Raw genomic sequence first — 71,809 nt, forward strand, 5'->3', positions numbered from 1 at the left:
AGCATAAAAAGAAGAAAGGCTATAACCAATCTCAAAACGAAACCCATCACGTGATTTCATCATCAGTAAACACACGCGTATATACATATACATATATATATATATATATATATATACATACGTGAAACGATAAATCTCTCCATAAATTTCGAAAGCAAGAATCCTTTCTCACGATTTACAGATTTAAAATCATAGGACGGATACGCGCAACTTTTCTGCCACACGCATACCGCCATGATGATATATTATGGATTTCAGTATATAACACGCGTGTATTTGGCAGAGGAAATTTTAAATTTGAAAATGTCAAAATTAGCACGATCGAGTCATCGGGCGGTTACTTTTTTACACTCGTAACAACGTATTAAATAAATTGGCTAAAATACATGCCATGTGTAAGAATAATTATTATTCATGTATAAATAATACCTGCATCATTGATGCGAGTCTGAATTAGTAGCCGGATTGCCGGATTACGTGATCCACGTTCTCTTTATACTTACATAAATTCCAAACGATATAAGAAGAGGAGGAATAGGAAGGAAAAAAAGAATCGAAAAGTAAACTAAGCAACGCGGCACGTACGCATGGAAAAACGGATGACAGTGATAATAATAATTCAGGATAATTTTAACCACACCGGACGTGAGGTGAACTGTTGAAAACTTTACGTAATTATACATTCGTCGAAATCTCGCATCGTTATTTAATTCATCGGCAAACGTATACATAGTGATATCAATTTGCATGCGAATAATCGTAATTTAGCATAAGGTACATGCGACAAGTTTCAAGCATTTATCCTGCACGGATTAGAAAAAGGTGAGAACCTTTAGAATTCAAAGTAAAGAACATTTTTTTCCCCTTTATATAATATCTAAATGCTAAAACTGTACTATACGATACAAAAAAATTTAACCGATGAGTTATAACTGAGTTTCAAATTCAAAACTCTTCAAGGTTTGGCAAGGATTATGGTTATGCTGTATATATATATATATATATATATATATATATATATATATATATATATATACACACTCATTACACACATCTTACCAAACGTATATTAAGACGTCACCCACAGTATTTCTAGAGATGAAGCAGAGAGGATAAAGAGAATCCTAATACCCGGAAAATTTGTGCAAAGATCACGGTGCGAAATAATTAAGACAACCTAACGATAATTTATAAAATAATTATAAGACTTAGAATATACGTATAAAGATCGCAAATATATAAAAATTCGACAAAAAAGATCTAGTATTTAGTATCTATATATATATATATATATATATATTGCAAGTTATGTAAGCTCGAACCGATCAATCACTCGATCAGTAATAAATATAAACGCGGGATCCGCAGCTGTTGATTTTAGCATCGCAATTGCGCCCGGGGCAAATATAGCAGGACCCCCAAGCCTTTCGAGATTTCCTCATCAGACGGAAATATGATATATATGTATATATAGTAAGAGAGATATATAGATATTTCTATACATAGAACAGCGATATGTAATAACTTGAGCGACCTCCAATCAGTAAACGTGACCGTGAAAAATGAGGCAACTTCTTTTTTTATTTCCAAACTTTTCATAGAATCACGAGTGTAATTATTACATTATAATGATATTACAATTATTATCGCGAAATGCGATGCATGTCATATTTATGATCTGCGCGAAGGAAAGTGAAATTCGCGTGTAGGTGTGTCGTTTATATATATACATACATACATACGTACATACATAAGTCCATATATTAATAATTATAATTACATCAGTCAATCACTCGAGATATTTATGCATATAATGTAGAGACTTTCACACAACCATGCAGCATAAAACTGGTAATAAGTGATCGTTGTATTATGATTACCGTCAGACCATATCAACCGTTTCGTTTTCATTCACACGATTAAATCACACGATATAGGTTAGTGTTTAAAAAAAAATCGACAACTTTTTTTTTTTTTTTTTCAAAGAACATGGAAACTTCTTTGAACGGAGATAAACAAAATAGTCGATTTCTTTTTGAATACTCTATACATAGGTATAACGGTGAAATTTTGCGGTTCAGTTATACAGTGTAATTCTACAATTTGCAAAAAACATTTGGCGCGTATTGCAATTGAGATCGGATATTCGTGAAAAATTGTTTCTCCCCGATACCTGCGGTATTTTCGTATTATACAAAGTGCCGTTCGCAGGTAAAAGTACAGAGGCGGAAACTGCCCAGCCTCAAACCTTTATTCCGAAAAATAAAAACTCTGCGGGAAGTTGCGACTGGTCTAGAAATTGTTAGAGACTGTTAATCCCCTCAAGTTCCAAGAAGTCACGTATGGAGGAAATTCGCAGGGTTTAGATACGAACAATTCCTCTCTATACCGAGATAAGTATTATATATATACATATATGGTAATGGCTGGGATAAACCATAAATAATCAAGAATCAAGCAACCGGGAGTTTTCCGGACTATGGAATTCGAATTCGAATTCGCATCACACGCGATTTTAGATATTTAGTTTATAAATATACGTATAGGAATATGTTATATTGGTAAGGAGTAGGAGTAATTGAATAAAGGTCATATCTCAGAAGCAATTTATAAACAATATATCAGTTATAATAGCGCGACTAATACGCTATATCTATGAATTTTCATACGATGTGGATTTGATTTTTTTCATCAACCATGCGTTCGATTTATAGTCAAATTAAGCTCTAGGTCGACTGCTATATTATACATCAGCTCGATTCTTCCTGTTGTAAAGTCTTGATTTTATATCCCAATGCCGTTATTCGGTAACGTATGTTGAAGGTAAAAAAAAAAAAAAAATTAAAATTTAACAAAAAAAAAAAAAAAAAAAAAAGAGAGAGAGAGAGACAGACTAATAAAAAGTTTCTTTGACATACAAATAGTATCGAATTCCCGCTGCGGCTGAGGTGAGCGAAATGTCGATAAGGCAATTAATTACCAGGTCCGATTAGCAAATTCGGCACGTCAGCGTCTCGCTTCGAACTTTCCTCGATTATACACGCGGCGCCAGGCTTTTTCGACAGACGAAACTGGCGCTTGACCACGAGGTTATCACGCGGTAGCCAAGAGTCAGTCATCCAGTTGGTCACAAGCTAGCAAACCGCAGAGGCAGTCGGCCACGGAGAGAGAGAGAAGGAGAGAGAGAGAGAGAGAGAGCCTTTCGAAACTGCGAAATAAATTGCCAACGTGGTTGAGTCTATGTCTCTGTCTGTATTATGCGTGTGTGTATATTATATACATATATATACACATACTCGGACGTATTTATAGGCCATCGGGATTATTTTAGCGTAAAATATCTGCAATACATATGTATAAACATTGTAGAATCGAAGGTATTTGCGCATGTAGACAATATCGATGAAACAGAGGTCGTATATTTTAACAATTTATCCGGAGTATTTTCATGTATATATATATATACATATATATATATGTATGTACGCATATAAACCTATATATAAATTGAAGTATAATACGTGTGTGAAGTCGACAGAGAGTTCGACGCCCTCGAAACATTTCATATTCATGTGATAAATACTCAGTAAAAGTCGTACGATTCGAATGCCCCGCCTCTAACAATAAGTAAACTTAAAAGTCTCAGATCGACGATGTGCTACTGCAGACAGACGCGTGCCTCGAATTCCGAGCACGAGATATATAACAACGATTACGATATTGACCTACGCTTTTCCTAATCTTGAATTATACTTAGGTGTATGTGTATATATATATATATATATAATGCACAGTGTACACGCATTGCACAAACGGACGCTTATAAATGCAGTTCTTGTTTATATAAATAGCCGCTGCAACAGCTTACATTGCAATAGAATTAGTGTGACCAATAAATAACCGAATAATATCTGTTATACTTAACATATATACGCTGCTGGATCACCTATATACAATAAAAGTGTATCATCCGTGTGATACGTAGCGAATTATCATGCCCCTTATAGAGAGGCTTAGATACCGCGTGCGAATTTTATCGCGAAAATATTACACCTCATATATTCACCTGCGGTATCAATATATATATATATATATATAACTTGTGAATGTAAAATTTTCCTGGAGTCTTCTCGCCCCCTGTTAAAATGTGGATATTTCTCTTAGAGTTAAATGAAGCCTGGAATATTATAACGGTATAACGTATGGTTGTAATTTGTATGTTTGCACAGAAGTCGGTGCGGCGCTCATGCGTAACTTATTATTAATGCACGCATGTCTGCCTTTCGTTTCCGAATTATCGGACGACCGTTAATTGCTTGAGGAAGAGAAATATATGTGCAAGTGCTTTATTACCTGCACCGGCAAATCGAATCACGCGCCTTACGGTGTAATATTGAACTCTGAAGTGCATAAAATCTCACCTTGTGTGCCTGTAAATTGCTGAGGCATGTCTGCGCGTGTGATGCGTATAATATTGTATAATTTGCACACACGCAAGGAGGAAATGAAAATTATTGAAAACCGATGACCGGACGACTCGCAGCAACTTATTTGTGGAAAAATATTGAACGCGTCGGTGCAGTTTGTAATAAAGTTTAGTAGAAACTGTGCATCGTGTACTATATTGATCGATTGTAATTATATTCCAACGCGAATAAGAAACATAAATTATAATTATTATACCTAGTCCAGGCATTAACGAAATTCGACAAATTCAAACTTAATGCATGTCGCATGTTTTTCGACCTAGAAAATTATTCTATCGATCCTCTCGATTGTGTGTTGTATTGTACCTAGACATACACGATCAATTATTTATCGATTACCGCAGTGACTTCAAGTTGCAATTAACGGTTTATTATTACTCCACTCCAACTCACTAAGTAATTATAGTAAAATCAAGGCTGACTGCAGTTTGTACACGTTGGTATTAGCGGATATTAGTAATGCAAGGAAACAAAACATTTTGAAGAATCGTTTCAATTGACTGGAAAATTGATATGAATTAATACATTACAGAGCATTTGTTTCATATGCAATCGATATAATAGTTCTCGAATACAATTTCAATGATAATATTTTACCGTGTAGATTTTTATATTACAATGCATCCGGGAAAGCTGATATAACTGTTTTTTCTTGACTCGAATTTGTTATGTTCATCGTAGATTGAGGTCTGCATCGAAACCCTTCAACTTCCAGTTACTGCATTCAACGTCAGCCTGCGCAGCTGCAGAAACGTTGCAGGTATAACATGATATTGTTCAAGTCTCGTATGTGAAATGTAAGAAAAGAAATACGAATGACAGAAAAATCTAGCCCCATGTCAGACCAGTTTTCTTTCATAGAAACAGTAGCCGATTCCTGCTGCTGCTCAACTCGCGACGTCAACTTCTCACGTTTCTCAACGCAATTGTCGCTTACGACGCGAGTAGGTATCCATAATACGAAGTAGTTCCACGTAGAACCGCTACAAGCCTTCGGAATACGAAACTTATAATTCTACTGCAGTTTTCTCCTTATTCTAACTCCTTTTTTCATTTTAGGGTTCAACTAACTATTCTACAACAGCCGAAGAGTTCGACGGTCATGAACTACACGGATAGTCAGATAGGCATCCATCTTGAATCGTCGCAGCTTTCGGATTCACCGGGTTGAAGTTAGTTACGTTGTCGTAAAGAAACCTTCGGGAAAAATCCCCATTTCTTTAATTTAACAACGATTTTTAAGTAACTAAGATTTCGAACTGTGAGTGTGTTTTGTTTCATTACGATTTTCCGAATTCAAAAATCGCGGCATAACGCTTTTCCTCAGCACGAATCGTTACGGCAACGTTACCAACTTCAATATGCTTCGAAATCTCCAAAGTCTTGATCCTCGAGATGCTAAACATGAATCTTCCTTCAGTCAATTTCTCTACGTCAACGAGGGACGAGGTCGGACCTCGTATCCTATTCTTGGATCGCATTTCTGAATGTCTCAAGATCGAGGACAGATGTCAAAACCCAACTCGCGAGGGCATCATAAGCGTGAGGAAAACTCTGGGACGCACTCTGAACTCTGTTGGTAAACACTATCGGGTGTATCGAAACGACACGGAATATCGCTTCGCACAAACCTTCTTATAGGTAAGTAATAAAGCCAATAACCTTCGCCCACCGATCGTGGTATGTTTCGATTACCGTTGGTTGTATTCGCCACGCGATATTTAGTTTAGTCACACGACCAATAAGAATTAGAATTAACCAGAGGCCATCCAGCTTAATTTCGGCTCTCTATCGCTTTTCACACTGCGTATACTCGAGGAGGGTAAACAGATCAGTTGCCAATTCGTAACGATAGTTAATTACTCCGTAATTATGGTTGCTGAACGAGAGATTCGAGTAGAACAAAATGGTACGGGGTTGAAGTTAGTAACGCTATCGTAACGAAACATTGCGGAAAAAATTGTTAATTTCCTAATTTTACAATAATTCTGAAGGTACCAAGATTTCGAAATCTGAACGTCTTCTGTTTTATTACGGTTTACCGAATTTCAAATAGTTCAAAAATTCCGAAATAACGGTTTTTTCGTTTTTTGTCAGCATGAATCGTTACGGCAGCGTTACTAACTTCAATACGATAAAATGGTCCGGGAGGACGCGATTTACGTAGAGTGGCTACTCCCTTGTGAAAAACACGACCTTCTCAACGTTCACGCTCTGCAGTTAGCAACGTTATTCAAACTCATTCTCGGGCAATAATATTACAATGCAATACATCACACGCACACCGTGTGGCAAAAGTGGTTAAAAATTTATCGTCGATTGTTAGGTACTCACCGTTTGTAAGGAAAGAATTCCGACGGGTGAAAAAATCTCGGAGTTTCCACACTGTTTATATATGTATATAAGATGGGGTTTTTTTTTTTTTTTTTTTTTTTTTTTGCCGAAGCACAACGACTTCCGTATAATTGAAATTCTTTAATTATATATAAATATTATAAAGGAACGAACGATTTTATTTATACATATAATTCACCGGTTCATTTTCGTTATTAAGGGGCAGCATATTATGCTTTTTATACGTATATTCAATGGTGCTCAGCATGTATAACGTACGAGTAAATTTAACGGTAAATAACATAAATTATAGATATTTATATCCTCAACTCGGCCGATCGTATTGTATGTACTTGTAACTGATTTACGCTTTGTTAATGTTAATGTTGCTCGTTCATTTGGCTTATATACGATGATGAAACAGTTTCACACGACTACGGCAACGCGGTTAAGGACGAGTTTGTGCAAAGACACGCGAGGTACCGCAGACCTCATCCTTCGAGCCGGCCGCGCCAACTGTGTTTTTTTCAGACAGATCCTCCGACTTGTCCGCATCGAATACAGCCACGCATGCGCTCTGACCACTCGTGGTATTCACGTGCACGGGACCAGATGGCCAATCAAACGCCGACCTGCCAGCGTGGTCGGAAGTCTTCGTCCAATCGCCGCCCTACCGCCGGAGAAATTCTTCACACCGAAAGAATAAAGATTCATCTCGACGGCTCGGAGGGTTGCTCGGATTAGGGAACCCACGTTTTTCTATTATTCAAGTTCTCGGTCGATCTCCCGAACCGACTAAAGCCGAACCTTGCCTTCCACGCAGCCATTGCACGTCCTGATATATACTGGAGCAGTATTTTTGATGCACTGGTTCATTCCAACGTCCGCGAATCCCGTGAGGGTGAAACTCGAACTTTGATGATTTGGAAAATTTTGTAGATTCCGTAGCGTTGGAGTAGCTATTTGCGATTGTTTTAATTTTAATAAATCAAGACTATTATTATTACGACGACAAAAAATTTTCAGCTCATATCGTATACGAAGAGACAATTGAAATTAGTTCATCTTTTCGACTTGGAACTTTGCTAATCAGATCGACGTGGGTTTGATTTTTTTGAGAATTGTTGGTAGGCACCAAATTCTTTCATTCTTTTCCCCATGCATTTGCTCAGGTAGAAGCAGTCTACACATATGGAAGACATGTATCGTTAATCCGGTTTCTGGCCAATCCTCGTTCAATCTCCATCGAAGGCAGAGCGTAGTACATATGTGTATACATATATAGATCTATAATGCATGATCTATACGCATTATCTCGCGTTTAGAACGTTCTACAAATACTTGACGAAAGGAAATACCCTTGACCCGAAAACCTTCTGTATACTATGCACGTGAATGCTTCGAACGTAAATACATATATAGGTATACGATGCACGCACCCATCCCATGTACGTACGTACCTATAAGTATACCTTGTTGCATACGCGTGCAACACGATCCGCTGCATCGTCTTAAACGTACAGTGTTTGTACCGGAGTTTTACAACATGCCGTTCTATATATATACGCATAAACGTGGTAGTCAAGAAGTGTAACCGTACAATTATCGCACGTTGGATTGTGTGTACAACAGACACGTATATATAATATATAGATAGAAATTTATTTATTCTTAGTTTGCAAACACCGCACATAGTCTATGTAGATAGAAAGAATAAAGCTCAATGATATATAAATACGAAAGATCAGCGATTGCTGTATGCATGGTATATGATATAGGTATAAGTGCAACCAGTGCAGCGTGTCGATTAAGCAATCCTCAAACTTTGCGGAGTTGTGAATTGAAGAGGAGAATAAAGAAGAAGAAAGATCGAAAAAATTAAATAAATAAATAAATGAAAAATATGACACTTACAACCGGTTTTAATTCCCGTTCGAGTCGCCGCGAAACCGATCTTTTGCATCGCTTTTTGCACCAAGGATATGCAATCTCGGATTTTACATCTCCTGTGGCGAACATATGGACAGCACTTTTTTGGAATTAAATGTACATCAATTGTGGCAAGATTTACGAAAAGAGTTGCTAGAGAAAAGAGTTGTTAGGTAAATCTACCGCAATTGATGCGTAGATTTGAATAAAAAAAAAGTGCTGTTCACATATTCTCCACAAGAGAAGTAAAATCCACATTAAATTTTTTTCTTTTTGTCTACCATCATAATTCGAAAGCGTCACGTGACGTTTGTCCAGCGGTGCGGACGTCTTCAGGCGAGGTGAAGATGAACACACGGTACTTTACCAACTGCAGCCTCCCCCTGTGGCTTCTATTTTTAGACGACAATCTTTTAATACAGCCAATTTATTCTCGCCGTGCAGTGTTTTCTCTATTTCTTTCCTCGTCTATCCGGGTTTCTTGTTTATTGTTTATTTGTTGTTCGGAGGCTAACAACGTTTTAAAAATTGATTTTTATTCTGAAACGCTCTTTACAGTAAGTTCTGTGTATAAAAAAAAGGATATGTGAAGAAAGGATAATAGAAATCGAAAAATATTCCTTGATGAGCAATTCATCTATTAATCTACTTTAAAAAAATTATTTTCCTATAGGGAAAGCAACATAGAAACAAGAAATTTATTTCGGAGTTGAAGGAATTTTTCGATTCAATATTTTCTTCGCTTTTAATTTACCCTTTTCTCCTCGGTTTACCGAAGAAAAGACAAGATAATATAATATCGTTCAAGTGCACCGAAATACTCGTGCCAGCCACAAATAAACAATATATTTGTATTATTCTGATGCAAAACTCGTAGCCTATAGCGGGGTTGTTTGTGCCGAATGAAGATGCCACGTGTTATTTGTGAAACGTTACAGTTTGGAATTGAACTTGTCGAACTGGAACTTGAATCTGAGCTTTCATTTTTAACCCGGCAAATCTGCTGGGCAGGGTGATAAAGTTGAAAAATAATAGACCATTCGTAATCGTTGGCGAAAAAACAAAATGGTACAAACTTGGATATTTTTTCACTCCAGATAAATTCTATTGTGAACATAACAATATGCATAATAAGATTAACGAATTCTTGGTAATGTTCCGTTAATATGTACACAACATACACAAGGGTTATCGATGTTTGTCTTCGGTAATTACGCGTTTTTGCCTCACTCACCCTTCCGAAAACAATCTTTCCTCGTGACTTAGACCAGCCGTTTCACTCGTATAAGGTTTTAGCGGCAATTAGTTACTGTTAGCACTAGAATCGCGATCGAATTAACAAGTCAAGCGAATCGCCGGCCGGTTTACGGAGAGCGTAATGCGTTAATTATAAGGCAATTCTTGTGCGTCTGCTAAGTTCGCGAAAGCTGGTTAATCCGGATAAAATTTTTGTTCGAGTCCAAAGCACGTGCGGCAAAGTGACGAGAAAATATGTAATCATCACGACGAATATCTAGGAAAATTGCATTCGTTTACAAGCATGATTAACTCGCTCCTGACCCCGGAGTGCAAATTTTATAATCAAAGTGTTTTGTAACTCGTGCATTTTTATGCGCGATATTTTTCATGTACAATTATAGTAAAAATCACGCATATATTTCTGTTGAATCTAACGAGTGTGAGAAACTCCGGTATAATTCCACAAAGATTTTTACAATTTTGCGGTAAATATTTACTCGTGCCGTTGCAATTGTACACAAGATTGCATATGTGTGTGCATGAATTCCCTGCGCACGGGATAGTAGGCCAGATTTCTTCGGTCAGAACCGTGGCGCCGATGGTTTGCAGATCTCGCCCCTTGAACCTGAGCCAAGCTTTCATTTGCAGCATCCCATCCTAGCTGTTATTGACCAGGAAACGTGGCTACAGTCTGACTCCTTATCGAACGATGAAAAATGTTGTTCAAAGTTTAAAACTCGTTTCGCACCGCGTACAACTGTTTTACAGTACCAATTATAAACAATAATTGCGTGTAATTCGCACTCTGATCGTTAATAATTGGCCGTTAATCAATCGCAGCCGCGGATTGTCGCGTACTTATAACTTACATGATGCAGAGAATTTGATTAAAAGAAACCCGGGATGGGAGAAAAAGGCATTACAATAAATATTCTGCCCTGGATGCGTCAATAATGTCACATTATTACTGAGAAATTTTTAATTTTTCGATTGCTGCACAATATATTGAATAACGATTACAATCAATCAATCCTAGCGCAATGAAATTACGCTGCAATCGCAAATTCTTACCGATCGAACATCGATTCGTTCGCATGCTTGAAATGAACCCATTCGTGAAGCATATTATAAATAAATAGGATGTTCAACCTGTTTATGGAATATGTACAAGTTATAACAAGTACAACGTTTTCAACGAAGGTTAGTCAACCAGCAGTCTTTATACTCTTCAATTCGATAGCGTAATGGGATGCAAATAACAGCTATTACCATTGCAGCTTATTATTCGACATGAATATCTACGACGCAGTTATATCTGCAAATATGCGCGAGTGAATCCCAGTGCAAATCGTTCTATGCAAATATTTATACAAGTCACCCTTTCCTTTAATAAATTACACTCAACGATATTATTTTCTCATTTATTTGCTCACATGATCGATGTGCAAAAATAATTTAAAATTTATCTCACGTATAAAAAATCGTACGATTATCCTACATTTTATGGAAATTCACACTTGTAGTTCCAAAACATCATTTAAAGTCAATTTTTCCAAGGGAATCTTTCCACTTCGGCAGCGTAATCGAAGCTCCTCATATTATCCCAATATTCCAGAATCCAGGTAACTGCATTGCAGTGCCTGCTGCTCCCTCATCGATCGATATGAATACCTGAAACCACCCGTTGCATTTCAACTCTGAACCAAGCTCACGCAGGTATATTATATATAAGTATAATACACGAATAACCGACTGACTGCGGATAAGAGATAGACAGGCTGAAAACTGCGACAGGTGTGCAAATTTTTCACGACAAGCGGAACAAAATGTTGTTCAACTTCTCTATGTTTAGATGCACGGTAACAGATCCGTTATCGCGAATATAAGTTGGCTTTTTTTACTGGGCAATTCAATTATCATTCATGTGAAACTTCGTGTGAACCCAAAAAACTTTATGCAAAAAATATATGTTTAATAATAAGATATGCAATATGCTTATGGCTGGGCAAATAAGTCTTGATAAATTTTGAATTCTCAAACTTGAATATTGAATGAATGACTCGTCAGATTATAACGAAGAAACAAACTAAATCTTTGTACCGACAATTCAATTTAAGATTAAAACCAGCCCTAAGTACACGAATGTGTATAAGTATATAAATGAATCACGCTACACTCGAGTAAAAATACACCTGGTGTTTACTCAGTGGATATTTGCACAGATAATATTATCGACGTTGCCGATGACGGAGGGGATGGGAAATCCAAAGTACAGGGGTTATAAACAGAAAAAGGAAAAATAATACAACAACGATTCGTATAGAAAACATTTATTTTTATTAGAAATTCTTATAATTCAAAACAACAATAAAAAATTATTGTGAAGCTGCGAAGCAGAAAACAAAAATTAAAAGGGAATCTAAGTTATACGTGAGCAAAGAACGTGAAATATTATGGCCATTAGCGGCGCACATAAACTTTGCTAATTAAATATCCTCTTCTTTGCTAAGCTAGGAAAATTGGCGAATTTTTATTTTTTCTCTAGCTAATTTAGCCGCAAAAAATGCGACCTTTTTTCTGCCTCGTAATCCTGACGCCAAAAACCTTAAAATTGGGTGTAAATTCGTACCCCCAACTCACAGATAATGCTAAAGTTTTTCCCATTGGAGAAAAGTCGAGGGCAGGAACTTAGACCCAAGTTGAGGGTTTTTTCCGCGAGGAAAATGTTGCATCGCTGCCGAGATTTAATACCGACGTGCAGGTTGTCCACCCGTGTAGTTCCGATGATTGTGAGCCACTTTCTAAGAGCCGTCCGATTACAGAATGCGTTCTTTGATTCTTTCCCTTCTCCGACTCGTGATCGCTTCTTTCCTCCGCACAGTTTCATCAGCAATATTATTTGATTAATTCGCTTTATTCATTAATATAAACCGTTAATCATCGCTTAAAAGGATAAAATATGAATTAAAAATAAACTCTCAAAGTAACGGTAACAGGGGGGTAATTGAAAAGCAATAATTGATCGTAGCTCGTATGTCAATCGAAATGGCGATGTGACGGAAAATTTTAATTAGTCACCGTTCGGTTCCAAGGGCACTAATTGGATCCTCTCTACTTCCGTACCGTCTTTCTCTTTCACACTGTTTTATTAGATACATCCATATTGTATACGTAATATACACTAATTGGTCAGTTAAGTAGGTACAGTCGAGGGCACGTTCAACGAATCGTCGTTGCAAAATCTGCAATATATTGACATTCGTTGACATTGGAGAGGTGATAATGCAATCAAAGGCCCCTGTGTCTCCTGTCGATTGTTAGCAATATTCGATACTTACGTTCCGTGGTTAAAAGGGAGTCTCAAAATCGCAAAGCATTAACGAATCGCAACGCCATGCATATGTAGACATTGCAATAGAATTCTGCACAGTGGAAGCTCGAATCGGCAATCCTGCGGAGCAAGAGTTGACGGTTGTATTTTCTCGTGTTGATGTCTGAACATTGTAATGCAGTTTATGCGGCAGACGGAAGATGGACAAACTCTGTGTGAGCCTTGAATGGATTCGATAACGCTGCAGAAGCCTCGCGGGTATAAAAATCAACGCCGCCCGACGAGTAGCGTGACTTTATACATCAGTCGGCGATAGTGGGATGCGTATAATATATAAACCAAGACGGTCACGCCTGTTGTCTCCTCGAATCCTGTAAGGTTATCGTCCATACATGTTGCTGTGTAGCTTGATTCACGCCTTCCACACAACATAATATTGTGTTACGAGGCCAATTAACGCGAGCTGCCGCTGCATTTTCCGCGCCTCTGCAGTCATAATAATGTTCAATTTTTGTCACCTACCGCTTCGCTATCTGCATATCGAGAGTATAGCGAAATTTTCATATGTATGACGTCCTCGTGACGTCAGAGGCTGGTTGTCGGCGCCATTTTATCACAACATAACCTAAGTTTTTAATTTTAATGGAGGCAAATTGTAATTCTTGGCCTTTCAAATCACTACGTAACATAAAATAATTAATCATAATCGATAATACACCTGTTCTATTATCTAAATCCGAAAAAGACGGTCAACGGTCAACTTTCAGTCTGGTTGCAGTGTTTTGATATTTTCCCACCAGATGTCACATTGCAAAGTGACAATCCCAATGTTGAGCAAACATGTGACGAAGATAAAAACGTCTAACAGCTGTGCTCGGAGATTGTTGAAAAAAATCATGAAATGTACAATAATCTGGAGGGCATCGTGTATCGCGAAAGTACATAACTCTCGATCCAGAAAAAAGTAAACGCCGAAATTGTTTTCGAAATATCATATTCGCTAATAATACCCATGCGTGCAGCAATATCGAACTTTAATTAAGACGCGATAGAATAATCAAGTTATTCCAAATTATTGACACTTTTTGATTTGATTTACATAACCTGGGACGGATATAAATTTTTCGTATCGTTTTTCAATATCGCTTTAAATTCTGCGTATTAGTTCGTGAGTCCTCACTTACGAATTCGAACTGATTAGGTTGCAAAGTACGTATTATACGCGAATATCAGTTTCACGCATAATAATGACGTCGCGAAAATTAAAGCGAAGAATCAAAAAAGTGGGAATTTTCTCTTGAAAAAACATTGGACTTGGCATATATATATGAAAACAGCATATTTACTGCATTTTATTAGTTCTCCTCCTACGTATGTATACCTATAACGAACCGCAAGTCCGTCACTTGTGAGATTCGCATTCAGTTATCTACTAATAAGCTGCGGTATCTATGCCGTTTCTATTCCCGTTATTCGTACGAAATTAGGTGTAATAGCTGAGAGTAAAACGGAATAAATTTGTAAAGGTCAGACAGACGTGATTGCAAGCCGATTGTGTCACCCAGCGTAATTATAATTGATCGTATTATTTGAATACGAGCAGATAAATAATGCACAACCAAATTACATAAATCACAATGCTTCTGCGGGTATTATAATTGGAATACGAGTGATAATCGGGCATAATTGACACTAGATAACCGTTAATTTTTAATTCCATTTTTCGTTCTCAACCCCGCGCATCTCGTATATTTTTCAAGTCGAAAATACCGAGCGATTTATAATCGTGACTACCGAGATCGTCATTAGTCTAGTTTAATGCGATAATTATGTTTACATACCGTCGTGCTGTGCACACACCATACACTTCGTTTGCCTCGGACACACAGCCATTTTATTTTGTCTGTGTGTTTATTTATCCATTTATCTGGGATGTACAGAACGCTTATAAATGTATTGCGCGAAAATAAACATTTCTCGTGGGAAAATTAGGTTAATCAGAAACTACTTTGATTTTATCGCGGAATCGTGAACGACGATAGCAATATGGCGTCGAACACACCGATCAGCTGATCGTTTTGAAGCGAATTTTCCAACGCCGAAACGTCGTGCAAGCTCTGCAGCGTTTAATTTCTTGCATTCGATGGAAACGAAGTGAGAATTATAACAAAAAACTACTATTATAATGAAATTCGGATCTCTCAGATCAGTATTTATATCTTTTTTGCCGCGTGCGAACAACGACTATTGAAATGTTGTTTCCCAACACGCGAATACCTGAACGAATGCAGTCGTTTGGAATGCGAAGAGACTGTAGAAGCTTGAAAAAGCTGCACGTAAAGAAACGATCATTCTTGACAAGCGCGGACGCAGATATATCACCGTTTGGCGTTCTTCCAGAACGACAGAGAACGACGCTTCTAAGGTCTGCACTGCGGACCTCGACAAAGATCGTCTTTCGCCTTTGAAATTTAAAAATCTCAAGCTGTGCAGGCCGTACAATCAAAACCGTGGCCTAGTTCCACAATATTTCTAGACAATCGCGAGAAGGTCGCCGCAGTACCCGAGGGCAGGCGATATGTACTTATATACGAAGAAGCGATTGCCTCGAGGAGCAGTTCACTTCTTCAAATGAAGAACCACTTTACATGCAAAGCGATCCCAAAGAGCGAGGTTTGAAATCACATGAAATCGCTCAGAATTGCTTGAAATCACTGTGAAAGTTGCCTGAAATCTTGGAGATTAAAATCACCTAAAACCGTTTGTAATCGCTTGCAATTGAGTAAAATTATTCGTAACCGGATGAAATCGTCAGAATTTTGCAATCACTCATCATCTAATCTGTGAATAAATACTATTTTCACTAAAGTATTTCACGTAGGCACTATTTTCTTTTTTTTTTCGTTATGTGTCCCAATGAAAATCTACGTTCGGTTATTGAGTCGATGAAAAATTCGATAGTACATCGTGTAAATCATGGACGGGGGGGCGAAAAGTGTCTAGACGAGATAGCGATTATGCAGTTGCCCGTGAAATTAAACTTCTTCCTGGTGCAGCGTGTGTTACAGGGTGTGCCTGTACTCTGCATATAATCGTGATTGTAATTGAGATGAATCTGACTCTTTGTGCTTCTTCTTCTTCTTCTGCATGAAAATTTTGTTTGCATCTAATTGTCTTAACACCAGAAAATAGAATACAGAATCCAGAGACTTTCTAGGTTTGCGTGGTGATCCTCGAGGCGTAAAAACTAGTTTTGAAATTGTTCGCGGCGTTGAAACGCCCCGCGATTCTACGTAAGGCGACACTGATACGCTCTGATAAGTACTTTGTAACGAATACTGCACGTGGAACCAACGACTTTGCCTCGAGTATTAGATTATTTAAAGCGTTATTAGATATTATATACCTACTGGATTATTTTTCTTGTTTTCTATACGGAGACGCGGCTAGGGTTAATTGAATGACCATTGAGCGAACACTTATTGCGGAAATAGTTAACTGGAGACATCGACTACCACATATACGACGATTTACTTCGTTCTCATCCTGGGATTGGTAATTGATAATTATAATCAAGAGGAAAAGAAAGTCCGAGAACTTGGAAATAGGTTAGCAGATTTTAATATTACACGCGCGTGTATGGCGAATTTACCTATTGTATACCTAGGTGTGTTTGTACTATTCTTAAACCGGCAGTCCAGCTCCGCTGATCAAACAGAATTTTGCGCGTCAGATTATGATGTTTGTTGAATTACGCAAACAAATCAGTGCACCGACGCGTTGCCTTCGGCTATGCGATTTTGGCTTACCTGCAGTACACCATGAAAATGTGCAAATTTATTCGCACCATTCAATTACGTCGTAGGTGCGTTTACCGCGGTGGCTAAGAGAGCAGCACAGCAAACACTTTAATAACGGCTCGACACTCGACGAGTAGAAATCTCGAATGAAGCTCCTACCTGTAACTCAGATTGTAAATTTACTTAGACAGGCATACAAGTCATGTTAAGAAATCTAAGAGGCAGCGTTTCTAGGGATCAAAACGACCGACGCAGGATACATATCCTGCAATATTTCCTGAAAATCGAAACTTCAAGCTGAAAGAAAGATCGGCTCTTTCATGAATCGTCAAACGATCCTTGTAATCCGTAAATCGATAAATTATCATCGCAGTAAATATGAGGGCAGGAAAAATATACCTAATTCCATAGGAGATAAGTCGAAACGTCATGGACAACGAAGTAGCGAATTGTATTAGCATAAGTTAAACTTTATACTTAAAGACACGAATAACTAGTTCGAACGAGCGAATAACCGGCGTACATTCATCCGTATGTAATAGAGATAAGATATCGGGGAAAGAGTATAATTGGATGTAAGTACAAAGGCAAGCATACAATATAACATTACGCGATAAAAGAACAAAACTGAATCGTGCAAAGAGAAATACTGCACACGCATCACGAGAGTCTCGAGGGTCCGGAGATTCTTCGCCTCCTCAAAAACCGGGAGCCAAACTCGACCCAGTCATGTCCTTATAAGAAGCGATACAGGGACTGCGGCACTTGCCGATAAGTAATTAGTACCTTCGAGGGTAGAAAAAGTTGCGAGCTCGCGGGCGTAATAACTTGGTTTGAGGATGAGTTGCGATTCGAGAAGGTGTAAGACACGATATATTTACGGTTCTAGAATTACCGGGCAAAACTCATTAAGTTCTAGGCGTAGAAGCATCGTTTTACAACGGGGAATATAGCTGCAGGTACAGGCCTGGATTGTCCAAGTACCTACCGAGGACGAGTGCACCTACCTTAGGAGCTGTAAGATATATCGGCTGAAACTACCACCTTTGCGCGTATCTTTTCGTCGTAAAATTTAATTAACGATTGGCTGTAACCGTCCTCTCCGACTGGCATGCAATATGTAAAAGCAGGACTTGGGGATTCGCAATGAATCAAGTTTATCTCCGGCTTTCCATCCTCGCGGATCCATAAATGGATTGGGACAATAAGGGTCGACGATATTAATGTAGTTAAATTTATAAACGGAACAATCAAAGCGTCGAGTAGGTGATTGAAAAGTTTCGTTTTTATCATGGAATTTTGAAACTGATCCTTTGGTAATGGTAAAGAATATTCGGTCGATTTTGATTGCGTAATTTTTGGTATATCGTTTACGACATACTCGAATGACTTATTTTTCCATTGTGGAGGTGAATTGATCAAAGCAATTTATACAATCGTTATCGACATTACGGGGCGTACAGTGTATTAAATTTCGTTTTGCACTTTTATTACCCTGAGAAAGATATCACAAGTCATTCGTAAAAGATGTTTAACATCTAACCGTTTCCCCTGTACTATCAGCTCACGTACTAATTAGCACAAGATGGTTTATCAAGTTGCAAATTTCGTTACCAGCACCAACTTTTTAATCGTTCTTTTCATTTCAGTCGAATAAGATGTTTCGTCGGAGTATAAAGTCATACTCGACTTTGGGCTATTTTTTTTTATTTCTTTTTTTCGCTTATTTATTTATATCTTCTTCAGCAGACTAGTCGAAAATCGTAGAACGTAACATTTCGATCTTACCTTAAGAGTCGAGGTTAAAATATAACAATAATAATTATGGAATACTATTTTTTATTTCATGTTTTTTTACTTTTACTTTTCCTATGTATATTCATGGTGTGCTATATATATATATATATATATATATATATATGTGTATAATAACATTAGAGTATATAATATAAGTTAATGGAAATACATCGGTTGGTAGATACAATATTTAAATTACATTCGACCGTTTCGGCAGCCGCATTCATATAGTAATAACTAAATTCAATTCGATCAACTCATGACATGTATAGGTATACGCTAAAAATTTGTCAAAATGCAGGAATATTGGTATTGTCATTATTCATTATAACGCTAACTCTCAAAATTTCGCATGATCCTATTATTTTATAAGATAAATATTTTAGTATATTTCGTTTCAATTATTCTTTTTCCCCGTATTTCTACAATTTTTTTTTTCTCCCTCCTCCTCTCTACCCGAGCTAATTATTATTCGTTCATTTTATTTTCACAGTCGCGTGAAATGACTTAGATACTTGGCGCACGCGACACCACGCACGTTAATAACACACATAATCTTCAATTATACAAGGGCATTATCGGCTTTGATACATTCTTATAAGGACCACGCATCTTTTCGTATTGGAGAAAAAAAATTTAGGTGTCTTTTAATAATTTTATTTAAAGAGTGACAAATATATCCATTGATTCGATATACCGAGTTTATCTGTCATTAAGTCTTAACGGTGAAAACCTTATCTTTTTGTTTCTTCATTTATTTTTCCCCGTTTTATTGAACTCCTCAAATCGTTCGCCCTCTGCCGCGTACGAAACAGAATATTGCAGATGCTGAGTAACAAGGAGATTTTGATGTGTTGTATATTTTTAGAATTCTTAATGATTCGCAAAGATCGAAGAAACGTGACGTCAAGATTTACTTGTACACATATCTGCACCTGCACGTATCGGATGTATATTTTAAACGCGCGAGTTCTAGAATGACGCACGTAGAGCTTCTTTTCGACTCCTAAATTTTTTTTCCTTCTGTCCTCTCTTTTTCCGAAAGCCACATGTCGGGGAAAAAATGTATACAAGCCAAATATTCGTCCTGATTTATAGCCTATATTTAATTATTAAAAATAACCGTGCTGCACCTATATTATTACATACTAGAAGTTCTTCATTAAATCCATTTACTCACTCATTTATTCCACTCACGTCAAATTATTTATTAGATATTTAATCAAGCTAAATACCCATAAATAAAAACCACCGTCACCCTTGTATATTTAGTTAATATAGTTGAATTGGAATTGGCGGTCAAAAAATATTCCCTATCTTGAACTGTGCATACATTTGTTCTTTCTTTTTTTTTGTTAATTATATTCGACCATCCTAGGAATATTTTCTTTCATGTTTCGTAGCAAGTAAATATATAATCGTTTTTATTGAGCAAACTGGATTGCACAGTTAAACTTGTCAGATTTGCCAGGAAATTTTATTCGCTATCAGTTGAAAAGTGAAAAAAAAGAAATTAACGTGTAACGGCTAAAGTAAAGAGCGATTAATTTTCACACTTTCTTCTTTCTTTTAAATAATGTTTATAGAAGAGTTTTGCAAGGAGAAATTAACACTGATTAATTGTCTTCGAATGGTACGACAGCAAGTTTTATAATGTAATAATGCATTTGTTCCTAGATATCGATAGAGGAAGGAAAAAAAAACATATCCGTCGAAGAAGAATTTAAAATTTAAACCGAATGTAATCATAAAGATTATCGCGTAATAAATTTAGTCCGAGTACCGTGGTGTTGCAAACTGCCAAGAAATGAGGCGCTTTGATGACCTTTGCGGTCGCGTCTTATCTTAAATGCAAATTGGGAAGAGAGCTAATCGTGAAAAATTCAGTTGACCCCACACCTCGTAATAAAATTAAATTAATATACAATTCCAAAGAGGGCGATTAAAACGAAAAGTAATTTTTTCTCAACGCAATATCCGGCACACGCATTGAAATCGAGTATTTGTCTGATCGAACGGAGTATTTTTTTTCTTTGCTTCCTGCACAAAATAATGAAAATATAAATGTTTTCAGGGGCGACGCGAGTAGTTTTTCAAATTCTATTCTTTTCATTTCTATTCAGACTGTTTGAGAAACGAATAGAAGTCGTTGCAAATATTATTATCAGTCAATTGCCAATACATAAAATGCAAGACAAATATTTCTTTCGCAAACGAGATAATTTTTGAAAAATACTACGACACATGCTCTGCGTCGGACTTCGGAAGTTGTTTTTCCCTTCCAAAGTCAATTGGCTTGTTGGTAAAGTTCTGGAACAAATCAACAATCGCAGTTTCTGCAGTGGAAAATTTACTTGGTTAGTGCGAAGAAAACTTAATTCTTACAGTGAAGGTCCATCGTTCCGACGCGATGCAGTAGCGAAATACAGTTACCTACTTTGTCGAGAGGTCAATGTCCAATTCAGAATGAACGCTAATTAATAGCAATAACAACTGTGTAATAATCAACCATACATTATCTCGTTGCCTTAAATATTAATATCCAGCATAGATAGATATAAATTTTTTCTTTTAGCTCATTCAATCTTCAAACTTTTCACCCAGCTTTTTTTATGTCGCACCGTATCATATTCGATGTTCGAATTTCACCCGAAATGTAAAAAATATTCACAGCCCTGAGTTAATTCTCTCAAAAACTTAATTCAATGATGAAGAAGATTCGTTCCGTCTCGACAATAAATATATTTATAAATGAATGACACGGATTTTGTGAAATTGGACACATCGTGTTCATCATGCTTGGCAGTTTGAATGAATTGAATTTTTTAAGTACCAATGACGTTAGCTTAAGGCGAAGATTATATTTCCTGGCAAACCTCTCTTTTTATAATTCAGGTTATTTATAATGTTGTACGATACTATGTGAAAATAACGATGAAACGTCATAATAACGACGAAATTACGTGCTTGTAAGGGTTATCTAAACTCTAGGCTATCCCGGTCATTTAAATTCAACAAGAGTAATTACGTTACTCATGTTTTGAATATGCGTATTTTTTTCTTTAAACTTCCTTCATATTTTCGTTAAAAAAAAAAAGATTTCATTATTACCACGATACCACATTGAATAAACTTAGATTTATCTTGGGTGAATTAATCGTCACCGTTAAGTGTCTCAAAACGACAGTCACTACATTTCATTTCATTTATTTTAATGTCTTTGTGACAGTATAATTCAAGGTATATAGACTATATGAATCAATTGATTTATACCTGGTCTAACTAAAATTCAAAGATCTATTGAGATCAGTTTAATTTGTGGCTACATTTTTCATTACTCCAAGAATAGCGTCTATCCCTGAAAAATGCATAAAATCCATTTACTTCTCGTCACATTTACACACGCATTCGGTATGGTGTGTGTCCTGAAATAGATCATGCCTACATTTTATTTCATGCACATATATGTATGAATGAATAATATACCTATCTATGCAGCCATGGATGATGACTTATAAAAAGATTAATAATCCAAATAAATTTCTACAAAAATAAGGTAAGAATTGATTCAATAACTTTAAATGCGTACATTCTACCGTAAAAAAATTGTTCTAAAATAATATAATATTAAAAATTAGTCAAGTCTCCTTTGAAATGAGACTATTCAATCAACCGATCGATCAAAACCAATCAATAATAATAATAATAATAATACAAATAAATACTACGTTAACAGAAACAGCAAAAACCGCAGGTTTGTATAGAAAAACGAATGAAAAAAACGTACATAATACTGTTGCATGTCTATTTTTTTTTTCTTACTTCCCATTCTCCTCTTGTGAAAATTACTGATCTAACCTGTACTGAAAAGCAATAAATTCTAAACGAATTACAAACAAGGATATAAAATGATTAGATTTTGCTGTTAATTCATTGAAACCAGATTCTTTCCAATCAATTAATCAATGAATCCTTATAATATATGGTATAATATAAACTGTAATGAAAAAAATATAATGTCGACAAAATAAAAGTTCGGACACAACCTAAGACAACACACCGCATGTTCTAGGCCTCTGACAGCAACAGAGGCGACAAAGTCTGGCTGCAGGGCTCCCCTCGTCTGATCACCGTTCCTCACTACCTTCCACCCCACCCGCCTCCTGTTGAGGCCTGACAATCTGATAAGTTATCAGGTACTCGGGATAGGCTTGTTCCCCTCTATATACTACATATTCTGGGAAGACAAGACCACCTTGCGAGGGTCTTCCTACCACGCTGTGATGCCCAGGCGGAGCGTGGGCCATTTTCATGGCTGAAAATTGTAGGAACGATTTACCCAGTGTAACTCGGCAGAGAAGAAGATGTCTGTAATGGGAAAAAATTGCAAGCATGTGAGAATTTGTTGATATAAGTGGTATGTCGACGAGAAAATGAGAATTCATTTCGGAGAGTTAACAGAGAATCAAAAAGCTATCCACCTGTGGCATATGTAGCAGCTTCTATCCTTATGCGCCGGGCATCCAGTACCACCACAAATTCCATAAACATATTGATTACTTTTACTACTATGTTCAGCAAAATAAATCCCTGCGCCAAACATCCCGCCGATATAAGCGTGCCGTTCGTCAAACCCTTTTTGAACGATTGCGTTGATGAAAGGACTCCCATGAAATAACATTCTTTCATTTGCTTGAGGCGCAGCAGGACTAGGCGTTGCTCTGGGAGTAGCACTGGGGGAAGCGGGCGCTGCCCCAACTTCTTCAGCAACTTCTTGTCTACGGTGAGCGTAGCGCTCCCAGAGTTTACGATTTTGGACTTTTTGTATCTGCAAGAAGGGAAATTTGTTAAGAGGAAAAATATTTTATTGGGGAAATTTTTTTAGGTCTGAGATGGCAATGGACTCACTCTCACGATGTTGTATCGAGAAAATACACCTCCCGAATGACCGTTGTCCCTGTGTTCGCGTATGGTACTCTGCATTTCCTCTTCGACAGCCAAAAACTCTTTGTCCTCAGTCAGTAAGTCAACCAGTAAGGTTCCAGGGTTTATGGATGGCTGCCAAATGGAGCCGCCGGCACTAGAAGTCAGCAGTTTATCCATTCCCTTGATTAGTTTGTGCCTGTAGCCATAAGCCGAGACACCGACTTGCTTCAAATCTTCGTGTCCCATTTCTGCCAGTATATCTAGTGTGATTTGTTCTCTTTCAAACAATTCGAGCAGATGTTCGAGACTCAGACTCTGCAGGAATCCAGAAACGGACGTAATTCCGTTGCTGTTACGATCCTCGCAAATTTCTTTCACCTCCCTCTCTGAGCACGACTCAATCGACGGCATCGGACTTAGACAAGAAGTCGGTCGCGCCAAGGGTACGCAGAGTGTCATCGCCGCCCCGGATGGCATTATCACAGTTTCCTGAGTGAGCGACGGTGGAGGAGTGACTGGAACTGAGAGTAGCATTCATGAAATACAGAAACGTCAAAGGTGGTAACAATTTCCATGAAACTTTCCAAATAATTCTTACCAGCAATTATACTGGGAGGTCGACTAGGAGGTGCCAAGGGTACAACCTGTTGTGACGCCATCGCATCTTGCAATAAGCACTTAACGTCGTCGGCACTCGCTAAATCGACCGGACTCTGTCCTTCTTGATTCTTTAAGAAAGGATCTGCGCCATGTGCTAATAGTAGAGCACAAAGTTGCGTTCTACCTTTCTGTGCAGCCTCGTGTAACGGAGTGAAGCCCCATTTGTCCGTGGCGTTCACTACTGTGTTATATTTTATCAGTAGGGCAGCTATGTCTAAGTGACCATAACTCGAGGCGTTATGCAGCGGTATGAGACCACCCTTATCCTGTGCATTGACGTCTGCTCCGCGTTCCAAAAGGAATTCAGCCACTTCCAAGTTGTTGTAACCAGCTGGAAGAGATATAAAACAGTTAGGTAGTTACAGTTTGTGTTTTAACTATGACAGAAGTGAAGATCCAAGTCGTAATTATTATTACCGGCTAGGTGTAAAGGTGTGCTATTTCTGCCCTGAGCATCTCTGCAATTGATATTATCTTGAGTAACAAGCCTTTGTACCCTGGCCAAGTTCCCTTTTTTGGCAGCTTCCAAAAGCGCGCTGTTTCCTCGTAATAAATCAGCAACATCTTGATCACCTTCTCTCACTAAATCCAGTGGCGTAGCTCCATCTCTGTTCTTTTTTGTTGCATCTGCACCATGTCTGAGCAGCAGGCGTACTATCTCGCATTTACCTTTAGCTGCTGCTTCGTGTAGGGGGGTAAATTTCCAGAGATCCGCCACATTTACAGAAGCCCCATGTTTCACAAGTAACTCTGTCACTTCGTAATGTCCATAAGAACAGGCATTGTGCAGAGGAACCAAACCACTGGAGAAATGACGTAAAAAATGTCTTAGGTTAGTCACCGCTTACTTCAAATTCCAGATCAGAATTCAAGACCATCATCCAAATTCTGAAGAATTGTATGGAACATATCTTGTGATATTTGAAACTTACCCTTTATCTTTAGCGTGAACATCAGCTGCGTGTGCTAAGAGGTATTCCACAACAGGGACCCTGTTGTACCCTGCGGCAAAGTGCAGAGGCGTAGAATGTCTCCCATCCAAGTCTCGACAGTTGACTGCATGTGGGCTAGCTTGAAGAATTCGTTCCACTGCGGTCAAATCCCCAGCCTTGCTTGCTTCAAGAAGCTGTGCTTCGATGTCCTCCGTTCCACTGGGTGGATCTACCAGATGGATTTCATCTCAAGTAAAGTTGATTGAATAAATTGGGTAAGATTTAATGTTGCATTATTTTTTAATTAGCCGAAATTATCTCGATACTCAATATCCTTGGAATTCATTATCCGTTATACATTCATTCCGATTCAAGTTGAAAGCAAGTTTTTTTGCAGTTGCCAAATTTCCTCTTGCACAATATCCTTAGATATTTAATCACACTAACCTTGTAATATTTTTATAACATTCTCCGTAGCAACTTGACTCGCCGTATATCCTTGCAACGAGACTATCGAAGGATCAACGTTATAGGAGAGAAGTATCCTACATGCCTGAACGTTGTCCTCTCTGGCGCACCTAAATACATTTATTAATATTCTTATTTTAAATTGCATTAATTACTAGGCCTTTGCAGTGCACCAATTATCGATTCAACAGGATAGACGTAAGATTACGATTTTTCATAAATATGCATGCAAAAGATTATCATACATATTTCATTCAACATTATTTGCGCAAGTTTTTTTCGATATTTGATCATCTTCAAAGACCTACTAAGTAACTCGAAAATTACAGGATTAATTTATATAACAGTACAAAATTACCTGTGCAAAGCCGTCTGTCCTAGTCCATCTAAGGCGTTAACTTTGGCGTTGTGTCGTAGTAAGACATCCATTGCGTCGTAGTGGGAATGATCAGTAGCTATATGAAGAGGTGTAAGAAAGTCTTTATTTTTCTCATTCAGAGCTGCGTTTTTTCTTATCAAAGTTTCTATAACTTGTTTCCGCTTTGGATAGGGTGATGCTACAGCACAATGCAGAGGAGTATCGCCAGTGTAGGGATGCTTAAAATTAACAACATCCTGAGACAGATACTTCTTCAATTTCGTCGCATCTGCCTGTCTGCAGGCATCTAGAAGACAGTGTCCCTTGAACTCATCTGAAATATAAACAGAGGTTGATCGACTTTTGTTTAGTGTTCTATTAGTGGTTTGCTTAAAATAATAAGCTTCATTTCAGTACTCGTCTGCAAAGAGTAAAAAATTCTGTTTTATTGAATGATCTTTAAAGTCTTTGAAATTAAACTACCGTTTTCACTCATAAGAATGAGAGTTTTATAAGATTTATACTCACATGCTAGTCTTTCTTGTAACTCCAGCGTAGGTGCCACATCAATGGCACTTTTACTGTGGCAGTTGAGCTGAGTCGGATCTGCGCCTTCGCTCAGCAGCAGCGAGCACACTTCAGCTCTAGATTTACTAGCAGCTTCGTGAAGCGGGGTGAAGGCCCAAAGATCACTTGCATTAACAGCAGCTCCGTGTTTTAGAAGGGCTTCCGTCACTTCAAAGTGACCGTAGGAACAAGCGTTATGAAGTGGCACCAACCCCCTGTTAAGAACGTTCATCAATTGTTGTTACGATCGTAATTTGCAAAGTTAAGAATTTCCCAAACTGTATTGTTACCCAAACCCTGCATACCCTTTGTCCTTGGCATGGACATCTGCTCCGTTTTGTAATAATATTTGTACAACCCGCGATCTGTTGTATCCGGCAGCTAAGTGAAGAGGAGTGGATCGCCTTCCATCACTAGCGTGACAATTAACATTCAACGGATTCAGTAACTGCAATAATCTCTCCTCATTGCCTGATCTAGCTGCCTCTAACAGTTCGTCTTTCCTATACTCTCCCGTAAGAACAGGTTTTGTTGCCGGGTCAGCTAATTCGAGTGCTATTTTTCCTTCGGTGTTTCGAATATTGGCGTCAGCTCCATGTTGGAGGAGAGCAATACAGACATCTATTTTACCCTGTAATACGACGGATCGAGTGTTTCATAATGAGAACATTAAATGACGATGAAAAGCTTGCCGACTGACATTTATCATGTACAATTCTACCTTTATAGCAGCCTCGTGCAATGGCGTATAATTCCAGTTATCTCTGGTATTAGGATTAGCTCCTGCTTCCAAAAGCAATCGCACAACGTCAAAATGACCAAATGAACACGCGTTGTGGAGAGGATGGAGGCCTCCGTCGTCACGGGCTTGTATAGAAGCTCCAGCCGAAAGTAAAAACTCGACCACGTCTCTCCTGCCGTATCCTGTTGGCAGGTACGTTAGTTTGAGGTGCAATTTGAAAATTAGCAAATTAAGACGATAAATTAATATATCATGTTTATTGAACGTTTCTTAAAGAACGAGCAAACAGATTATAAGTTATGCGCACATATGCGGTAAATAGGAAGACATTAATTTTTTTTCTCCTTTTTCTCTCCTCACTTTCTTCAGAAACGGTTTATTTTTGGAAAGCTCGCTTCTTCCCCTTTGCTTAACTTTATTTTTATGGTTTGTACAGTTTCTATGGGACAATTTTTATTCAGGCTTTCTAGTTTACTCACATTTCCAGTCTGAATGCAAAACCTTAGGTGAAATAATGACAAAGTAGATGACATTATTTACCTATGGAAAGAAGGTGGCCAACCAAGTATAAGTACAGTTAGAACTTGGTTCTGCCTTGTAAGCAGGAGCACAACCTTTCTATCCACACAAAGCAGGTTGCAAACTAACATTTTTCTGGTTGTTACATATTAAGAACATTAAATATGCGCAGCAGAATAACAACAAGTAATAATTTGGTGCTCTAAAAATTTCTATATTACACTTTCACTTTCTCTCCGATACGATAATAATAAAATGTTATTTCACAGCTCATTGTAACGACACCTATGATCTAATATAAGTATTGCAATAGTCAAATTTCAATAACTATACAATTTCACAATACTTGTAAAATTTTTTAAGCTTCAAGCATTCTTTTTTCGTAAAATAAAGCTAAGCACGGACAATGATTACAAAGTATAAAAATGAAGGGATCATTATAGATGGAGAAATGGCTGAGTAACAGGGTCACTCAATTCGTGCTATTGAAACTGTTTGGAGTACATGGAAGATTTTGTTGGAAATTAAAATGAGCAGGTAATGGCTAAAGATATGCTTCTCAATATTAATTTGCCGTTTGCATTCAGCTCACTCAAAAGCAGGAGAACCTGTATAATGACAGGAGATAACAAACACGGGCGAGGTATACGTACATACGTACATACACATGCACACGTAATTTTTGTTTTTCGTTGCGCAAACCCTAACCAAAAAAATTTATAATAATTTTAAAAACGGGGAACAGCACATGCAGCACAGTTTACAGGACAACAGGCTCGAGATGATGACTTATTTACTCCGTAAGAGAAAAGGGTGTCTCGATATCAAATTGTCCAGCTATAAGGTAACGCGAGAGGATAAAATGTAAATATAAATTCGCTCACCAGCTGCGAAGTGCAGGGGGGTAGATTTTCGTCCGGCGGTATCACGCGCGTTTACAGTTTGCGGGGTGACGATTTGTTTCACCCTTACCAAGTCCCCGGTTTTACATGCTTCGAAAAGTTCGCGAAATGGATCAGCACCCCCAGTTCCTGGCAAGGGCTCCGAGTTCGTCAACACTGCCCGTCGTCCAGTCATTTTACACCACCATTTTCATGCTACTGTCTCCTGAGCCACACACCTCTCTACACCCATGTATAGGTACGTGTATACGCATGTCATCGCAGTCGAGGACCAATGCGCCAGCTGTACCATAGCAACAAGAGTTTAGCAGGCTCGTAACGCGAGTTTTTTGGGCCCCGGTTCAATTTCCGCCACTCAATATTTCCTTGAACCAAGTTTACTTACCCTTGTTTTCATTTTTTTCACCTCATAGCGGACAGTCTTTTATTTATACTGAAATTTCGAATTTCTCACGATTAATGAGAGCATCAGTTACCCGCCGTTTAATATCAGAGCCCCCCCCCCCCCCCCCCCCCCCTTTCTGAATTGAAAGTTATTCGTCACCGACTTGCCGTCAACGGTTGCTAGCGCATGCGGACCAATAGCCGTATTCAATTTGCCGAGCGTAGGTATTTAAAAAAGCGAAAGATGAAAGATCGTCAGTCCCGGCGTTTGATGGCTTCCATCGCATCTTGACGTGTTGCTTACCCGCGCCGATATTAATTATACGGATAATCTGAATAAATTTAAGCGGTTTCATCAATAATTCTGCACTTACTTAACACGATGAAACTAACACTAGAATGAATCCGCTGCTAAGTTGTGATTTATAGCTTTTTGAACGTCGAGTGTAAATACAATAATAACTGATAATAATAGGCAACAGGGAGTACCGATGGCAGTCAGCGCATCTTTCCACAAAAATGTCTCTCTTCTCTCGGAATTGGTGACTCCGAACGAGGCTTTTAGACGGCATTTTCGCGAGGTATGGAAATTAGTCTGTTGCCGAGTGGTGCCGCCTTAAGTTTTTGTGAATATAACCTCCCTTGTTTATTGTCCATCTACCGTCTCGAAACCATCAACCAAATTCAGCTGATACATTATGCTTACTGTGAACTGCTGATTTAGTGAAAATTTACTATTCTGTTACTTGTACCTGGTTCATTTTATTTTTCAGGGAATGTTTGACAAGCCGAACACCACAGGCTTCATTCACGTATCACACTTTCTCCTCACGATATATGATTCGGAACGATTTAGAAAATTAGTGGAGTGGCCGATAGTTTGTAAGAAGAGTGAGAGCAAGTACAGAAGCGATGTTAAAGATTTTATAGGCATCGTTGCAACCGAGCATCCTGAGGCTGGCCTTCCCTCAATACTGGGCACATATTTGTTGCACGCTGGAGGTACAAAGTTTATCAACGTCATGTGGAAGCTCTCACAGGTTGTCCTTTATGTATATATCAAACGTGAATGTAAGTTAGATTTTAATTTCAATTCTTTTAATTTACCTACTTGGCCTTGTTATGTTAAATTTTATCCTATCCCCTTCATTCCATTGAATTCAGTTGTCGTTACAATATTTACACACACTATATTGAGAAGCATGACATGTAAAAAATAATGCACCAAATTTGGGCGCTTCAAAGGGAACAAACGGCTAGTTGATGAATTCCACGTAAATGTTGGTTTAAATAATTTTAATGAGTAACCCTTTAATTTTTAGCGCATAGCGATGTACTCTTGGCGCCACAATGCGGCATTACAGACGAAGTGACTAAGACACTGTTAATCAATGCTACTTCAAATATACATAAAAACATTAAGGAGATGAATAGCAGATTTTCTGAGACTGAGCAAAGGGCTAGAACCTTCGTCGAGTAAATCTTTTTACATTTATTCCGAATTACAATAATTAGTTCCAAACACTTTGCTTGCAATGAATTATAATAGAAGTTTAATATGGTCTACATAATTATTAGTATCAATCTTGACGTGTCCCTGACAAATTTTCAGAGATCAGGTCAACGATACAAAGGACTTTCAGAATGAGACATTCGAACAAAGACAAGCGATATCTAAACTTGCTGCAAATGCCATAGCAGCCCCAGCTGTCAAAAAAAGGTTGACAGAGATTCACGATACTGAAATTATGAAAAGTAAGACACTTCCTAAACTTGAGAAACTCAACTGTTGTCATTTATTTTCCTGTTTTGTTTACATGCTTTACCCATTTTTGCTCTTTATAACTAAACGAAGCTGGTATACTTTTGGCATACTTATACAGAAATTTACTTTATAGTCTCCTGAATATACCTCTTTTTACTGCAATTTCTTATACATTCATTATTCTAACTGATATCACTTATTTTTAGTGTGGAAAGAAACTCAAGCGAAACAAATCAGTGACTTACAAGAAATGACGGGGATTTTAAAAACTGTTGAGGATCTGAGTACAGAAGTCGCTGAACTAACAACAAGCATACTTAATGATGACAGAATTCTTGATGTATCTAGGCTTCCAAAAATAGATGCAAACAATGATTTGCATTCAATGCTACCACCAGAATCACAGGTCAGAATAATCAAGTATTAATGAGTACACTAAAGGATTTAATTAAAAATTGAAACGAAACACTGCTTGAAGTATGTGCCTAGATTTTCAGTTATGTACATCATTGTGTATTATCTGTGAAAAATCAAAAGCAACTAAAACTTTGGGCCCGATGGAAATATAAAAGCCGGTCTGAATCGAATATACCGATATGATTTTTATGTTAAATTCTTACATTCACAGGTTCTCTTCTCTCGCATGTATACAGAAGAGAAATTAGTGTTACAAAACTTGTTCAGAATAGTGCACGTGATGTTGAGCCAATTGCGGTTGCAGCTGCAAATCCACAAGCTGCAAGACCTAACCCAATGTCAGTTACAAGTAGAAGCAAGCACCGAAGATGCAAAAGCTATGTGCAAGCTGTTTCTAGTCCTGCTTGATCGAATCACAAATCTTCTAGCAGAAGTTCACAACACTTTGAGAACCAGAAATAGCAAATATGTGCCAGAATGTCATAGATTCAGAGCAGTGGACAGTGTTCTTTTTATGCCTTCTCCAACAATCTGTATCGATACAAATGCAGATTCTGAAAAAGTAGACGTTCTAAATAGACTGGCGTTAACACCTGTAGAAGGTAATTAATGAGGTCATTATTATTTGAAACCACCAAATTGTCTGCAATTATAACTACAATTTGTATTGTATATACTTTTCAGGAGCTCATAAAGCTTTGTTTTCGCGTCACAAACGTACAGAAGCTGCCACACCCCAGTCTTCGAAGTTAAGGGCTAATTTCTTAGTATCAAGAATTAATCTTGACGATACTTTATCGTCAATAGTAAGCGAACGATCGACCCCGCAAAAGCGAAGATTTAAATCAGTGTCTCGAATGAATTCAATGATGACAAAAAAATCTGATAAATATTTTAGATTATTTTCTGGACAACACAAAATGAACGCCAGTAGAGGTTGGTATAAAATTATCGCAGTTGTTGCTAATGAGTCAAAACGCTTGATTCTTCAACCTTGAAGAGTAGTGACTTGTACCCAATTATAACCACATTTATTAATTCCAGCCAATTCCAGCATACTATCTATTCCGTCTAGTCCGAAAGCTAATTCAACTGCCCTAATGAATACAATTAGTGCAACGAACAGCTTGTCAGAAATCAGTCTGGACCTTACAGCGAAGAGTATATTTAACTTGAGCAAGGATATCATCAGTGCAGTATCAGTAATGACAAATCCAAATAGTCTTTCGCCATTTAAGCAAAATAAGCCTCAAGTAGCGGAGACAGTAGAAAAAGAAAAACTGGGAGGCAATACGGAAGAAAATGTAAAAAATAATATGGATTCGCCAGTGTTGTTAAAGAGAGTTATAAAACCATCATTAAATGACAATGAGGTAGAGGTAACAAGCAATTGTACATCGGCCTCCGAAAGTTCCAAGCAACGTAAAAGAAGATCGATTAGTGATTTGGTGGAGCGATACAAACTAGTTTTGCAAAACTCTAGGGTTACATCCCATCTAGAAACAAGTGAACAAAGTAATGAAAGTAAATGAAAAATAATTAACAATTTTATGATTATTTTGAACAATATAATATCGTACTTTACAAATTTTGAATAAGATAAACGAGATAGATCGCACTCTGAGAAATATCATTTAGAGTTAAACCGAAATGTTGTTAATAGACAGTGCAATTATGCGAAATAGTTATTAATATAAAAAAAAAAAATCAGAATACAGTGAATAAAATATCTCTGCTTTTCGATAATTTTATTATTCGTGAAAATGTTTTTTACACATTTACACTTTGCCATTATTTATAGTAAAAATAAAGTGCCATGTTATTGTAAATAAAATGAACTTTACCAAGTAAATACAAAAAGACAAATATCTTAACTAACGAAACATTAATTACCACTGAACATAGAAACTGATCAGATATTGTAATAACGATAACCGCACACTCTGTATTGCGTCGTAAAACATACTGGTTTTGTAATTAATTACACACGTCAGATGTTGTATGTGCTTGATAATGCCAATAGTTAAGAGTGATAATCAGATAAATGTACGTACTACATGCACACTAAACAAGTGCATCGAGAACGTCCAATTTTAAGAATCAGTATTTAATAAGCTTTCGCCAGAGGTAAAACTCTGAGTAAACTATTCTTGTTAGAATTTTATTCGGCCCGACATATCGCCGAATAAATGGAACATATGTAGAACCTTAAGATGATCGTAAATCGGAAATAAAATCTCACACACCTCAACGGTGGCCATGTTTATTTTATACGATCGTTTGAAGTTCTCTTATTTTATGCAAATCTTTCCTTCTAATCTTAAGTCACCGCCTAATAAGATCGCAGCTGACAAAGATTTGAATATAAGAAAGCACAAGGGCAAGAAAAAAAAAGCTACGCTTATATTTAAATAGAAATCAACGCCTTCGACTATTCAAAATTGGGAATCTTATTATCCCTTCATCGGTAGTATTGTGTATTGTATCTTTACGGTGTGCGCACGAATGGTGCGTAGATATCACACACATTTATTGTTAGATTACGGGGCGACGCACACACGACACACGACACACGAGAGCGTCGCGACGTCGACAGTTCGACGCTAGGCAGTCCCAGCGCAACATCCAGCCGTGAGGTTGCCGTCGCGTTGCGCTCTGCAGTCCTGGTGAACGTGACTTTTCGATTGCCAGTCATGGCTGGTGAGTTGCCGTAGGATAATTTGTTTACGGCTTTCCAGTTGGCCTAATTTTCCTAGAAATATGCTGACAGGTAACGACATGGACGGATAATATTTGCTAAACGTCTAATAACCTTGGGAAAATATTCGCCCATGCTGTAATATTTTTATCTCTTACGAAACGAGTATAAAATTTAATATTCATGGATATCACGAATGTTGATCATTAAGGAATATCTCTATCCACTCCTCTTTTCCATCCCAATAATGGATAGTTCATTGCTTTTCGGAGTACTTTATCTTCAGTCGTGTTCAATAGTTGTTACTGATAAAAAAAAATAACCTACTCTAATTTCATTTGTTAGTAACAGTGAGCTGCATGGCTGGCACGTTAGTCATTTGTCGATTGCCACATCATCGACATATTCCAAAAAATTATTCCTCCCCACATGTCTGTCGATAAAATGTTGATGAAATTCTCTCAGATATTATGCTGAGGATTATACAATTTTTCACCCGGTTCTCAAAAGATTTTCATTTACTTGCAAAGCGTCGACCTGTTCAGCTCTTAAGATCGCAGAAACGTCACGTACCTAAGTCGTCAACAAGCTATGGTGTTGTGGTCAATAAATAACTTACTTTCTTCGTTTGAAATAAAACACATTATCCCTACTTTCAAACTGAATTCACTATTTTTTTCTTCTTAATCTTCGATCTTCAATTGAATTCTTTCTAAAGTTTGTATTGAATTCTTTTTTTGTAAAGTTCTTTAAGGTTGGTGAATTCATCACATCAAATATTCAAGACGTATCGTCAATTGCTTTTGATCAAAAGTCCAGCCTGAATCGTTGAATAAGATTGTATTTAAAAATCATACCTTCGCAACTTTCAAATGCAATTGGACACAGAGTCTGCGTCATGAATACTTAATTATTACATAATTCACAAGTATGTCAACATTATACTCATGTATTTATGATTCCAGGGGAAAATCCGTACAAAAGTTTATTGAAGACGATTGAGATCGGAGGCATAGATTGCCAATATTATGACGTCGCCAGCTTTGGTGATAAATATGGTAATACTTTTTATGTCATAATATTTAATATAAAACTTAGTTTTAACGTACAATATCACAATTTTTCTAATAATTTTCATTCGATACTATCAACAGATAAGTTACCATTTTCCATAAGGGTTCTACTGGAAAGTGCAGTTAGGAACTGTGACGAATTTCAAGTAAAAAAGACAGACGTAGAGAAAATTTTGAAATGGGAGACAAACCAACAAGTTCCAGAGGGAGTCGAGGTCGCCTTCAAACCAGCCAGGGTTATTCTACAGGTAATGAAGTGCATTTTTATACAATTATTAACTGCACGAATATTCATTACAAGACTCGTAAAATAGTTGGGTCAGTATGTTGGGTCAATAGTTGCGTATAAAAACTCATTGAAGAAATGATTTAAACCTCGTGGTTACTTTGTATTTGCATACATGAATCGTAATCATGATTCTATATATTATTACTGGTTAAGTAACAGGTAAACAAATATACATCCTCGACAGTTATCACAGAGAAAAGCATCACCGCACTATTATATAAGAAATCATAAAAATGTGTCTACATTTACTGATAAAATATGTGAGTGCCTTATCACAGGCCAAAGGTCATATTGTTTCAGCTTCATAGTTGCCGCTCAATTCTTGAACCATGTAGGATCTTTCGAGTAATTTCCCATGGTAGCTACACCAATTTCTAAAAATACGTTTTTACAATCTTTAATCGTTTGACTATTTATAAACTTTATATTTTCATAAGATAAATATATTTATATGGTTAAAATTCGCTTTCAATCGCGCAAATCACATTTATCAAATAAAAGTAGAATTTTATTCAAATCGAATTTGTCATTCAAGGAAATTGATTTTATAAGTTAATTCATTTTCACTTGGGTTTGTGAATTTTTCTAGTTTTATACCCGTTAGCTCGATAATTACACCTAACGCGGATATCGATAACACGAAGTAGAAAAGTGCTCAACGTCACATTCAGGAATGCTATCTGTTTAGAAATCTATTACCAAGACTTGTTTGTACAAGATTAAGTTTCAAGTAAAGTGAGATAAAGGAGTTACTATAAGAAAAATAAATATGGGTAACTATATTTAGTTTTACAACCCTAAAATTAGCCATTTTTCTATATAGAAAATAATTTTAGCAATTTTCAAGGGTTTTTAATTAGCAATTTTGCAGGATTTCACTGGAGTACCGGCAGTGGTCGATTTCGCTGCAATGAGAGATGCCGTCAAAAGTCTTGGGGGTGATCCCGATAAAATAAATCCAATCTGTCCGTCAGATCTTGTTATTGACCATTCTGTACAGGTTGATTTTACCAGAGGGTAAGTGTTACTGTAAAATCAACGATTTTGGGTTTAGAAATTTAAAAGTTGAGAATGTAATGATGACTTGATGACAAAAAATCATCATTAATAATTTAAAAGCAAACCAGTATTCTTCTATTTGATGCAATACAAAAAATTTTGAATACGCTATGTTTATCAATAACAGAATTTTATATTTTCTTTGTGAATAATTAATATAATTGATATTTGCTATGAATTGATTAATTAATTTTTTCATAAAACCAGAATGAAATTTCTATTTAGTGTTAATTAAAATTGTAGTTGTACATCCAAAACTGAATATACTTTTTTGAATTCCAGTGATGACGCTTTGAAGAAGAATGAAGGACTCGAGTTTGAGAGAAACAAAGAGAGATTCATGTTCTTAAAAGTAAGTTGTACAAAACAATGAATTTCCGGTTCATTCAAAAAAAAAAAAAAGCAATAATTGCAGAATTCAAGTATTCTCTAAACCTCAGTACCTATAAATCATCAATAAATTGAAGACTCCACATCATCTGTCACTGCTAATGATAGTTTTTAATTCCAAAAATCCAGTGGGGTGCGAAAGCTTTCAAGAACATGCTGATAGTTCCACCTGGAAGTGGCATTGTTCATCAAGTGAATCTTGAATACTTGGCAAGAGTCGTTTTCAACAACGACGGTCTTCTCTACCCAGACAGCGTTGTTGGAACAGATTCTCACACCACAATGATCAATGGTCTTGGAGTTCTGGGTTGGGGTGTTGGCGGCATTGAAGCAGAGGCTGTTATGCTTGGCCAAGCGATATCCATGCTTCTCCCAAAAGTTGTCGGCTACAAACTCGAAGGCATCTTGAACCAATATGTCACATCTACAGACCTTGTACTTACAATTACAAAGGTAATTTTAAAACGTAAAATTTTGCCTGCACTTCCCTTCTTAGCATTATCTAATCTCAGTTTCTGGAATTTCTCTCTGAGCCTAATCCTGAAATTTCGAAGTTGTGTAACTTATGGTCAAAACCATACTTTGCTAACTATTTGTGTCTTTTAGAACTTACGTCAACTGGGAGTCGTCGGAAAATTCGTTGAATTCTTTGGCCCGGGTGTAGCGGAATTAAGCATTGCTGACAGAGCTACGATATCAAACATGTGTCCAGAGTATGGAGCCACAGTTGGATTTTTCGCTGTCGATCAACAGAGTTTATCATATCTCAGACAGACGAGTAAGATACATTTTGCAATAGATTGTTATGTTGATTCTGTTAGAATGCTATTGTTGTTTGACAGTTAATTTTTTAATATACCTCGCTTCCTGCAGGTCGGTCCGAGAAGCACGTTACTTACATAGAAGAATATCTAAGGACGGTGAAAATGCTGAGAAATTACAACGACCCCAGCCAGGATCCAGTCTTTTCGGAAGTAGTGACACTCGATTTAGCCACTGTCGTCTCGAGCGTAAGCGGACCGAAAAGGCCGCACGACCGTGTTTCCGTTTCTGACATGAAAAACGATTTCCTGAGCTGTTTATCTTCTAAGGTAAGATAACAATGAAGGGATTACATGTAGCTTAAATGATTGCCACATAAATTTTTGCCATGTTAATAACTTGAACAGGTAAAAAAAAGCAAGGTATAATGGTCGGTAAAATTATGTGAATATTTTGCGAGCAATAGAACACGGTAAGCGGGAACAACGAGTAAATATGTCACAGATTTCGAATATCTGAAATTCAGGCACAATCGATGATAAACCAGCACTTGAATGGGACAAACATAACCCAGTGACGAACAATAAAAACCGTCAAACAGAGTCGTGTTCATCCCATATTGTACTTTGTTAATTGTTAACTGAATTCAAAGCTAGAAAAAGAAAGCATGTGTGAAAAATTTTATATATATGCGAATGATACGAAAACAAAAGTTCCCTTTTATTATTCCGATACAGGTATGGAGTAGTTATGATGGTAATGATGAGCATTGGGCAGAGGATTCGCAGGTAACTACTGCTGTGATATGAAAGTCTTATCACCACATATCACTGCAAGAGTTCCTTGGAACCACAGTGTCCTGTTGTAACGATATTTACGTGCTTTTCCGTGATCAAGCATTGTTAATCATTGCCATAGTTCATGTAAGATTGAATTAGTTACAGACTGCGAATTGTGCATCGGGCCGATTCCGCCACATACATGTTACAACGAACTATTATACTGACCGTTTTTACTTTCTCGTTCGTCCAGCGCAATCCCTCGGTGTTATGTCACGTACATTTTGCCTTGCTGATCTAGCTTTATGATACTTTTATTCACCATACAGTTAGATCACCAAAGAAAAATATACGGGACTATTGTTTGTTATGTTCTCTCTTTGATTCCTTAATGCCGCCTCGTTATTGCATCCTGATGACGATGAGTTCTCTGGTCGTTGGAGACGAGTATTTTGATCTAGTCACGAGCTGAAAAATCCGTGTCACTAGACCGATACTCCGCCCCCAGCAGCGAGATGTGATTACTTCAATAATTCGTAAAATTGCACGATGCAATCTTTTTTGCAGCTAATCTTGATTTTTCTTCACTTGAATACATATCGTTGAACGCAGGCTGGCATAGGATGAATCCTACCCGGTGAGGTTTCAATTCTATCCACAACCGGATGAGATTTCATCCGACATCAGCCGTTTCGCCTTACCTATACCTATTGCAATCTATGCGGAATCGTACGAATAGAAACAATGAAAAAATTTTCACTCGTGTTCACGAAATTATCGTAATGTTCAAATGATGTTTTTCCTCTATACAGTACTCGATAGTCGCGGAAGTTTAGTGTCGATCGAAATGGAAACCAAAGATACATGCAAAATGAATTATTCTGAAATAACTCGTTATAGATGTTCAAAAACTGACTAATTTTAGAAAAATCACACCGTGAACTTACCTCGTTTAATATTCTGCTCGCAGAACGACGTGTGTTTGAATAATGGGAAAACTTTGTGGGGTTTCAAGATTGAAAATTCACTGTTTAATACTTATGCGTAAAGCAACCGAAAAACTACTTTATCAAACTGAAGGCTGAGTTCTATTTCACGTTTTGTAGTGTAGAAGTTAACACTGCAATGAGCAACTTGCAACTAATAGCCCTACATGGCCGGCGGGCCTCATATATACACGCAGGCACCCACCCCCACCGCCAAACTGACCGTCGGTCATCCCCGCTTGCAACTTTTCCGAGAAATATTGAAAAATCGGCAACTCCATTGGTCCCAGGTATGCTCAGGTATACGCTACGGCCATCCACGAGTCTGTTTGCCACGTTTTCGCCCTCCCTTAAACGGGCTTCACAAATTGTACAGAAATTATTTGTCTGTAGCCTCGTTTAATTTCTTATATGAAACATGAATTTTAAAGTAAAAGTCGCGTGAAATATATGTAAAAATTGTATTTTTTCAATTTTCGATTCACCTTAGTTTTCGATATTTATAAAAAAAAAAATCAATTATAGCTCCGTTCGCTTATACTTGAGCGGCATAAAAGTATTTTACTCGTCGCACGAGTTATGTGTAATAATTATAGAATTATACCTGCCTATTTTCTACGCCATGCTAGGAAAAACAGGCTAATTCACTTATTTTTAGTGTAGAGGAAAACCCTCGCGGTGATTTGTCAGTACGTGCATCATTCATCTGACATAATCGAGCGATAGCAGAAGCTCGCAATACGACGCTGTTAATGTTTGTTAAAAAATTATTGAATAGAAATCGATGGATGTACACACGTTATACCTACAACCAGCGACCATAAAACGTTACACAAAATAAAAGTCCATACACAGCAGCGATTGTTTCATCCGACGAAGAGTTCAAACATTAACTCATCCACGCTCTTCGTCTTCAGCTGCGACTATCGCTGCTTCATGCGAGTATGCCATGTGTCTTATCGGCATCACTAAATATATTCTGCCGATTGAGGAAAGAAAATGTTCGAGCAGCGGGATAGTATGGTTTGTAAATAATCGAAAAACAAGATAAAATGCAATTCTCATTTATGCTTGAAACTTTTATCTTAGTCCTATTAGAAATTTCCTTTTTTCAGAAGAAGGAGCCAAAAAATTGTCGATTATACGTTTCCTATACGTCGAATCGTACGTTATAGCTTTACGTTTCCATTTCGTACATCGTGAACTCGTTATATCGTACTCATAATACAAAAGCCCGTTCGATTCACCAAAAGTAGCTGCTAATGGACAGACTCATTACGCGCTCGCCGTCAGGAGTTGTGTCGCCTCCGGCATTTGAATTTTGTAATTTTTCAATTGTTCTTACGACATATCGCGATACCCTTAATATGCGTGTTCCGTTACGTTGTGGTGACATATTATGTACCTATATCTCCAAATATCGATACCCACGTATCTCGAACGTGTAAAAGGCTTAAGAGCCTCATTCTTTAACGCAATTCGGAAGAAAAATATTTCAGTACATTTTCATTTGACGCAAAAATATGAATTTCATGGCATTTCTTCATTTCTACGTAAAATAAAAATGCTTTGGAGAGTTTTTGTTCAGAATTGTGTACAGAACGGGGCTGTCGAGCCTTTTTTCACGGTTGAGACACGTGGACTTTGATATTTGGAGATATGCATATACGTCAACGTCAAAATCGACTTATGATAAGCCACCCCCTTAAATTTGGTATTACAGCCGAGGTTAGAAATCGGCGAGAGCTTATCTTTTCTTCTGTCCGTAATATATTTTTGAACCGTTCGAAATCAACCCTCCTTCAGCAGGCAGTTAGTTTGACTCATCGCTTCAAAATCTTGGCAGAAAAGCGATGAATTTGATGCCAATTTCAGATAAATAAATGTTATGCGTATCTACTTTTGTTTCTTTTTACATTAAGTTCTAACCGACATCCTGTCACAATTAATCGTACACGTCGATCGTACGATTTGAATAAAAATTTTCGAATAAAAATTTTCGAATAACGAATATAACGATAAATTGGGATCGTGCTAAGGGGTAAAAAATTGATCAGGCAATTCTCCTCGGTGACTCATCCTTGCTTTGAAATAATTTCAAATTGCCAGTTCTTCTGTTTGTTTCTGCAGCCGACAGATTGTTTGTCAATCGAAAATGAGTCTCACCCGAGTTTTTCGTCCGTATTCGAGGCGAAAATAACATTAGTCACTGGATTCGCAAACATTCAAATGTAACGCCAGAATCATAAAGGTAGAATTATTTGTACAACTTATCCCTGACACAATGCAAGCTTTTTGTTTCGGTATAGGTATGAAATTGAACCGAAAATATATGGGGTCTGACGGTCAAAACGATCCGCTTCCAAAGTCGAACGCATCGTCTATGTCATATAATTTATAATTCTAACATGATTCATAGAAACGAGGGTCTCAGCAAGGCCCGTCAGATTGGCGATGATCCGGAACAGCCGTCGGGTCTGCATGCCCGGAATGGGTAACTTGTATAATTAATGGCTCGTCTTTGTTATAAATATTCCCGTATTGTTTTACGTACCGGGAAAACCGAGGTCGGAAGCCGAAAGCCTGCAGACGGTCAAACGGTGGAATTCAAGCGTATCAGAGTCGGTGATTTTCAGTTTTGCAATAAATTCGTACCCTCGGATGATTTGCGATGAAAATTTCGAGGATGTTTCAAAAGTTGCTCGAACAATCTGCTATTTAGTATTTATACTGTGGTTTCAAACTCGCTGAAAAGACAAATTAGGCGTCGCATCGAACCTTTTTCGATAATATACATTTTGTCGCCTCGGGCGTTGAAAAATATTTTCTTAGAAAGTGCTGCCGTAGTGCTGTATAGATAATAACTGTAAGTTGGGAGTTTGAGCAATGGCGTCGTAAATTAATCGTGCGCTTTCGTCATTTTCAGAAGCACTTACCTGCAAAAATTCAAATTACGAGAGACCGTTGAAATCCTAGACGCAGCTAACGGCACGAGCGAGCAAATACGTGATGTTTAAAAAATTTAAACGCTTCACGAAATTCGGCGTTAATTTTAAGAATAAAAATCCGACACGGTGCTTCGAGACCGTGGACAAACGAGAACTGTAGAAATATTAACTGGGAATCATACGTGAGCTCTCACACGCGCCTTGGCAAATTGCTGATATGACATCCTTCTTATTTTGCATTGCCTATGCAATTTCTATTGTTATACTCACATACGGTACGGATATGCACGTTCAGCCATTCTCTCGTTATTTCTTTCTGTTCCGTCATATCTGCCTATAAGTGTTTCGATATTTAAGGGCATCTGCAGTATGTACGCTACGATTGATGAAATTTTTGAAAACTGCAGGAAAATGCAGATTCGCTGAAGTTATGATATTGTTTTTTCTAGAAAAAATAAAATTTTCGAATATAGCTTGAGTCTTAAAGACAGTATAGAGTTTACGCGTGACCAATGTTATCGAAAATTCTTTTCTAATTCATAACTGCAACTGCTTAACTCTTAAGAACACCGCTATTTCTTGATAATCCGTAGAAATTTGCAGACGGCGAATTATGTACACGGGTATACGGGTGTTGCACATACACAAAAGGTTGAGTAAGACCGCCCAAAATTTCGAGACAATTGAGTTCGACATTGGCGACAACGAGTTGCTGATCGTCTACTTGCGATTAGAACGGAGGTATAGAAAGGGTCTTAGAAATCGCAAGGCATCGGGAGAGCCCCTGCGCCTTCCCGGAAGTCCCGGATTACCCCGTATACCTCATTGCGGGGGATTTTACAACCCCGTATTACCGTCGTAAACAGAATTTCCATTTTCGAAACGAGATATCGAATGCTAATTGTTGGAGTGGGAAGTTGGTGTAATTTGCAGGGCGATTAGAGACTTTGAAGATTATATTGATGGAGTAATCCCTTGTCAAATTCGAAAGGACGATATTAGTACCGTTTCATGTAACGTTATGCACTATTCGTTGGCGTATGCATACATTTATATATAGCGATATATATTTATATAGCAATCAGCGTATACAATATGCTAATCGCTTCGAAAATTTGTCAAGCCGATTTCTGGACGTCTCCCCGCGTCTCTTCTTCAGTCGTTAGTCGCTCGACGACAATCGTTTCTACGAAACCAATAAATAGCTCATATTCTATTGAGCACTATAGAAATATAGGTATAATATTCAAATACTCATATGCATCCAGGCCTTTATACTCCTCTTTTACATTTTCTTTTTATTTTGTTTCTTTTCTTGATTTTTGTATTATTTTTATCAGCCGTGAGATATAATCGTTACACACCTCTTATCAAGCTTTAGAGAATTATACTTGCAATTCGTGCGATTTTTAACTTTGAATATCATTAACAAAATATTTTCATTTTCTAGCGCTGTATCGATCATGCGCTGATATATATTCAGAACGTACGTCTAAAGATTGACTTATCTTCTTGATGGTTAAAATTTTTTAGTCCATTGTTTCCGAGGAAAAAAACACAATGCATTTTCCATTGTAAGGGTATACACGTGTGAAGTATTTCTAAATATATGAAGATCTTATAACGTTGGATCGAATTCTGAATCTGTTGCATTAAATTCGTGCTTTGCATTAGGACGTTCACCTCGGCTCTTTGCTCAAGAATTGTCTATTTCAACGTTTGCGTGCACTGCACGTCAGAATAGCCCCTCGAACTTGCACGATTCAGCAAATTTTACTTTCCAGGGCAATGATCCAGTCATTTCATGCGGTCGACCACTTTTTCTGCAACTCTGTCAAGTCGAAATTCTTGTTCTTAACGAATTCAACAGTGGCTGTTCGCTGCAGAAAAATTTTCACTTTCAAATAGAAATTTAAAAAAATGCAGTCAATCAGGGTTTACTTCGTGAAAATTCTAAACATTACCTACAACACATTGAAACATCAGAAAGAATTCGAAATTTTGTTTGTCATGGTTTCTTGAACCGTTCGTTGAACTTGTTTCTGTTTTCTCCTTTTCAGATCGGGTTCAAAGGTTTCGGTCTGAAGCCTGAGAAAATGAAGACAGAGGGTAAATTTCAATTCGAAGGTAAAGAGTACACGCTGAATCATGGGTCGGTCGTCATCGCAGCCATCACCAGTTGCACAAACACGAGTAATCCGAGCGTTATGCTTGGCGCTGGTAAGTAATATGCGTATATAATAATCATGAAAATATTTTTCATATTATTATCTCGGTAGGCTGAATAATCCAATCTTGACCTTTTCATTCTTCAGGTCTTCTTGCCAAAAAAGCCGTTGCAGCCGGCCTTACCGTAGCTCCGTACATAAAAACTTCGCTGTCTCCAGGCTCTGGGGTCGTTACTTATTACCTGAAAGAAAGTGGCGTCATTCCAAGTTTGATGCAGTTAGGGTTCGATGTAGTCGGCTATGGATGTATGACTTGTATCGGAAACAGCGGACCGCTTCCGGACTCCATGGTAGACGCAATTGAGAAGGTAATTGAGTCATGCACGTTTCTTCTTCGTTTTCATTTATGCGTTTTTTCCTATCATCAATCAGTATTCATACCTCCAACAAAATTACATTATCGAACATGAAAAAGAAATAGCATTTGATTGGGGGTTTGTTATTTTTTCTTTAAAAATTTTTGCGTAATAAAAAGTTTTGCCGTTTTTGTGTAAAGTTAAAGTTTAATTCTATTTATTTTCAGAACGAACTTGTCTGTTGCGGTGTTCTCTCTGGAAATCGTAACTTCGAAGGCAGGATTCACCCAAATACTAGGGCAAATTATTTGGCCTCGCCTCTGTTAGTAATTGCTTATGCAATTGCTGGGACAGTTATTATCGACTTTGACACAGAGCCTCTTGGTGAGAATTAATCACTAAATCAAATAGCTATCGATTATTTTAAATTTATACTGCAATAAGCAGAAGTGATACAGAGTATATTTGGGGAATAAACGTTACAAGGATAATTATTTCTTTGCTCGACTTTCCTGTGAAAGCATTTTTCTACCTCTTTAGTAATTTTATCGGGCCAAATAATTAACAAATATTTATCTGCACACAGGACGCAGAGCTGATGGGAAAGAAATATTCTTGCGAGACATATGGCCAACACGAGCAGAGATTCAAGCCGTTGAACAGCAACACGTAATTCCAGCAATGTTCACGGAGGTATATAGCAAAATCGAAAAGGGCAGTGGAAGCTGGTCCAGTCTTCAGGCACCCGAAGGCAAACTGTATCCTTGGGATGCGGAATCAACGTACATAAAACATCCACCGTACTTTGAGGGACTTACAAAAGTGAGGATTATTATTAAATTAATCAAAATTTCCTTATGAATCAATGTTTCAGTAATTTTTATCTTGGCGTTCTGTTATTTGTAGGAACTTCCTCCTGCAAGGCCCATTCAAAGAGCTCGAGTACTACTTAATCTTGGAGACTCGGTAACAACAGATCATATCAGCCCAGCTGGTAGCATCGCAAGGAATTCACCAGCAGCAAGATATCTTGCTAAGCGAGGGTACATTTCACTTTCTGCGTGCTCTAAAATCATTTTTTACCGAAGATTATGTCAATTTATTATACAATCATAGCAAATTTTCACTATCTTTTTATTTCAGATTGAAACCTAAAGAATTCAACTCTTATGGTTCACGACGTGGTAACGACGCTGTCATGGCACGTGGAACTTTTGCGAACATTCGTTTAGTTAATAAATTTATTGGCAAAGCCGGGCCTCGCACTATATACATTCCAACTAATGAAGAGGTGAGTGATGGCCTAGTGTTTGTAAATTTTATTTATTATTGTAATCGTTACAGTGGTGTACTATCTATTAGATAAGTTAATAACATACAGTAGAACCTCGATTATCCGAACTACCTAATTGGGACCGAGCCTAGTTCGGATAATCGAAAGTTTGAATAACTGATAAGCAATTTTTATACATGCAACATAAATTTGATCGACAAACAGTCTTCATTAGACACCGACATGTATATTAAGCCTCTTTCAAACACCGAATGCTTATTTTATTGGTAGAAGCAACGTTACAAGCAGGCTGTATATTTCACGCCAACAAGTCATTTTTCGAGCCGAAGTTCGGATAAATAAAGTCATTGTTCGGATTATCGTGGTTCTACTGTAGTGGCAATTGATTTCACCTCCGCCTTTTTTATTTTGCAGATGGACATATTTGATGCGGCTGAAAAATACGTCAATGATGGTGTACCACTTATAGCGTTAGTTGGTAAGGAGTACGGATCTGGTTCTTCTAGGGATTGGGCAGCCAAGGGTCCTTTCCTTCAAGGTATACGAGCTGTTATAGCAGAGTCCTACGAGAGAATACATAGGTAAGTTGGCGAACCCGACGCGCCACACTTTTTGACTGAAAACAGAAAACGCAAAATCGTTCAAAAATCTTTACAATCCTCCAATAAAGGGTAAAGAATTTCTGTAGTACACGAGTAGAAAGGATTCATGACTTCTAAAATATGCGCAGACTTTCTTAATAAAGATATTTAATTTTCACAGGTCGAATCTTGTCGGGATGGGTATAATTCCATTGCAATATTTACCTGGGCAGACAGCAGAATCCCTAGGATTAACAGGGCTTGAGCTATATGACATAAGTATTCCCGCCGACTGTCGTCCTGGGCAAACAATCACCGTAACTACAGATGATGGGAAAAGCTTTGACGTTACTGTACGTTTTGATACCGAGGTAGATTTGACATACTTCAAACATGGTGGAATACTCAACTACATGATTAGAACGATGGTTTGATGTGAATCCTATCGAAATATTTTAATTCCATGATTTACTTAATAATATTTACTTAAGAATTGAAACATGCATACCTGCATCGGAAATGAGTGAGGAATTAAGGTATTAATTGGGTTAATATATGATGTATAATACAAGTGGCTTAATCGGCTAAATACTGATATTTTTCTTATTTACGGATGTTGAAGCGTAGGGTTTTATGAATCAAAACGTAACATGACATAAGAATCGAACAATTTGGTTTGTATAAAAATAATGAATTATGTTAAATTATCTTGATTGTTGGACTTGTGAATAAAATGAATTGGGAAATTTATCGGATCTTTCGATTGCATGAAAATTCCAGGCTCTTAATTGGCTTAAGGATTTCGTGTGTTTCGTATTCATTAGCTAGATCATTTTGCTGATGTGATACATACGCCGTTCTTGAGCAATCTGGAGTAGTCACCTTTGTTTCATCAGATTCTCGCAGTGCAGAATATGTAGCAATTACCTCAGTATTGGCGTTGATTTCAGTCCATTTCAAAAAAGTTGGAACTAGACTGAATCTATTTTTGTTAGCCTCATTTCACGGCAGGCTACATGAGAATTCTTTTAAGTTAGTAATACTTGACCGTTTCTGCATTTCCACGTCAGCTGTAACCTGTAGACCGTTAAAGGCAGCGAATTCGATACGAAATATAGAGAATCGTTTTTGTCTTGCATGTATAAAGAGTATAAATAGAATTTTCTAATGATATTCGGGATACAACAAAATTTTTGTAGAGCAATTCGAAGTGGTCAGCCTCGGTTTTAATGGCATTTGAGATACTGCGTACTTTTTCTTGAACACTCAATTTATGAGTGGTGATCATAATTTTACCTTCATCTGATGAGAAACTTTTATTATTCTTAGGTATCCTGTTTCACTTTTATTTTATTGAAGAAATTCTATGCCAATTGAGAATTTGATGCATTGATCTTGTCGATTTAGCAAATATTTGTTTTAATGCGTTGCTCGCAGCGTGTTCTGACTGCACCCAATCGATTTCTCTCGCAAAATTACGTCGAAATAGTGCCTGTAAAAATCAATTGCAGCACTTTTCAAAATCGCCGAAATTTTCGCCGAAAATCCAAAGGGGTTAGCCTTAGTTTTTTTTCGATTTTCGGAGCCGAAAATTTTTCGTCTCGGAATCGATTAGTATGACCCTTTCGAGAGTAATTCGACCACCAGGAACTCAAAAAACACATGCAAAAGAGCTTAGGACCAACAGCAGAGAAATGACGCGTAAAATCTTCAGTTTTTCGACTGTAACTTTTAAGGCGCTGCTCGCAGCGTATTGGGACTGCGCTTAATCGATTCCTCTCGCAAAATTACGTCGGAATAGTGCCTGTAAAAATCAATTGCGGCACATTTCAGAATCGCCAAAATTTTCGCCAAAAATCCAAAGGGGTTAGCCTTAGTTTTTTTTCGATTTCCGGAGCCGAAAATTTTTCGTCTCGGAATCGATTAGTATGACCCTTTCTAGAGTAATTCGACCACCAGGAACTCAAAAAACACATGCAAAAGAGCGTAGGACCAACAGCAGAGAAATGACGACGCAAATCTTCAGTTTTTCGGCTGTAACTTCTGAGGCGCTGCTCGCAGCGTATTGGGACTGCGCTTAATCGATTCCTCTCGCAAAATTACGTCGGAATAGTGCCTGCAAAAATCAATTGCAGCACTTTTCAGAATCGCCGAAATTTTCGCCAAAAATCCAAAGGGGTTAGCCTTAGTTTTTTTTCGATTTTCGGAGCCGAAAATTTTTCGTCTCGGAATCGATTAGTATGACCGTTTCTAGAGTAATTCGACCACCAGGAACTCAAAAAACACATGCAAAAGAGCGTGGGACCAACAGCAGAGAAATGACGACGAAAATCTTCAGTTTTTCGGCTGTAACTTTTGAGGCGCTGCCCGCAGCGTATTGGGACTGCGCTTAATCGATTCCTCTCGCAAAATTACGTCGGAATAGTGCCTGCAAAAATCAATTGCAGCACTTTTCAGAATCGCCGAAATTTTCGCCAAAAATCCAAAGGGGTTAGCCTTAGTTTTTTTTCGATTTTCGGAGCCGAAAATTTTTCGTCTCGGTATCGATTAGTATGACCCTTTCTAGAGTAATTCGACCACCAGGAACTCAAAAAACACATGCAAAAGCGCGTAGGACCAACAGCAGAGAAATGACGACGCAAATCTTCAGTTTTTCGGCTGTAACTTTTGAGGCGCTGCCCGCAGCGTATTGGGACTGCGCTTAATCGATTCCTCTCGCAAAATTACGTCGGAATAGTGCCTGCAAAAATCAATTGCAGCACTTTTCAGAATCGCCGAAATTTTCGCCAAAAATCCAAAGGGGTTAGCCTTAGTTTTTTTTCGATTTTTGGAGCCGAAAATTTTTCGTCTCGGAATCGATTAGTATGACCCTTTCTAGAGTAATTCGACCACCAGGAACTCAAAAAACACATGCAAAAGAGCGTAGGACCAACAGCAGAGAAATGACGACGAAAATCTCCAGTTTTTCGGCTGTAACTTTTGAGGCGCTGCTCGCAGCGTATTGGGACAGCGCTTAATCGATTCCTCTCGCAAAATTACGTCGGAATAGTGCCTGCAAAAATCAATTGCAGCACTTTTCAGAATCGCCGAAATTTTCGCCAAAAATCCAAAGGGGTTAGCCTTAGTTTTTTTTCGATTTTTGGAGCCGAAAATTTTTCGTCTCGGAATCGATTAGTATGACCCTTTCTAGAGTAATTCGACCACCAGGAACTCAAAAAACACATGCAAAAGAGCGTGGGACCAACAGCAGAGAAATGACGACGAAAATCTTCAGTTTTTCGGCTGTAACTTTTGAGGCGCTGCCCGCAGCGTATTGGGACTGCGCTTAATCGATTCCTCTCGCAAAATTACGTCGGAATAGTGCCTGCAAAAATCAATTGCAGCACTTTTCAGAATCGCCGAAATTTTCGCCAAAAATCCAAAGGGGTTAGCCTTAGTTTTTTTTCGATTTTCGGAGCCGAAAATTTTTCGTCTCGGTATCGATTAGTATGACCCTTTCTAGAGTAATTCGACCACCAGGAACTCAAAAAACACATGCAAAAGAGCGTAGGACCAACAGCAGAGAAATGACGACGCAAATCTTCAGTTTTTCGGCTGTAACTTTTGAGGCGCTGCTCGCAGCGTATTGGGACTGCGCTTAATCGATTCCTCTCGCAAAATTACGTCGGAATAGTGCCTGCAAAAATCAATTGCAGCACTTTTCAGAATCGCCGAAATTTTCGCCAAAAATCCAAAGGGGTTAGCCTTAGTTTTTTTTCGATTTTCGGAGCCGAAAATTTTTCGTCTCGGAATCGATTAGTATGACCGTTTCTAGAGTAATTCGACCACCAGGAACTCAAAAAACACATGCAGAAGAGCGTGGGACCAACAGCAGAGAAATGACGACGAAAATCTTCAGTTTTTCGGCTGTAACTTTTGAGGCGCTGCCCGCAGCGTATTGGGACTGCGCTTAATCGATTCCTCTCGCAAAATTACGTCGGAATAGTGCCTGCAAAAATCAATTGCAGCACTTTTCAGAATCGCCGAAATTTTCGCCAAAAATCCAAAGGGGTTAGCCTTAGTTTTTTTTCGATTTTCGGAGCCGAAAATTTTTCGTCTCGGAATCGATTAGTATGACCGTTTCTAGAGTAATTCGACCACCAGGAACTCAAAAAACACATGCAAAAGAGCGTGGGACCAATAGCAGAGAAATGACGACGAAAATCTCCAGTTTTTCGGCTGTAACTTTTGAGGCGCTGCTCGCAGCGTATTGGGACAGCGCTTAATCGATTCCTCTCGCAAAATTACGTCGGAATAGTGCCTGCAAAAATCAATTGCAGCACTTTTCAGAATCGCCGAAATTTTCGCCAAAAATCCAAAGGGGTTAGCCTTAGTTTTTTTTCGATTTTTGGAGCCGAAAATTTTTCGTCTCGGAATCGATTAGTATGACCCTTTCTAGAGTAATTCGACCACCAGGAACTCAAAAAACACATGCAAAAGAGCGTAGGACCAACAGCAGAGAAATGACGACGCAAATCTTCAGTTTTTCGGCTGTAACTTTTGAGGCGCTGCTCGCAGCGTATTGGGACTGCGCTTAATCGATTCCTCTCGCAAAATTACGTCGGAATAGTGCCTGCAAAAATCAATTGCAGCACTTTTCAGAATCGCCGAAATTTTCGCCAAAAATCCAAAGGGGTTAGCCTTAGTTTTTTTTCGATTTTCGGAGCCGAAAATTTTTCGTCTCGGAATCGATTAGTATGACCGTTTCTAGAGTAATTCGACCACCAGGAACTCAAAAAACACATGCAAAAGAGCGTGGGACCAACAGCAGAGAAATGACGACGAAAATCTTCAGTTTTTCGGCTGTAACTTTTGAGGCGCTGCCCGCAGCGTATTGGGACTGCGCTTAATCGATTCCTCTCGCAAAATTACGTCGGAATAGTGCCTGCAAAAATCAATTGCAGCACTTTTCAGAATCGCCGAAATTTTCGCCAAAAATCCAAAGGGGTTAGCCTTAGTTTTTTTTCGATTTTCGGAGCCGAAAATTTTTCGTCTCGGTATCGATTAGTATGACCCTTTCTAGAGTAATTCGACCACCAGGAACTCAAAAAACACATGCAAAAGCGCGTAGGACCAACAGCAGAGAAATGACGACGCAAATCTTCAGTTTTTCGGCTGTAACTTTTGAGGCGCTGCCCGCAGCGTATTGGGACTGCGCTTAATCGATTCCTCTCGCAAAATTACGTCGGAATAGTGCCTGCAAAAATCAATTGCAGCACTTTTCAGAATCGCCGAAATTTTCGCCAAAAATCCAAAGGGGTTAGCCTTAGTTTTTTTTCGATTTTTGGAGCCGAAAATTTTTCGTCTCGGAATCGATTAGTATGACCCTTTCTAGAGTAATTCGACCACCAGGAACTCAAAAAACACATGCAAAAGAGCGTAGGACCAACAGCAGAGAAATGACGACGAAAATCTCCAGTTTTTCGGCTGTAACTTTTGAGGCGCTGCTCGCAGCGTATTGGGACTGCGCTTAATCGATTCCTCTCGCAAAATTACGTCGGAATAGTGCCTGCAAAAATCAATTGCAGCACTTTTCAGAATCGCCGAAATTTTCGCCAAAAATCCAAAGGGGTTAGCCTTAGTTTTTTTTCGATTTTCGGAGCCGAAAATTTTTCGTCTCGGTATCGATTAGTATGACCCTTTCTAGAGTAATTCGACCACCAGGAACTCAAAAAACACATGCAAAAGAGCGTAGGACCAACAGCAGAGAAATGACGACGCAAATCTTCAGTTTTTCGGCTGTAACTTTTGAGGCGCTGCTCGCAGCGTATTGGGACTGCGCTTAATCGATTCCTCTCGCAAAATTACGTCGGAATAGTGCCTGCAAAAATCAATTGCAGCACTTTTCAGAATCGCCGAAATTTTCGCCAAAAATCCAAAGGGGTTAGCCTTAGTTTTTTTTCGATTTTCGGAGCCGAAAATTTTTCGTCTCGGAATCGATTAGTATGACCGTTTCTAGAGTAATTCGACCACCAGGAACTCAAAAAACACATGCAGAAGAGCGTGGGACCAACAGCAGAGAAATGACGACGAAAATCTTCAGTTTTTCGGCTGTAACTTTTGAGGCGCTGCCCGCAGCGTATTGGGACTGCGCTTAATCGATTCCTCTCGCAAAATTACGTCGGAATAGTGCCTGCAAAAATCAATTGCAGCACTTTTCAGAATCGCCGAAATTTTCGCCAAAAATCCAAAGGGGTTAGCCTTAGTTTTTTTTCGATTTTCGGAGCCGAAAATTTTTCGTCTCGGAATCGATTAGTATGACCGTTTCTAGAGTAATTCGACCACCAGGAACTCAAAAAACACATGCAAAAGAGCGTGGGACCAATAGCAGAGAAATGACGACGAAAATCTCCAGTTTTTCGGCTGTAACTTTTGAGGCGCTGCTCGCAGCGTATTGGGACAGCGCTTAATCGATTCCTCTCGCAAAATTACGTCGGAATAGTGCCTGCAAAAATCAATTGCAGCACTTTTCAGAATCGCCGAAATTTTCGCCAAAAATCCAAAGGGGTTAGCCTTAGTTTTTTTTCGATTTTTGGAGCCGAAAATTTTTCGTCTCGGAATCGATTAGTATGACCCTTTCTAGAGTAATTCGACCACCAGGAACTCGAAAAACACATGCAAAAGAGCGTAGGACCAACAGCAGAGAAATGACGACGCAAATCTTCAGTTTTTCGGCTGTAACTTTTGAGGCGCTGCTCGCAGCGTATTGGGACTGCGCTTAATCGATTCCTCTCGCAAAATTACGTCGGAATAGTGCCTGCAAAAATCAATTGCAGCACTTTTCAGAATCGCCGAAATTTTCGCCAAAAATCCAAAGGGGTTAGCCTTAGTTTTTTTTCGATTTTCGGAGCCGAAAATTTTTCGTCTCGGAATCGATTAGTATGACCGTTTCTAGAGTAATTCGACCACCAGGAACTCAAAAAACACATGCAAAAGAGCGTGGGACCAACAGCAGAGAAATGACGACGAAAATCTTCAGTTTTTCGGCTGTAACTTTTGAGGCGCTGCCCGCAGCGTATTGGGACTGCGCTTAATCGATTCCTCTCGCAAAATTACGTCGGAATAGTGCCTGCAAAAATCAATTGCAGCACTTTTCAGAATCGCCGAAATTTTCGCCAAAAATCCAAAGGGGTTAGCCTTAGTTTTTTTTCGATTTTCGGAGCCGAAAATTTTTCGTCTCGGTATCGATTAGTATGACCCTTTCTAGAGTAATTCGACCACCAGGAACTCAAAAAACACATGCAAAAGCGCGTAGGACCAACAGCAGAGAAATGACGACGCAAATCTTCAGTTTTTCGGCTGTAACTTTTGAGGCGCTGCCCGCAGCGTATTGGGACTGCGCTTAATCGATTCCTCTCGCAAAATTACGTCGGAATAGTGCCTGCAAAAATCAATTGCAGCACTTTTCAGAATCGCCGAAATTTTCGCCAAAAATCCAAAGGGGTTAGCCTTAGTTTTTTTTCGATTTTTGGAGCCGAAAATTTTTCGTCTCGGAATCGATTAGTATGACCCTTTCTAGAGTAATTCGACCACCAGGAACTCAAAAAACACATGCAAAAGAGCGTAGGACCAACAGCAGAGAAATGACGACGAAAATCTCCAGTTTTTCGGCTGTAACTTTTGAGGCGCTGCTCGCAGCGTATTGGGACAGCGCTTAATCGATTCCTCTCGCAAAATTACGTCGGAATAGTGCCTGCAAAAATCAATTGCAGCACTTTTCAGAATCGCCGAAATTTTCGCCAAAAATCCAAAGGGGTTAGCCTTAGTTTTTTTTCGATTTTTGGAGCCGAAAATTTTTCGTCTCGGAATCGATTAGTATGACCCTTTCTAGAGTAATTCGACCACCAGGAACTCAAAAAACACATGCAAAAGAGCGTGGGACCAACAGCAGAGAAATGACGACGAAAATCTTCAGTTTTTCGGCTGTAACTTTTGAGGCGCTGCCCGCAGCGTATTGGGACTGCGCTTAATCGATTCCTCTCGCAAAATTACGTCGGAATAGTGCCTGCAAAAATCAATTGCAGCACTTTTCAGAATCGCCGAAATTTTCGCCAAAAATCCAAAGGGGTTAGCCTTAGTTTTTTTTCGATTTTCGGAGCCGAAAATTTTTCGTCTCGGTATCGATTAGTATGACCCTTTCTAGAGTAATTCGACCACCAGGAACTCAAAAAACACATGCAAAAGAGCGTAGGACCAACAGCAGAGAAATGACGACGCAAATCTTCAGTTTTTCGGCTGTAACTTTTGAGGCGCTGCCCGCAGCGTATTGGGACTGCGCTTAATCGATTCCTCTCGCAAAATTACGTCGGAATAGTGCCTGCAAAAATCAATTGCAGCACTTTTCAGAATCGCCGAAATTTTCGCCAAAAATCCAAAGGGGTTAGCCTTAGTTTTTTTTCGATTTTCGGAGCCGAAAATTTTTCGTCTCGGAATCGATTAGTATGACCGTTTCTAGAGTAATTCGACCACCAGGAACTCAAAAAACACATGCAAAAGAGCGTGGGACCAATAGCAGAGAAATGACGACGAAAATCTCCAGTTTTTCGGCTGTAACTTTTGAGGCGCTGCTCGCAGCGTATTGGGACAGCGCTTAATCGATTCCTCTCGCAAAATTACGTCGGAATAGTGCCTGCAAAAATCAATTGCAGCACTTTTCAGAATCGCCGAAATTTTCGCCAAAAATCCAAAGGGGTTAGCCTTAGTTTTTTTTCGATTTTTGGAGCCGAAAATTTTTCGTCTCGGAATCGATTAGTATGACCCTTTCTAGAGTAATTCGACCACCAGGAACTCAAAAAACACATGCAAAAGAGCGTAGGACCAACAGCAGAGAAATGACGACGAAAATCTTCAGTTTTTCGGCTGTAACTTTTGAGGCGCTGCCCGCAGCGTATTGGGACTGCGCTTAATCGATTCCTCTCGCAAAATTACGTCGGAATAGTGCCTGCAAAAATCAATTGCAGCACTTTTCAGAATCGCCGAAATTTTCGCCAAAAATCCAAAGGGGTTAGCCTTAGTTTTTTTTCGATTTTCGGAGCCGAAAATTTTTCGTCTCGGAATCGATTAGTATGACCGTTTCTAGAGTAATTCGACCACCAGGAACTCAAAAAACACATGCAAAAGAGCGTGGGACCAATAGCAGAGAAATGACGACGAAAATCTCCAGTTTTTCGGCTGTAACTTTTGAGGCGCTGCTCGCAGCGTATTGGGACAGCGCTTAATCGATTCCTCTCGCAAAATTACGTCGGAATAGTGCCTGCAAAAATCAATTGCAGCACTTTTCAGAATCGCCGAAATTTTCGCCAAAAATCCAAAGGGGTTAGCCTTAGTTTTTTTTCGATTTTTGGAGCCGAAAATTTTTCGTCTCGGAATCGATTAGTATGACCCTTTCTAGAGTAATTCGACCACCAGGAACTCAAAAAACACATGCAAAAGAGCGTAGGACCAACAGCAGAGAAATGACGACGCAAATCTTCAGTTTTTCGGCTGTAACTTTTGAGGCGCTGCTCGCAGCGTATTGGGACTGCGCTTAATCGATTCCTCTCGCAAAATTACGTCGGAATAGTGCCTGCAAAAATCAATTGCAGCACTTTTCAGAATCGCCGAAATTTTCGCCAAAAATCCAAAGGGGTTAGCCTTAGTTTTTTTTCGATTTTCGGAGCCGAAAATTTTTCGTTTCGGAATCGATTAGTATGACCCTTTCTAGAGTAATTCGACCACCAGGAACTCGAAAAACACATGCAAAAGAGCGTAGGACCAACAGCAGAGAAATGACGACGAAAATCTCCAGTTTTTCGGCTGTAACTTTTGAGGCGCTGCCCGCAGCGTATTGGGACTGCGCTTAATCGATTCCTCTCGCAAAATTACGTCGGAATAGTGCCTGCAAAAATCAATTGCAGCACTTTTCAGAATCGCCGAAATTTTCGCCAAAAATCCAAAGGGGTTAGCCTTAGTTTTTTTTCGATTTTCGGAGCCGAAAATTTTTCGTCTCGGTATCGATTAGTATGACCCTTTCTAGAGTAATTCGACCACCAGGAACTCAAAAAACACATGCAAAAGCGCGTAGGACCAACAGCAGAGAAATGACGACGCAAATCTTCAGTTTTTCGGCTGTAACTTTTGAGGCGCTGCCCGCAGCGTATTGGGACTGCGCTTAATCGATTCCTCTCGCAAAATTACGTCGGAATAGTGCCTGCAAAAATCAATTGCAGCACTTTTCAGAATCGCCGAAATTTTCGCCAAAAATCCAAAGGGGTTAGCCTTAGTTTTTTTTCGATTTTTGGAGCCGAAAATTTTTCGTCTCGGAATCGATTAGTATGACCCTTTCTAGAGTAATTCGACCACCAGGAACTCAAAAAACACATGCAAAAGAGCGTAGGACCAACAGCAGAGAAATGACGACGAAAATCTCCAGTTTTTCGGCTGTAACTTTTGAGGCGCTGCTCGCAGCGTATTGGGACAGCGCTTAATCGATTCCTCTCGCAAAATTACGTCGGAATAGTGCCTGCAAAAATCAATTGCAGCACTTTTCAGAATCGCCGAAATTTTCGCCAAAAATCCAAAGGGGTTAGCCTTAGTTTTTTTTCGATTTTTGGAGCCGAAAATTTTTCGTCTCGGAATCGATTAGTATGACCCTTTCTAGAGTAATTCGACCACCAGGAACTCAAAAAACACATGCAAAAGAGCGTGGGACCAACAGCAGAGAAATGACGACGAAAATCTTCAGTTTTTCGGCTGTAACTTTTGAGGCGCTGCCCGCAGCGTATTGGGACTGCGCTTAATCGATTCCTCTCGCAAAATTACGTCGGAATAGTGCCTGCAAAAATCAATTGCAGCACTTTTCAGAATCGCCGAAATTTTCGCCAAAAATCCAAAGGGGTTAGCCTTAGTTTTTTTTCGATTTTCGGAGCCGAAAATTTTTCGTCTCGGTATCGATTAGTATGACCCTTTCTAGAGTAATTCGACCACCAGGAACTCAAAAAACACATGCAAAAGCGCGTAGGACCAACAGCAGAGAAATGACGACGCAAATCTTCAGTTTTTCGGCTGTAACTTTTGAGGCGCTGCCCGCAGCGTATTGGGACTGCGCTTAATCGATTCCTCTCGCAAAATTACGTCGGAATAGTGCCTGCAAAAATCAATTGCAGCACTTTTCAGAATCGCCGAAATTTTCGCCAAAAATCCAAAGGGGTTAGCCTTAGTTTTTTTTCGATTTTTGGAGCCGAAAATTTTTCGTCTCGGAATCGATTAGTATGACCCTTTCTAGAGTAATTCGACCACCAGGAACTCAAAAAACACATGCAAAAGAGCGTAGGACCAACAGCAGAGAAATGACGACGAAAATCTTCAGTTTTTCGGCTGTAACTTTTGAGGCGCTGCCCGCAGCGTATTGGGACTGCGCTTAATCGATTCCTCTCGCAAAATTACGTCGGAATAGTGCCTGCAAAAATCAATTGCAGCACTTTTCAGAATCGCCGAAATTTTCGCCAAAAATCCAAAGGGGTTAGCCTTAGTTTTTTTTCGATTTTCGGAGCCGAAAATTTTTCGTCTCGGAATCGATTAGTATGACCGTTTCTAGAGTAATTCGACCACCAGGAACTCAAAAAACACATGCAAAAGAGCGTGGGACCAATAGCAGAGAAATGACGACGAAAATCTCCAGTTTTTCGGCTGTAACTTTTGAGGCGCTGCTCGCAGCGTATTGGGACAGCGCTTAATCGATTCCTCTCGCAAAATTACGTCGGAATAGTGCCTGCAAAAATCAATTGCAGCACTTTTCAGAATCGCCGAAATTTTCGCCAAAAATCCAAAGGGGTTAGCCTTAGTTTTTTTTCGATTTTTGGAGCCGAAAATTTTTCGTCTCGGAATCGATTAGTATGACCCTTTCTAGAGTAATTCGACCACCAGGAACTCAAAAAACACATGCAAAAGAGCGTAGGACCAACAGCAGAGAAATGACGACGCAAATCTTCAGTTTTTCGGCTGTAACTTTTGAGGCGCTGCTCGCAGCGTATTGGGACTGCGCTTAATCGATTCCTCTCGCAAAATTACGTCGGAATAGTGCCTGCAAAAATCAATTGCAGCACTTTTCAGAATCGCCGAAATTTTCGCCAAAAATCCAAAGGGGTTAGCCTTAGTTTTTTTTCGATTTTCGGAGCCGAAAATTTTTCGTTTCGGAATCGATTAGTATGACCCTTTCTAGAGTAATTCGACCACCAGGAACTCGAAAAACACATGCAAAAGAGCGTAGGACCAACAGCAGAGAAATGACGACGAAAATCTCCAGTTTTTCGGCTGTAACTTTTGAGGCGCTGCCCGCAGCGTATTGGGACTGCGCTTAATCGATTCCTCTCGCAAAATTACGTCGGAATAGTGCCTGCAAAAATCAATTGCAGCACTTTTCAGAATCGCCGAAATTTTCGCCAAAAATCCAAAGGGGTTAGCCTTAGTTTTTTTTCGATTTTCGGAGCCGAAAATTTTTCGTCTCGGTATCGATTAGTATGACCCTTTCTAGAGTAATTCGACCACCAGGAACTCAAAAAACACATGCAAAAGCGCGTAGGACCAACAGCAGAGAAATGACGACGCAAATCTTCAGTTTTTCGGCTGTAACTTTTGAGGCGCTGCCCGCAGCGTATTGGGACTGCGCTTAATCGATTCCTCTCGCAAAATTACGTCGGAATAGTGCCTGCAAAAATCAATTGCAGCACTTTTCAGAATCGCCGAAATTTTCGCCAAAAATCCAAAGGGGTTAGCCTTAGTTTTTTTTCGATTTTTGGAGCCGAAAATTTTTCGTCTCGGAATCGATTAGTATGACCCTTTCTAGAGTAATTCGACCACCAGGAACTCAAAAAACACATGCAAAAGAGCGTAGGACCAACAGCAGAGAAATGACGACGAAAATCTCCAGTTTTTCGGCTGTAACTTTTGAGGCGCTGCTCGCAGCGTATTGGGACAGCGCTTAATCGATTCCTCTCGCAAAATTACGTCGGAATAGTGCCTGCAAAAATCAATTGCAGCACTTTTCAGAATCGCCGAAATTTTCGCCAAAAATCCAAAGGGGTTAGCCTTAGTTTTTTTTCGATTTTTGGAGCCGAAAATTTTTCGTCTCGGAATCGATTAGTATGACCCTTTCTAGAGTAATTCGACCACCAGGAACTCAAAAAACACATGCAAAAGAGCGTGGGACCAACAGCAGAGAAATGACGACGAAAATCTTCAGTTTTTCGGCTGTAACTTTTGAGGCGCTGCCCGCAGCGTATTGGGACTGCGCTTAATCGATTCCTCTCGCAAAATTACGTCGGAATAGTGCCTGCAAAAATCAATTGCAGCACTTTTCAGAATCGCCGAAATTTTCGCCAAAAATCCAAAGGGGTTAGCCTTAGTTTTTTTTCGATTTTCGGAGCCGAAAATTTTTCGTCTCGGTATCGATTAGTATGACCCTTTCTAGAGTAATTCGACCACCAGGAACTCAAAAAACACATGCAAAAGCGCGTAGGACCAACAGCAGAGAAATGACGACGCAAATCTTCAGTTTTTCGGCTGTAACTTTTGAGGCGCTGCCCGCAGCGTATTGGGACTGCGCTTAATCGATTCCTCTCGCAAAATTACGTCGGAATAGTGCCTGCAAAAATCAATTGCAGCACTTTTCAGAATCGCCGAAATTTTCGCCAAAAATCCAAAGGGGTTAGCCTTAGTTTTTTTTCGATTTTTGGAGCCGAAAATTTTTCGTCTCGGAATCGATTAGTATGACCCTTTCTAGAGTAATTCGACCACCAGGAACTCAAAAAACACATGCAAAAGAGCGTAGGACCAACAGCAGAGAAATGACGACGAAAATCTCCAGTTTTTCGGCTGTAACTTTTGAGGCGCTGCTCGCAGCGTATTGGGACAGCGCTTAATCGATTCCTCTCGCAAAATTACGTCGGAATAGTGCCTGCAAAAATCAATTGCAGCACTTTTCAGAATCGCCGAAATTTTCGCCAAAAATCCAAAGGGGTTAGCCTTAGTTTTTTTTCGATTTTTGGAGCCGAAAATTTTTCGTCTCGGAATCGATTAGTATGACCCTTTCTAGAGTAATTCGACCACCAGGAACTCAAAAAACACATGCAAAAGAGCGTGGGACCAACAGCAGAGAAATGACGACGAAAATCTTCAGTTTTTCGGCTGTAACTTTTGAGGCGCTGCCCGCAGCGTATTGGGACTGCGCTTAATCGATTCCTCTCGCAAAATTACGTCGGAATAGTGCCTGCAAAAATCAATTGCAGCACTTTTCAGAATCGCCGAAATTTTCGCCAAAAATCCAAAGGGGTTAGCCTTAGTTTTTTTTCGATTTTCGGAGCCGAAAATTTTTCGTCTCGGTATCGATTAGTATGACCCTTTCTAGAGTAATTCGACCACCAGGAACTCAAAAAACACATGCAAAAGAGCGTAGGACCAACAGCAGAGAAATGACGACGCAAATCTTCAGTTTTTCGGCTGTAACTTTTGAGGCGCTGCTCGCAGCGTATTGGGACTGCGCTTAATCGATTCCTCTCGCAAAATTACGTCGGAATAGTGCCTGCAAAAATCAATTGCAGCACTTTTCAGAATCGCCGAAATTTTCGCCAAAAATCCAAAGGGGTTAGCCTTAGTTTTTTTTCGATTTTCGGAGCCGAAAATTTTTCGTCTCGGAATCGATTAGTATGACCGTTTCTAGAGTAATTCGACCACCAGGAACTCAAAAAACACATGCAAAAGAGCGTGGGACCAACAGCAGAGAAATGACGACGAAAATCTTCAGTTTTTCGGCTGTAACTTTTGAGGCGCTGCCCGCAGCGTATTGGGACTGCGCTTAATCGATTCCTCTCGCAAAATTACGTCGGAATAGTGCCTGCAAAAATCAATTGCAGCACTTTTCAGAATCGCCGAAATTTTCGCCAAAAATCCAAAGGGGTTAGCCTTAGTTTTTTTTCGATTTTCGGAGCCGAAAATTTTTCGTCTCGGAATCGATTAGTATGACCGTTTCTAGAGTAATTCGACCACCAGGAACTCAAAAAACACATGCAAAAGAGCGTGGGACCAATAGCAGAGAAATGACGACGAAAATCTCCAGTTTTTCGGCTGTAACTTTTGAGGCGCTGCTCGCAGCGTATTGGGACAGCGCTTAATCGATTCCTCTCGCAAAATTACGTCGGAATAGTGCCTGCAAAAATCAATTGCAGCACTTTTCAGAATCGCCGAAATTTTCGCCAAAAATCCAAAGGGGTTAGCCTTAGTTTTTTTTCGATTTTCGGAGCCGAAAGATTTTCGTCTCGGAATCGATTAGTATGACCGTTTCTAGAGTAATTCGACCACCAGGAACTCAAAAAACACATGCAAAAGCGCGTAGGACCAACAGCAGAGAAATGACGACGCAAATCTTCAGTTTTTCGGCTGTAACTTTTGAGGCGCTGCCCGCAGCGTATTGGGACTGCGCTTAATCGATTCCTCTCGCAAAATTACGTCGGAATAGTGCCTGCAAAAATTAATTGCAGCACTTTTCAGAATCGCCGAAATTTTCGCCAAAAATCCAAAGGGGTTAGCCTTAGTTTTTTTTCGATTTTCGGAGCCGAAAATTTTTCGTCTCGGAATCGATTAGTATGACCCTTTCTGGAGTAATTCGACCACCAGGAACTCAAAAAACACATGCAAAAGAGCGTGGGACCAACAGCAGAGAAATGACGACGAAAATCTTCAGTTTTTCGGCTGTAACTTTTGAGGCGCTGCCCGCAGCGTATTGGGACTGCGCTTAATCGATTCCTCTCGCAAAATTACGTCGGAATAGTGCCTGCAAAAATCAATTGCAGCACTTTTCAGAATCGCCGACATTTTCGCCAAAAATCCAAAGGGGTTAGCCTTAGTTTTTTTTCGATTTTCAGAGCCGGAAATTTTTCGTCTCGGAATCAATTAGTATGACCCTTTCTAGAGTAATTCGACCACCAGGAACTCAAAAAACACATGCAAAAGAGCGTAGGACCAACAGCAGAGAAATGACGACGAAAATCTTCAGTTTTTCGGCTGTAACTTTTGAGGCGCTGCCCGCAGCGTATTGGGACTGCGCTTAATCGATTCCTTTAGCAAAATTACGTCTGAATAGTGCCTGCAAAAATCAATTGCAGCACTTTTCAGAATCGCCGAAATTTTCGCCAAAAATCCAAAGGGGTTAGCCTTAGTTTTTTTTCGATTTTCGGAGCCGAAAATTTTTCGTCTCGGAATCGATTAGTATGACCCTTTCTAGAGTAATTCGACCACCAGGAACTCAAAAAACACATGCAAAAGCGCGTAGGACCAACAGCAGAGAAATGACGACGCAAATCTTCAGTTTTTCGGCTGTAACTTTTGAGGCGCTGCCCGCAGCGTATTGGGACTGCGCTTAATCGATTCCTCTCGCAAAATTACGTCGGAATAGTGCCTGCAAAAATTAATTGCAGCACTTTTCAGAATCGCCGAAATTTTCGCCAAAAATCCAAAGGGGTTAGCCTTAGTTTTTTTTCGATTTTCGGAGCCGAAAATTTTTCGTCTCGGAATCGATTAGTATGACCCTTTCTGGAGTAATTCGACCACCAGGAACTCAAAAAACACATGCAAAAGAGCGTAGGACCAACAGCAGAGAAATGACGACGAAAATCTCCAGTTTTTCGGCTGTAACTTTTGAGGCGCTGCTCGCAGCGTATTGGGACTGCGCTTAATCGATTCCTCTCGCAAAATTACGTCGGAATAGTGCCTGCAAAAATCAATTGCAGCACTTTTCAGAATCGCCGAAATTTTCGCCAAAAATCCAAAGGGGTTAGCCTTAGTTTTTTTTCGATTTTCGGAGCCCGAAATTTTTCGTCTCGGAATCGATTAGTATGACCGTTTCTAGAGTAATTCGACCACCAGGAACTCAAAAAACACATGCAAAAGAGCGTGGGACCAACAGCAGAGAAATGACGACGAAAATCTTCAGTTTTTCGGCTGTAACTTTTGAGGCGCTGCCCGCAGCGTATTGGGACTGCGCTTAATCGATTCCTTTCGCAAAATTACGTCGGAATAGTGCCTGCAAAAATCAATTGCAGCACTTTTCAGAATCGCCGAAATTTTCGCCAAAAATCCAAAGGGGTTAGCCTTAGTTTTTTTTCGATTTTCGGAGCCGAAAATTTTTCGTTTCGGAATCGATTAGTATGACCCTTTCCAGAGTAATTCGACCACCAGGAACTCAAAAAACACATGCAAAAGAGCGTAGGACCAACAGCAGAGAAATGACGACGAAAATCTCCAGTTTTTCGGCTGTAACTTTTGAGGCGCTGCTCGCAGCGTATTGGGACTGCGCTTAATCGATTCCTCTCGCAAAATTACGTCGGAATAGTGCCTGCAAAAATCAATTGCAGCACTTTTCAGAATCGCCGAAATTTTCGCCAAAAATCCAAAGGGGTTAGCCTTAGTTTTTTTTCGATTTTCAGAGCCGGAAATTTTTCGTCTCGGAATCAATTAGTATGACCCTTTCTAGAGTAATTCGACCACCAGGAACTCAAAAAACACATGCAAAAGAGCGTAGGACCAACAGCAGAGGAATGACGACGAAAATCTTCAGTTTTTCGGCTGTAACTTTTGAGGCGCTGCCCGCAGCGTATTGGGACTGCGCTTAATCGATTCCTTTAGCAAAATTACGTCTGAATAGTGCCTGCAAAAATCAATTGCAGCACTTTTCAGGATCGCCAAAATTTTCGCCAAAAATCCAAAGGGGTTAGCGTTAGTTTTTTTTCGATTTTCAGAGCCGGAAATTTTTCGTCTCGGAATCAATTAGTATGACCCTTTCTAGAGTAATTCGACCACCAGGAACTCAAAAAACACATGCAAAAGAGCGTAGGACCAGCAGCAGAGAAATGACGACGAAAATCTTCAGTTTTTCGGCTGTAACTTTTGAGGCGCTGCCCGCAGCGTATTGGGACTGCGCTTAATCGATTCCTCTCGCAAAATTACGTCGGAATAGTGCCTGCAAAAATCAATTGCAGCACTTTTCAGAATCGCCGAAATTTTCGCCAAAAATCCAAAGGGGTTAGCCTTAGTTTTTTTTCGATTTTCGGAGCCGAAAATTTTTCGTTTCGGAATCGATTGGTATGACCCTTTCTAGAGTAATTCGACCACGAGGAACTCAAAAAACACATGCAAAAGAGCGTAGGACCAACAGCAGAGAAATGACGACGAAAATCTCCAGTTTTTCGGCTGTAACTTTTGAGGCGCTGCCCGCAGCGTATTGGGACTGCGCTTAATCGATTCCTCTCGCAAAATTACGTCGGAATAGTGCCTGCAAAAATCAATTGCAGCACTTTTCAGAATCGCCGAAATTTTCGCCAAAAATCCAAAGGGGTTAGCCTTAGTTTTTTTTCGATTCTCGGAGCCGAAAATTTTTCGTTTCGGAATCGATTGGTATGACCCTTTCTAGAGTAATTCGACCACCAGGAACTCAAAAAACACATGCAAAAGAGCGTAGGACCAACAGCAGAGAAATGACGACGCAAATCTTCAGTTTTTCGGCTGTAACTTCTGAGGCGCTGCTCGCAGCGTATTGGGACTGCGCTTAATCGATTCCTCTCGCAAAATTACGTCGGAATAGTGCCTGCAAAAATCAATTGCAGCACTTTTCAGAATCGCCGAAATTTTCGCCAAAAATCCAAAGGGGTTAGCCTTAGTTTTTTTTCGATTTTCGGAGCCGAAAGATTTTCGTCTCGGAATCGATTAGTATGACCGTTTCTAGAGTAATTCGACCACCAGGAACTCAAAAAACACATGCAAAAGAGCGTGGGACCAACAGCAGGTAAATGACGACGAAAATCTTCAGTTTTTCGGCTGTAACTTTTGAGGCGCTGCCCGCAGCGTATTGGGACTGCGCTTAATCGATTCCTCTCGCAAAATTACGTCGGAATAGTGCCTGCAAAAATCAATTGCAGCACTTTTCAGAATCGCCGAAATTTTCGCCAAAAATCCAAAGGGGTTAGCCTTAGTTTTTTTTCGATTTTCGGAGCCGAAAATTTTTCGTTTCGGAATCGATTGGTATGACCCTTTCTAGAGTAATTCGACCACGAGGAACTCAAAAAACACATGCAAAAGAGCGTAGGACCAACAGCAGAGAAATGACGACGAAAATCTCCAGTTTTTCGGCTGTAACTTTTGAGGCGCTGCTCGCAGCGTATTGGGACTGCGCTTAATCGATTCCTCTCGCAAAATTACGTCGGAATAGTGCCTGCAAAAATCAATTGCAGCACTTTTCAGAATCGCCGAAATTTTCGCCAAAAATCCAAAGGGGTTAGCCTTAGTTTTTTTTCGATTTTCGGAGCCGAAAGATTTTCGTCTCGGAATCGATTAGTATGACCGTTTCTAGAGTAATTCGACCACCAGGAACTCAAAAAACACATGCAAAAGAGCGTGGGACCAACAGCAGAGAAATGACGACGAAAATCTCCAGTTTTTCGGCTGTAACTTTTGAGGCGCTGCCCGCAGCGTATTGGGACTGCGCTTAATCGATTTCTCTCGCAAAATTACGTCGGAATAGTGCCTGCAAAAATCAATTGCAGCACTTTTCAGAATCGCCGACATTTTCGCCAAAAATCCAAAGGGGTTAGCCTTAGTTTTTTTTCGATTTTCAGAGCCGGAAATTTTTCGTCTCGGAATCAATTAGTATGACCCTTTCTAGAGTAATTCGACCACCAGGAACTCAAAAAACACATGCAAAAGAGCGTGCGACCAACAGCAGAGAAATGACGACGAAAATCTTCAGTTTTTCGGCTGTAACTTTTGAGGCGCTGCCCGCAGCGTATTGGGACTGCGCTTAATCGATTCCTCTCGCAAAATTACGTCGGAATAGTGCCTGCAAAAATCAATTGCAGCACTTTTCAGAATCGCCGAAATTTTCGCCAAAAATCCAAAGGGGTTAGCCTTAGTTTTTTTTCGATTTTCGGAGCCGAAAATTTTTCGTTTCGGAATCGATTGGTATGACCCTTTCTAGAGTAATTCGACCACGAGGAACTCAAAAAACACATGCAAAAGAGCGTAGGACCAACAGCAGAGAAATGACGACGAAAATCTCCAGTTTTTCGGCTGTAACTTTTGAGGCGCTGCCCGCAGCGTATTGGGACTGCGCTTAATCGATTCCTCTCGCAAAATTACGTCGGAATAGTGCCTGCAAAAATCAATTGCAGCACTTTTCAGAATCGCCGAAATTTTCGCCAAAAATCCAAAGGGGTTAGCCTTATTTTTTTTTCGATTCTCGGAGCCGAAAATTTTTCGTTTCGGAATCGATTGGTATGACCCTTTCTAGAGTAATTAGACCACCAGGAACTCAAAAAACACATGCAAAAGAGCGTAGGACCAGCAGCAGAAAAATGACGACGAAAATCTTCAGTTTTTCGGCTGTAACTTTTGAGGCGCTGCTCGCAGCGTATTGGGACTGCGCTTAATCGATTCCTCTCGCAAAATTACGTCGGAATAGTGCCTGCGAAAATCAATTGCGGCACTTTTCAGAATCGCCGAAATTTTCGCCAAAAATCCAAAGGGGTTAGCCTTAGTTTTTTTTCGATTTTTGGAGCTGAAAATTTTTCGTCTCGGAATCGATTAGTATGACCCTTTCTAGAGTAATTCGACCACCAGGAACTCAAAAAACACATGCAAAAGAGCGTAGGACCAACAGCAGAGAAATGACGACGCAAATCTTCAGTTTTTCGGCTGTAACTTTTGAGGCGCTGCTCGCAGCGTATTGGGACTGCGCTTAATCGATTCCTCTCGCGAAAATTACGTCGGAATAGTGCCTGCAAAAATCAATTGCAGCACTTTTCAGAATCGCCGAAATTTTCGCCAAAAATCCAAAGGGGTTAGCCTTAGTTTTTTTTCGATTTTCGGAGCCGAAAATTTTTCGTCTCGGAATCGATTAGTATGACCCTTTCTGGAGTAATTCGACCACCAGGAACTCAAAAAACACATGCAAAAGAGCGTAGGACCAACAGCAGAGAAATGACGACGAAAATCTTCAGTTTTTCGGCTGTAACTTTTGAGGCGCTGCCCGCAGCGTATTGGGACTGCGCTTAATCGATTCCTTTAGCAAAATTACGTCGGAATAGTGCCTGCAAAAATCAATTGCAGCACTTTTCAGAATCACCGACATTTTCGCCAAAAATCCAAAGGGGTTAGCCTTAGTTTTTTTTCGATTTTCGGAGCCGAAAATTTTTCGTCTCGGAATCAATTAGTATGACCCTTTCTCGAGTAATTCGACCACCAGGAACTCAAAAAACACATGCAAAAGAGCGTAGGACCAACAGCAGAGAAATGACGACGAAAATCTCCAGTTTTTCGGCTGTAACTTTTGAGGCGCTGCTCGCAGCGTATTGGGACTGCGCTTAATCGATTCCTCTCGCAAAATTACGTCGGAATAGTGCCTGCAAAAATCAATTGCAGCACTTTTCAGAATCGCCGAAATTTTCGCGAAAAATCCAAAGGGGTTAGCCTTAGTTTTTTTTCGATTTTCGGAGCCGAAAATTTTTCGTCTCGGAATCGATTAGTATGACCCTTTCTGGAGTAATTCGACCACCAGGAACTCAAAAAACACATGCAAAAGAGCGTAGGACCAACAGCAGAGAAATGACGACGAAAATCTCCAGTTTTTCGGCTGTAACTTTCGAGGCGCTGCTCGCAGCGTATTGGGACTGCGCTTAATCGATTCCTCTCGCAAAATTACGTCGGAATAGTGCCTGCAAAAATCAATTGCAGCACTTTTCAGAATCGCCGAAATTTTCGTCAAAAATCCAAAGGGGTTAGCCTTAGTTTTTTTTCGATTTTTGGAGCCGAAAATTTTTCGTCTCGGAATCGATTAGTATGACCCTTTCTAGAGTAATTCGACCACCAGGAACTCAAAAAACACATGCAAAAGAGCGTAGGACCAACAGCAGAGAAATGACGACGCAAATCTTCAGTTTTTCGGCTGTAACTTTTGAGGCGCCGCTCGCAGCGTATTGGGACTGCGCTTAATCGATTCCTCTCGCAAAATTACGTCGGAATAGTGCCCGCAAAAATCAATTGCAGCACTTTTCAGAATCGCCGAAGTTTTCGCCAAAAATCCAAAGGGGTTAGCCTTAGTTTTTTTTCGATTTTCGGAGCCGAAAATTTTTCGTCTCGGAATCGATTAGTATGACCGTTTCTAGAGTAATTCGACCACCAGGAACTCAAAAAACACATGCAAAAGAGCGTGGGACCAACAGCAGAGAAATGACGACGAAAATCTTTAGTTTTTCGGCTGTAACTTTTGAGGCGCTGCCCGCAGCGTATTGGGACTGCGCTTAATCGATTCCTCTCGCAAAATTTCGTCGGAATAGTGCCCGCAAAAATCAATTGCAGCACTTTTCAGAATCGCCGAAATTTTCGCCAAAAATCCAAAGGGGTTAGCCTTAGTTTTTTTTCGATTTTCGGAGCCGAAAATTTTTCGTTTCGGAGTCGATTAGTATGACCCTTTCTAGAGTAATTCGACCACCAGGAACTCAAAAAACACATGCAAAAGAGCGTAGGACCAACAGCAGAGAAATGACGACGAAAATCTCCAGTTTTTCGGCTGTAACTTTTGAGGCGCTGCTCGCAGCGTATTGGGACTGCGCTTAATCGATTCCTCTCGCAAAATTACGTCGGAATAGTGCCTGCAAAAATCAATTGCAGCACTTTTCAGAATCGCCGAAATTTTCGCCAAAAATCCAAAGGGGTTAGCCTTAGTTTTTTTTCGATTTTCGGAGCCGAAAATTTTTCGTCTCGGAATCGATTAGTATGACCCTTTCTAGAGTAATTCGACCACCAGGAACTCAAAAAACACATGCAAAAGAGCGTAGGACCAACAGCAGAGAAATGACGACGCAAATCTTCAGTTTTTCGGCTGTAACTTTTGAGGCGCCGCTCGCAGCGTATTGGGACTGCGCTTAATCGATTCCTCTCGCAAAATTACGTCGGAATAGTGCCCGCAAAAATCAATTGCAGCACTTTTCAGAATCGCCGAAGTTTTCGCCAAAAATCCAAAGGGGTTAGCCTTAGTTTTTTTTCGATTTTCGGAGCCGAAAATTTTTCGTTTCGGAGTCGATTAGTATGACCCTTTCTAGAGTAATTCGACCACCAGGAACTCAAAAAACACATGCAAAAGAGCGTAGGACCAACAGCAGAGAAATGACGACGAAAATCTCCAGTTTTTCGGCTGTAACTTTTGAGGCGCTGCTCGCAGCGTATTGGGACTGCGCTTAATCGATTCCTCTCGCAAAATTACGTCGGAATAGTGCCTGCAAAAATCAATTGCAGCACTTTTCAGAATCGCCGAAATTTTCGCCAAAAATCCAAAGGGGTTAGCCTTAGTTTTTTTTCGATTTTCGGAGCCGAAAATTTTTCGTCTCGGAATCGATTAGTATGACCCTTTCTAGAGTAATTCGACCACCAGGAACTCAAAAAACACATGCAAAAGAGCGTAGGACCAGCAGCAGAAAAATGACGACGAAAATCTTCAGTTTTTCGGCTCTAACTTTTGAGGCGCTGCTCGCAGCGTATTGGGACTGCGCTTAATCGATTCCTCTCGCAAAATCACGTCGGAATAGTGCCTGTAAAAATCAATTGCAGCACTTTTCAGAATCGCCGAAATTTTCGCCAAAAATCCAAAGGGGTTAGCCTTAGTTTTTTTTCGATTTTCGGAGCCGAAAATTTTTCGTCTCGGAATCGATTTGTATGACCGTTTCTAGAGTAATTTGACCATCAGGAACTCAAAAAACACATGCAAAAGAGCGTGGGACCAACAGCAGAGAAATGACGACGAAAATCTTCAGTTTTTCGGCTGTAACTTTTGAGGCGCTGCCCGCAGCGTATTGGGACTGCGCTTAATCGATTCCTCTCGCAAAATTACGTCGGAATAGTGCCTGCAAAAATCAATCGCAGCACTTTTCAGAATCGCCGAAATTTTCGCCAAAAATCCAATTGCGGCAGTTTTTAAAGTTGTCGAAGTTTTGTTCAAAATCCAAAGGGGTTTACCTTACCTTTTTTTCGAGCTAAAAATCTTCTGTCCCAGAATCGATTCGTATGACCGTTTGTAGATTAATCGGACCCCCAAGAACGCAAAAAAACAGCAAAAAAGGCGTGTGACGCACAGCAAAGAAATTGCGAAGGAAAGACCAGCAGCAGAAAAAAGACGAAAAGAGGTCATCCGTTTCTTCGCTGTAATTCTCGATGCGTTGCACGCAGCGTGTTCTTGCTGCGCCCAATCGTTTTTCCTCGCAAAAGTACATCCGAATAGTGCCTCGACGAAATGATTTCAGCACCTTTCAAAATAATGGAAATTTTGGTCAATATCCCAAAGTGGTTAGCCTTACCCTACTCTTGACCGAAGAATCCTTCGTTTCAGAATTGATTCGGATGAGCCTTCCCTTACTTACCATTCGGACATGAAAGAATTGATTCTAGTATCACTCGAAATCAACCAGATTCAGACTGAAGAAATTCAAAGGCGTTAGATCTTTTTAACTCGGTGATCCGCGAAGCTAAAAATCTTGTCACTTATTGTTAGACTTGGTTTGAAAGACCTTCCATAGAATCTGTTGCGACTGCAAAATCAGATCTAGACAGTGAGATTCTTATATAAATTTAGAAAAATAACTGTTGAATAATTGTAAGTGCAAAAATCATCTTTCGATTGCAAATGGTATGCTGCATGCATAAAGTTCCAAATCAAACAACGACAAATAAATATGCAGATCAAATCGACATGCTGAATCAATGATAATAGATCACTCATCATTTAGTTTGTCCGATTATAGCAAACAGATGTTTGGAGC

General features: G+C 39.3%; 4 protein-coding genes across 10 annotated transcripts in view; 2 read left to right on the forward strand and 2 right to left on the reverse strand.

Moving 5' to 3' along the window:
• LOC124413141 (protein phosphatase 1 regulatory subunit 3C) overlaps positions 1–10,004 on the reverse strand; it is an 18,975-nt gene extending 8,971 nt beyond the window's left edge. For 2 of the 3 annotated variants that reach the window (XM_046893520.1, XM_046893518.1), the window contains exon 1: positions 6,822–6,959. The gene's annotated coding sequence lies outside the window, so the exon portion shown is untranslated. Of the gene's footprint in view, positions 1–6,821; positions 6,960–9,984 lie in introns of those variants that run through there. The other variant, XM_046893519.1, reaches the window with a different exon arrangement.
• A 12,623-nt stretch (positions 10,005–22,627) lies between these two features.
• LOC124412926 (poly [ADP-ribose] polymerase tankyrase) lies at positions 22,628–29,351 on the reverse strand. Of its 3 annotated transcripts, none has more exons than XM_046893153.1 (12): positions 28,974–29,351; positions 27,550–27,752; positions 27,119–27,459; positions 26,790–27,043; positions 26,262–26,595; positions 25,883–26,004; positions 25,436–25,664; positions 24,921–25,306; positions 24,442–24,834; positions 23,826–24,364; positions 23,399–23,745; positions 22,628–23,285 (listed from the first exon to the last, which is right to left on the reverse strand). In XM_046893153.1, the coding sequence occupies exons 1-12, from the start codon at positions 29,164–29,166 to the stop codon at positions 23,045–23,047; spliced, it is 3,582 nt and encodes a 1,193-aa protein (XP_046749109.1). In that variant the 5' UTR covers positions 29,167–29,351; the 3' UTR covers positions 22,628–23,044. The 3 variants fall into 3 exon arrangements, with proteins under 3 accessions (XP_046749109.1, XP_046749108.1, XP_046749110.1); XM_046893152.1 differs by having other exon boundaries at positions 25,883–26,013; positions 28,974–29,350; XM_046893154.1 differs by having other exon boundaries at positions 25,883–26,013; positions 27,134–27,459; positions 28,974–29,349.
• Positions 29,352–29,648: 297 nt separating this feature from the next.
• Positions 29,649–33,250, forward strand: LOC124412844. Its single transcript, XM_046892998.1, has 8 exons — positions 29,649–29,956; positions 30,149–30,446; positions 30,698–30,851; positions 30,988–31,130; positions 31,347–31,546; positions 31,769–32,159; positions 32,242–32,493; positions 32,602–33,250. The coding sequence occupies exons 1-8, from the start codon at positions 29,867–29,869 to the stop codon at positions 33,087–33,089; spliced, it is 2,016 nt and encodes a 671-aa protein (XP_046748954.1). The 5' UTR covers positions 29,649–29,866; the 3' UTR covers positions 33,090–33,250.
• A 710-nt stretch (positions 33,251–33,960) lies between these two features.
• On the forward strand, positions 33,961–47,690 carry LOC124412842 (cytoplasmic aconitate hydratase-like). 3 transcript variants are annotated; one of them, XM_046892997.1, is made up of 17 exons: positions 33,961–34,086; positions 34,124–34,257; positions 35,221–35,313; positions 35,410–35,576; positions 36,489–36,634; positions 36,959–37,028; positions 37,196–37,519; positions 37,673–37,844; positions 37,940–38,157; positions 44,602–44,761; positions 44,857–45,077; positions 45,293–45,449; positions 45,652–45,887; positions 45,972–46,108; positions 46,209–46,356; positions 46,774–46,940; positions 47,122–47,690. In XM_046892997.1, exons 2-17 carry the CDS (start codon positions 34,251–34,253, stop codon positions 47,372–47,374), a joined length of 2,676 nt encoding a protein of 891 aa, XP_046748953.1. In that variant the 5' UTR covers positions 33,961–34,086; positions 34,124–34,250; the 3' UTR covers positions 47,375–47,690. The 3 variants fall into 3 exon arrangements, with proteins under 3 accessions (XP_046748953.1, XP_046748951.1, XP_046748952.1); XM_046892995.1 differs by lacking the exons at positions 33,961–34,086; positions 34,124–34,257 and adding an exon at positions 34,303–34,327; XM_046892996.1 differs by lacking the exons at positions 33,961–34,086; positions 34,124–34,257 and having other exon boundaries at positions 35,211–35,313.
• The last annotated feature ends 24,119 nt before the right edge of the window (positions 47,691–71,809 follow it).

This window comes from Diprion similis, chromosome 12 (assembly GCF_021155765.1).
Source record: "Diprion similis isolate iyDipSimi1 chromosome 12, iyDipSimi1.1, whole genome shotgun sequence".
Lineage (NCBI taxonomy): Eukaryota > Metazoa > Arthropoda > Insecta > Hymenoptera > Diprionidae > Diprion > Diprion similis.

Excerpts from the sequence above, each read along its gene's own strand:
- LOC124412926 (XM_046893152.1), bottom strand. The coding sequence starts at position 29,166 with ATGACTGGACGACGGGCAGTGTTGACGAACTCGGAGCCCTTGCCAGGA. Across the intron at positions 25,665-25,882 it reads TGTTATAAAAATATTACAAG|ATCCACCCAGTGGAACGGAG; the intron begins GTTAGTGTGATT and ends TCCATCTGGTAG. Across the intron at positions 23,286-23,398 it reads AGCTGCTACATATGCCACAG|ACATCTTCTTCTCTGCCGAG; the intron begins GTGGATAGCTTT and ends TTCCCATTACAG.
- LOC124412842 (XM_046892995.1), top strand. Across the intron at positions 37,029-37,195 it reads AGAGATTCATGTTCTTAAAA|TGGGGTGCGAAAGCTTTCAA; the intron begins GTAAGTTGTACA and ends CCAAAAATCCAG. Across the intron at positions 45,450-45,651 it reads CTTTGACACAGAGCCTCTTG|GACGCAGAGCTGATGGGAAA; the intron begins GTGAGAATTAAT and ends ATCTGCACACAG.
- LOC124412844 (XM_046892998.1), top strand. The coding sequence starts at position 29,867 with ATGGCAGTCAGCGCATCTTTCCACAAAAATGTCTCTCTTCTCTCGGAA. Across the intron at positions 32,160-32,241 it reads GGCGTTAACACCTGTAGAAG|GAGCTCATAAAGCTTTGTTT; the intron begins GTAATTAATGAG and ends TATACTTTTCAG. Across the intron at positions 32,494-32,601 it reads CAAAATGAACGCCAGTAGAG|CCAATTCCAGCATACTATCT; the intron begins GTTGGTATAAAA and ends TATTAATTCCAG.